The sequence below is a fragment of the Mytilus trossulus genome, chromosome 8 (assembly GCF_036588685.1).
Source record: "Mytilus trossulus isolate FHL-02 chromosome 8, PNRI_Mtr1.1.1.hap1, whole genome shotgun sequence".
Lineage (NCBI taxonomy): Eukaryota > Metazoa > Mollusca > Bivalvia > Mytilida > Mytilidae > Mytilus > Mytilus trossulus.
Window position 1 is genome coordinate 13,973,781 of NC_086380.1, and position 72,089 is coordinate 14,045,869.

Below are 72,089 nucleotides of genomic sequence, written 5' to 3' on the forward strand. Positions count from 1 at the left end.
ATTGTCTTCCCATAAGAGTACAAAGTGATCGTTTTGTCAATATAAATTCAAATTCAATTTATTACAAATGAGATATATAACATTAATAACAATGTGTACTTGAAAAAACGACTACAATTGAATTAAATCGTACACTATATAATTGATGCACTTAAACAAGGGAAATTAAAAAAAAAAACAATTCTCTATTGTTCTGAACTTATATCGAACATACAATTTTCCAAAAAGTGAAAGGTTTACCGAAAATCAGTATGAAACAAAATGTCGATTTTTCTTTCCATGATGGCATCGTTTAGCAATTTATATCTCTTGTTGAGTTTTCTGATGTGGATCCCGTTCGGTGGAAGTCTCGAAGGACAAAATGTTTGTAAAAGAGTTATAGTGTAAGTGGTTACATATTCTTGTACATTTCACTAAAACCAAATGTATAAAACATGACGATGTGGTACGATTGTTAATCAGACTCTCCACCAGAAATTAAATTACGTGTGAGTATATCAGCTATTTAGAATCCTGGTTTATGCAAAAAATATTGTACAAATGATATAGTTCTGAAATGGTCCGTGTTGCCAATATAAAAAATATACGCCTGCATATTAAAATCTTGTAATTATTGAAATGATGATTCGTAACATGGATTGAATGGATATTAAGTAAAACGTAGATGTACCTTTCAGAACGCAACATTCCGTACTTGTTTAAATTTCCTGTACTTCGGTCAATTTTGATTAAGTCAAATCTTTCTTTTTGACTTTCTCATATTTGTTTACAGCTTACACGTACATTTACACCGAGTTTGCAAATTATGGGTAGTTAACATGCTTAAACCTACCACATAATCAAAGTGCTTTTCCCAAAGTGTTTAACATGCATGTCGTTATTGCTGTCTATAATACATCATTTGTCGTTTTGTGACATAAGTCAGGCCTTTGTTATTTATTTGGAATATTTCATATTTTTTTGTCACGTCGAGATGATCGTACTTATCTTGCTATACGGACCTGGATTTAGTTCATTAGTGAGAGCTAACATTAATATACATCTGCTTGAACTCACGTCATTTTGTCTCTGTGTATATGTGTATCTTTAGCCACACCTCTTTGGAGACTATTTATTGACGAAAAAGGCGATAAACTCATGAGTTAAAAAGATTTGTTTTACCATAAAAAAAATACATGTAACGTGTGACACTTGCATTTTTGTTAAGACATGTGTCTATTTTTAAGTACCGGATATTGACATCTTGGACTACTTGTTCATAAGATTGGATGTGAAGTTAACAGACACATTTAACGTTAAACTTGCGGTATGAAAAATAGTTAAATGTCTCCCTAATTTAGAAAATTAACAAACTGTTCGAGCTTCAAAGAAAATACATATCGGAAACTCCCTTATAAAATATCAAAATTTAAAGCTCAAACAAATCGTTCGCATAGAAAAAAATGGCAAATTCCTGACTTGGTACGGGTCAATTTCATAAAACTTGAAGAGTCCACCCTAAAACAAAGAAATAATAAAAACGAAAACTCAATCATTTACGAACATGCCTCATATTGCCACATTTATTCTATTACTAAGGGCAACAGATGCAAACAATAGAGTTGTATATCTCCGTGAATTTTTCTGTTGTACTGGATATAAAAAAGAAAATAACAGATGTGTTGGTAAGAATCTTATGTTATTTTTGTTAAGGCATATTTTAAACAATATACTAAACAAATCCAGATAAAACGTTAATTCTAATTGTATAAATATAACAATATTTGCAAAGCGCTTTGAACCTCAAGATGATATATGAACTAAACTTGGATGAACAGGCAACGTCAAAAAATAAAATAACTGTAAAGATTTGTAGTCTGCATTTCCGAATCAGTTTTGTCAGTTTATGTTTGAATTGTGTTCTTTTAAAGTGCCTTTGATATCTTTTGCACCATTTACCTATTTACTACATTTATGATGCTATATGACTTTATGTCGTTTGAAGTACTTTCTTTTCACACCTTGTGCTTTTCATTTCTTATACCTAGCATCGTTTCACTTGCACTTAAAAAGAGAAATCAACCAATCAATTTATAAACCAAAAAATAAACAATCAATCAACGCTTGATAAATACAAAAATAAAGCGAGATAATGATAGGTTTATAGAGACAGAACGGAACAGCCAGGCAGAAACAAAAAAAAAGGGAGAAGTGTTTGAGTGAGAGATATATAGTTTGTGTAAGAAATAACTTGTTCAAGTGATTAGTGAAAAACTTTAAAAAAAAATAAAAGAAAGAAAAATTAAATGAAAAATAAGTAGTTATTTATGAAGTAACAGGATAAGACTATTTCAGCGTTGGTTATTTTTTTTGCAAACCTGTTTAATCATGAAATAAAACGAAAAGTATAATTTTTCATGTTTAGGTATTTTCTCTTAATGTCTTATACAAAAAAAATATATTTATGCAATCTTTTGGAAGTCAAAGATTATTTAATGTTAATCAAATACGATAAAATAACTCATCATAGATAACAGGACTAAATTTTGTATATACGCCAGACGCGCGTTTCGTCTACTAAAGACTCATCAACATTCAGTTCATGTTATTGACATCATTCATCAATAGATTTAGGAATAATTTTCAGTTGAACTTCCAAACAAACACTGCAAATAACAAATGCAGTATATGTTGAAATTGTCAAAAAAAGAGTCGGTCTAACATATCTGACTGTATGCCCCGGGACTAGTTTAAATGTTAATAAATTAAATCTTTACATTAAAAGTGAATAACAAAATATGTTGTCCCGTTTGTGTAATTCATCTCCCGAATTCCTGAATTTAGGGTTATTCAAAGTGATTAAAGTACGAGGACCAATGTCATTAATTTTATTATTCTTACTACGGATATCTTTTCAGAGATTACAGAATCTATCCCTGTTATTAGTTACTGAATTTCAAGGGAAAAGTTCAGTTAATTATACTTAAGTATTAAAGTGTTAATTATATATATAACATATACAGTCTTTTAAATACAGTGTATACATATTAAAAATAAAATTTCATAGTATAAATCACGAAAGAAAATACTAACAATTTTGTCACGTTTGTGAAAAAAATCAATCATTCTGTATAGTTTTTATTATGGATATCTTTGCAGAATGTACAGATTGTACCAACATCGTCTGTCCAAAAGGATTTTGTGGAGAAGGATGTCTAAATATATGTGAATGTACATCTCATGCTCATTGTCACCATCAACAATGCTGTGTGTGTAACAAGGGATTCACTGGACAATCATGCGACACACGTTAGTTATTTTTCAATGCATTGCTTAATAACCTTTTTGAATTTCTACTTAGCTTTATCATAAATTGAGCTACTCAGCATTACCGCTCCCATGCACATAATGTTGGACTATCAAGGAGAGCAAGCCAAATTTATAATATCTTGACAGATTAAAAACTGAGAACTAAAACATATACATTAAGATAAAAAAAAAAAGTCGTGTATGTAGATATGACAACAATCATTTGACATCCCAACGACACAAAAAAAACAAACTTAATCAATTTTTGAAGTAATTTTATTTTGAACATTATAAGTGTTTTATTGTAAAACATAACAAAAATGTGGTATGATTGCCAATACACTGCTAATTTTGCATAGGTACTTTTTCTGTACAAAAAATCTGTAGTACTGGAAAATTACTTTTAAAATATAGTACTATTTTAGTACTTTAAATTTATTGTAATATTTAAGTACTTGTTTTTTACAGTACTTGATTTGTACTTCAAATTTTAAGTACTCAATTTGTACTTTAATTGTGTAGTACTAAATGTGTACCTCAAATATTAGGTACAAATCAAGTACTGTAAAAAACAGGTACCTAAATATTACAATAAATTTAAAGTACTAAAAAAGTACCATATTTTAAAAGTAATTTTCCAGTACCACAGATTTTTTGTACAGAAAAAGTACCTATGCAAAAGTAGCAGTGTAGGAAGCGATTTTTACGGCATTGCCATTTCTTTTCTCTAGGAAAAGTCTTGAGAGATATCTGCACCACGTTGTTTTATGAACCTTTAGTACATGTATGCCCTGCTGACTGCACATTTTGGGGTCGATTAGACTTGTAGTTTCAGAGTATAACTGATAAGAAGGATGTGGATTTTTTTTCCAGAGGAGATGTAAGAACAATATTGAAATTCAATTCTTCTTGAATAATTGATCATAGGTCTTTCCTTCCATATTGTTTTAATGGAACTGTCATAAATAAACGGTCATACATATTGATTGATTGGTTGGTTGGTTGGTTGGTTGGTTGGTTGGTTGGTTTATTACTTAAACACTTGGGATAGGGTCTCTTGAAGCAACCGGAAAAAACTGAGATCTTGGACCCCGTATTGAACACACGAGACGGAAACATGCACTGATTTATTGATTGATTGATTGATTGATTGGTTGGTTGGTTGGTTGGTTGGTTGGTTAAACATGTTGATTGGTTGATTAAACACGTTTGTTGGTTGGTTAAACACGTTAGAAACAAGCGAGAAAGAAACTAATGAGATCGTGGACTCCATATTAAACACATGAGACGGAAACATGCACTGATTGGTTGATTGATTGATTGGTTGGTTGGTTGGTTGGCTAAACATGTTGATTGGTTGATTAAACACGTTGGTTGGTTGGTTAAACACGTTGGAAAGTGTTTCTTGAAACAAGCGAGAAAGAAACAAATGAGATCGTGGACTCCATATTAAACACATGAGACGGAAACATGCACTGATTGGTTTATTGATTGGTTGGTTGGTTGGCTAAACATGTTGATTGGTTGATTAAACACGTTGGTTGGTTGGTTGGTTGGTTAAACAACACGTTTGATAGTGTTTCTTGAAACAAGCGAGAAAGAAACAAATGAGATCGTGGACTCCATATTAAACACATGAGACGGAAACATGCACTGATTGGTTTATTGATTGGTTGGTTGGTTGGCTAAACATGTTGATTGGTTGATTAAACACGTTGGTTGGTTGGTTGGTTGGTTGGTTAAACAACACGTTTGATAGTGTTTCTTGAAACAAGCGAGAAAGAAACAAATGAGATCGTGGACTCCATATTAAACACATGAGACGGAAACATGCACTGATTGGTTTATTGATTGGTTGGTTGGTTGGCTAAACATGTTGATTGGTTGATTAAACACGTTGGTTGGTTGGTTGGTTGGTTAAACAACACGTTTGATAGTGTTTCTTGAAACAAGCGAGAAAGAAACAAATGAGATCGTGGACTCCATATTAAACACATGAGACGGAAACATGCACTGATTGGTTTATTGATTGGTTGGTTGGTTGGCTAAACATGTTGATTGGTTGATTAAACACGTTGGTTGGTTGGTTCGTTGGTTGGTTAAACAACACGTTTGATAGTGTTTCTTGAAACAAGCGAGAAAGAAACAAATGAGATCGTGGACTCCATATTAAACACATGAGACGGAAACATGCACTGGTTGGTTGGTTGGTTGGTTGGTTGAACACGTTGATTGGTTGATCAAACACATTCATTTGTAAGTGGGGGTAAAAAAAAAAGGGGGGGGGGGGGTCCTATGGATTTTTTTTTTTATATAAACGGAACAGAATGGTTAAAATTGTCGTTTTACAATTTAAATCAATTGCTTCTAAAAAGCAATTGTAAACGGTCTTGCCCCCCCCCTTTTGAAACATGATTGATTGTTATGTGTGTTTGTGTTTGTTTGTCTGTCTGTTTGTTTGTTTGTCTGTTTGTTTCTGTAAGGGGTCTATATTATTCCGGGGAAGTTTCATGTTTAGTTCGGAAAGTTTTTATTTTATTTCAGGTCCAGCGCGCGCGCCAGATTGAGGAGACATCACGTGACGCGGGTTGATAATAACGAAAACTCAGTCTTTTTATTTCTTTTCAGGTGGAGACGTTGAACAGACAACATCTATAGAGATGGAATGTGCACAATGTAATTTCTTTTGTCATTGTAGGAAATTGACATTTCGGTCACAGTTCATCCGGTGTAACTTTAAAACACGCGTTGCATGCTTATTTTCTTGTAATGTACATTTTTCAGCACCAGTTTGTAACACAGATAAGTATTTTAATCTAGGAGCGAACATTTTATTTTAGGATTTCACTGAGATTTACGGCCCTGCACTGCTAATTTTGCATAGGTACTTTTTCTGTACAAAAAATCTGTAGTACTGGAAAATTACTTTTAAAATATAGTACTATTTTAGTACTTTAAATTTATTGTAATATTTAAGTACTTGTTTTTTACAGTACTTGATTTGTACTTCAAATTTTAAGTACTCAATTTGTACTTTAATTGTGTAGTACTAAATGTGTACCTCAAATATTAGGTACAAATCAAGTACTGTAAAAAACAGGTACCTAAATATTACAATAAATTTAAAGTACTAAAAAAGTACCATATTTTAAAAGTAATTTTCCAGTACCACAGATTTTTTGTACAGAAAAAGTACCTATGCAAAAGTAGCAGTGTAGGAAGCGATTTTTACGGCATTGCCATTTCTTTTCTCTAGGAAAAGTCTTGAGAGATATCTGCACCACGTTGTTTTATGAACCTTTAGTACATGTATGCCCTGCTGACTGCACATTTTGGGGTCGATTAGACTTGTAGTTTCAGAGTATAACTGATAAGAAGGATGTGGATTTTTTTTCCAGAGGAGATGTAAGAACAATATTGAAATTCAATTCTTCTTGAATAATTGATCATAGGTCTTTCCTTCCATATTGTTTTAATGAAACTGTCATAAATAAACGGTCATACATATTGATTGATTGGTTGGTTGGTTGGTTGGTTGGTTGGTTGGTTGGTTTATTACTTAAACACTTGGGATAGGGTCTCTTGAAGCAACCGGAAAAAACTGAGATCTTGGACCCCGTATTGAACACACGAGACGGAAACATGCACTGATTTATTGATTGATTGATTGATTGATTGGTTGGTTGGTTGGTTGGTTGGTTGGTTAAACATGTTGATTGGTTGATTAAACACGTTTGTTGGTTGGTTAAACACGTTAGAAACAAGCGAGAAAGAAACTAATGAGATCGTGGACTCCATATTAAACACATGAGACGGAAACATGCACTGATTGGTTGATTGATTGATTGGTTGGTTGGTTGGTTGGCTAAACATGTTGATTGGTTGATTAAACACGTTGGTTGGTTGGTTAAACACGTTGGAAAGTGTTTCTTGAAACAAGCGAGAAAGAAACAAATGAGATCGTGGACTCCATATTAAACACATGAGACGGAAACATGCACTGATTGGTTTATTGATTGGTTGGTTGGTTGGCTAAACATGTTGATTGGTTGATTAAACACGTTGGTTGGTTGGTTGGTTGGTTAAACAACACGTTTGATAGTGTTTCTTGAAACAAGCGAGAAAGAAACAAATGAGATCGTGGACTCCATATTAAACACATGAGACGGAAACATGCACTGATTGGTTTATTGATTGGTTGGTTGGTTGGCTAAACATGTTGATTGGTTGATTAAACACGTTGGTTGGTTGGTTGGTTGGTTAAACAACACGTTTGATAGTGTTTCTTGAAACAAGCGAGAAAGAAACAAATGAGATCGTGGACTCCATATTAAACACATGAGACGGAAACATGCACTGATTGGTTTATTGATTGGTTGGTTGGTTGGCTAAACATGTTGATTGGTTGATTAAACACGTTGGTTGGTTGGTTGGTTGGTTAAACAACACGTTTGATAGTGTTTCTTGAAACAAGCGAGAAAGAAACAAATGAGATCGTGGACTCCATATTAAACACATGAGACGGAAACATGCACTGATTGGTTTATTGATTGGTTGGTTGGTTGGCTAAACATGTTGATTGGTTGATTAAACACGTTGGTTGGTTGGTTCGTTGGTTGGTTAAACAACACGTTTGATAGTGTTTCTTGAAACAAGCGAGAAAGAAACAAATGAGATCGTGGACTCCATATTAAACACATGAGACGGAAACATGCACTGGTTGGTTGGTTGGTTGGTTGGTTGAACACGTTGATTGGTTGATCAAACACATTCATTTGTAAGTGGGGGTAAAAAAAAAAGGGGGGGGGGGGGGTCCTATGGATTTTTTTTTTTATATAAACGGAACAGAATGGTTAAAATTGTCGTTTTACAATTTAAATCAATTGCTTCTAAAAAGCAATTGTAAACGGTCTTGCCCCCCCCCCCCCCTTTTGAAACATGATTGATTGTTATGTGTGTTTGTGTTTGTTTGTCTGTCTGTTTGTTTGTTTGTCTGTTTGTTTCTGTAAGGGGTCTATATTATTCCGGGGAAGTTTCATGTTTAGTTCGGAAAGTTTTTATTTTATTTCAGGTCCAGCGCGCGCGCCAGATTGAGGAGACATCACGTGACGCGGGTTGATAATAACGAAAACTCAGTCTTTTTATTTCTTTTCAGGTGGAGACGTTGAACAGACAACATCTATAGAGATGGAATGTGCACAATGTAATTTCTTTTGTCATTGTAGGAAATTGACATTTCGGTCACAGTTCATCCGGTGTAACTTTAAAACACGCGTTGCATGCTTATTTTCTTGTAATGTACATTTTTCAGCACCAGTTTGTAACACAGATAAGTATTTTAATCTAGGAGCGAACATTTTATTTTAGGATTTCACTGAGATTTACGGCCCTGCACTGCTAATTTTGCATAGGTACTTTTTCTGTACAAAAAATCTGTAGTACTGGAAAATTACTTTTAAAATATAGTACTATTTTAGTACTTTAAATTTATTGTAATATTTAAGTACTTGTTTTTTACAGTACTTGATTTGTACTTCAAATTTTAAGTACTCAATTTGTACTTTAATTGTGTAGTACTAAATGTGTACCTCAAATATTAGGTACAAATCAAGTACTGTAAAAAACAGGTACCTAAATATTACAATAAATTTAAAGTACTAAAAAAGTACCATATTTTAAAAGTAATTTTCCAGTACCACAGATTTTTTGTACAGAAAAAGTACCTATGCAAAAGTAGCAGTGTAGGAAGCGATTTTTACGGCATTGCCATTTCTTTTCTCTAGGAAAAGTCTTGAGAGATATCTGCACCACGTTGTTTTATGAACCTTTAGTACATGTATGCCCTGCTGACTGCACATTTTGGGGTCGATTAGACTTGTAGTTTCAGAGTATAACTGATAAGAAGGATGTGGATTTTTTTTCCAGAGGAGATGTAAGAACAATATTGAAATTCAATTCTTCTTGAATAATTGATCATAGGTCTTTCCTTCCATATTGTTTTAATGAAACTGTCATAAATAAACGGTCATACATATTGATTGATTGGTTGGTTGGTTGGTTGGTTGGTTGGTTGGTTGGTTTATTACTTAAACACTTGGGATAGGGTCTCTTGAAGCAACCGGAAAAAACTGAGATCTTGGACCCCGTATTGAACACACGAGACGGAAACATGCACTGATTTATTGATTGATTGATTGATTGATTGGTTGGTTGGTTGGTTGGTTGGTTGGTTAAACATGTTGATTGGTTGATTAAACACGTTTGTTGGTTGGTTAAACACGTTAGAAACAAGCGAGAAAGAAACTAATGAGATCGTGGACTCCATATTAAACACATGAGACGGAAACATGCACTGATTGGTTGATTGATTGATTGGTTGGTTGGTTGGTTGGCTAAACATGTTGATTGGTTGATTAAACACGTTGGTTGGTTGGTTAAACACGTTGGAAAGTGTTTCTTGAAACAAGCGAGAAAGAAACAAATGAGATCGTGGACTCCATATTAAACACATGAGACGGAAACATGCACTGATTGGTTTATTGATTGGTTGGTTGGTTGGCTAAACATGTTGATTGGTTGATTAAACACGTTGGTTGGTTGGTTGGTTGGTTAAACAACACGTTTGATAGTGTTTCTTGAAACAAGCGAGAAAGAAACAAATGAGATCGTGGACTCCATATTAAACACATGAGACGGAAACATGCACTGATTGGTTTATTGATTGGTTGGTTGGTTGGCTAAACATGTTGATTGGTTGATTAAACACGTTGGTTGGTTGGTTGGTTGGTTAAACAACACGTTTGATAGTGTTTCTTGAAACAAGCGAGAAAGAAACAAATGAGATCGTGGACTCCATATTAAACACATGAGACGGAAACATGCACTGATTGGTTTATTGATTGGTTGGTTGGTTGGCTAAACATGTTGATTGGTTGATTAAACACGTTGGTTGGTTGGTTCGTTGGTTGGTTAAACAACACGTTTGATAGTGTTTCTTGAAACAAGCGAGAAAGAAACAAATGAGATCGTGGACTCCATATTAAACACATGAGACGGAAACATGCACTGATTGGTTTATTGATTGGTTGGTTGGTTGGCTAAACATGTTGATTGGTTGATTAAACACGTTGGTTGGTTGGTTCGTTGGTTGGTTAAACAACACGTTTGATAGTGTTTCTTGAAACAAGCGAGAAAGAAACAAATGAGATCGTGGACTCCATATTAAACACATGAGACGGAAACATGCACTGGTTGGTTGGTTGGTTGGTTGGTTGAACACGTTGATTGGTTGATCAAACACATTCATTTGTAAGTGGGGGTAAAAAAAAAAGGGGGGGGGGGGGGTCCTATGGATTTTTTTTTTTATATAAACGGAACAGAATGGTTAAAATTGTCGTTTTACAATTTAAATCAATTGCTTCTAAAAAGCAATTGTAAACGGTCTTGCCCCCCCCCCCCCCCCTTTTGAAACATGATTGATTGTTATGTGTGTTTGTGTTTGTTTGTCTGTCTGTTTGTTTGTTTGTCTGTTTGTTTCTGTAAGGGGTCTATATTATTCCGGGGAAGTTTCATGTTTAGTTCGGAAAGTTTTTATTTTATTTCAGGTCCAGCGCGCGCGCCAGATTGAGGAGACATCACGTGACGCGGGTTGATAATAACGAAAACTCAGTCTTTTTATTTCTTTTCAGGTGGAGACGTTGAACAGACAACATCTATAGAGATGGAATGTGCACAATGTAATTTCTTTTGTCATTGTAGGAAATTGACATTTCGGTCACAGTTCATCCGGTGTAACTTTAAAACACGCGTTGCATGCTTATTTTCTTGTAATGTACATTTTTCAGCACCAGTTTGTAACACAGATAAGTATTTTAATCTAGGAGCGAACATTTTATTTTAGGATTTCACTGAGATTTACGGCCCTGCACTGCTAATTTTGCATAGGTACTTTTTCTGTACAAAAAATCTGTAGTACTGGAAAATTACTTTTAAAATATAGTACTATTTTAGTACTTTAAATTTATTGTAATATTTAAGTACTTGTTTTTTACAGTACTTGATTTGTACTTCAAATTTTAAGTACTCAATTTGTACTTTAATTGTGTAGTACTAAATGTGTACCTCAAATATTAGGTACAAATCAAGTACTGTAAAAAACAGGTACCTAAATATTACAATAAATTTAAAGTACTAAAAAAGTACCATATTTTAAAAGTAATTTTCCAGTACCACAGATTTTTTGTACAGAAAAAGTACCTATGCAAAAGTAGCAGTGTAGGAAGCGATTTTTACGGCATTGCCATTTCTTTTCTCTAGGAAAAGTCTTGAGAGATATCTGCACCACGTTGTTTTATGAACCTTTAGTACATGTATGCCCTGCTGACTGCACATTTTGGGGTCGATTAGACTTGTAGTTTCAGAGTATAACTGATAAGAAGGATGTGGATTTTTTTTCCAGAGGAGATGTAAGAACAATATTGAAATTCAATTCTTCTTGAATAATTGATCATAGGTCTTTCCTTCCATATTGTTTTAATGAAACTGTCATAAATAAACGGTCATACATATTGATTGATTGGTTGGTTGGTTGGTTGGTTGGTTGGTTGGTTGGTTTATTACTTAAACACTTGGGATAGGGTCTCTTGAAGCAACCGGAAAAAACTGAGATCTTGGACCCCGTATTGAACACACGAGACGGAAACATGCACTGATTTATTGATTGATTGATTGATTGATTGGTTGGTTGGTTGGTTGGTTGGTTGGTTAAACATGTTGATTGGTTGATTAAACACGTTTGTTGGTTGGTTAAACACGTTAGAAACAAGCGAGAAAGAAACTAATGAGATCGTGGACTCCATATTAAACACATGAGACGGAAACATGCACTGATTGGTTGATTGATTGATTGGTTGGTTGGTTGGTTGGCTAAACATGTTGATTGGTTGATTAAACACGTTGGTTGGTTGGTTAAACACGTTGGAAAGTGTTTCTTGAAACAAGCGAGAAAGAAACAAATGAGATCGTGGACTCCATATTAAACACATGAGACGGAAACATGCACTGATTGGTTTATTGATTGGTTGGTTGGTTGGCTAAACATGTTGATTGGTTGATTAAACACGTTGGTTGGTTGGTTGGTTGGTTAAACAACACGTTTGATAGTGTTTCTTGAAACAAGCGAGAAAGAAACAAATGAGATCGTGGACTCCATATTAAACACATGAGACGGAAACATGCACTGATTGGTTTATTGATTGGTTGGTTGGTTGGCTAAACATGTTGATTGGTTGATTAAACACGTTGGTTGGTTGGTTGGTTGGTTAAACAACACGTTTGATAGTGTTTCTTGAAACAAGCGAGAAAGAAACAAATGAGATCGTGGACTCCATATTAAACACATGAGACGGAAACATGCACTGATTGGTTTATTGATTGGTTGGTTGGTTGGCTAAACATGTTGATTGGTTGATTAAACACGTTGGTTGGTTGGTTGGTTGGTTAAACAACACGTTTGATAGTGTTTCTTGAAACAAGCGAGAAAGAAACAAATGAGATCGTGGACTCCATATTAAACACATGAGACGGAAACATGCACTGATTGGTTTATTGATTGGTTGGTTGGTTGGCTAAACATGTTGATTGGTTGATTAAACACGTTGGTTGGTTGGTTCGTTGGTTGGTTAAACAACACGTTTGATAGTGTTTCTTGAAACAAGCGAGAAAGAAACAAATGAGATCGTGGACTCCATATTAAACACATGAGACGGAAACATGCACTGGTTGGTTGGTTGGTTGGTTGGTTGAACACGTTGATTGGTTGATCAAACACATTCATTTGTAAGTGGGGGTAAAAAAAAAAGGGGGGGGGGGGGGGTCCTATGGATTTTTTTTTTTATATAAACGGAACAGAATGGTTAAAATTGTCGTTTTACAATTTAAATCAATTGCTTCTAAAAAGCAATTGTAAACGGTCTTGCCCCCCCCCCCCCCCCCTTTTGAAACATGATTGATTGTTATGTGTGTTTGTGTTTGTTTGTCTGTCTGTTTGTTTGTTTGTCTGTTTGTTTCTGTAAGGGGTCTATATTATTCCGGGGAAGTTTCATGTTTAGTTCGGAAAGTTTTTATTTTATTTCAGGTCCAGCGCGCGCGCCAGATTGAGGAGACATCACGTGACGCGGGTTGATAATAACGAAAACTCAGTCTTTTTATTTCTTTTCAGGTGGAGACGTTGAACAGACAACATCTATAGAGATGGAATGTGCACAATGTAATTTCTTTTGTCATTGTAGGAAATTGACATTTCGGTCACAGTTCATCCGGTGTAACTTTAAAACACGCGTTGCATGCTTATTTTCTTGTAATGTACATTTTTCAGCACCAGTTTGTAACACAGATAAGTATTTTAATCTAGGAGCGAACATTTTATTTTAGGATTTCACTGAGATTTACGGCCCTGCACTGCTAATTTTGCATAGGTACTTTTTCTGTACAAAAAATCTGTAGTACTGGAAAATTACTTTTAAAATATAGTACTATTTTAGTACTTTAAATTTATTGTAATATTTAAGTACTTGTTTTTTACAGTACTTGATTTGTACTTCAAATTTTAAGTACTCAATTTGTACTTTAATTGTGTAGTACTAAATGTGTACCTCAAATATTAGGTACAAATCAAGTACTGTAAAAAACAGGTACCTAAATATTACAATAAATTTAAAGTACTAAAAAAGTACCATATTTTAAAAGTAATTTTCCAGTACCACAGATTTTTTGTACAGAAAAAGTACCTATGCAAAAGTAGCAGTGTAGGAAGCGATTTTTACGGCATTGCCATTTCTTTTCTCTAGGAAAAGTCTTGAGAGATATCTGCACCACGTTGTTTTATGAACCTTTAGTACATGTATGCCCTGCTGACTGCACATTTTGGGGTCGATTAGACTTGTAGTTTCAGAGTATAACTGATAAGAAGGATGTGGATTTTTTTTCCAGAGGAGATGTAAGAACAATATTGAAATTCAATTCTTCTTGAATAATTGATCATAGGTCTTTCCTTCCATATTGTTTTAATGAAACTGTCATAAATAAACGGTCATACATATTGATTGATTGGTTGGTTGGTTGGTTGGTTGGTTGGTTGGTTGGTTTATTACTTAAACACTTGGGATAGGGTCTCTTGAAGCAACCGGAAAAAACTGAGATCTTGGACCCCGTATTGAACACACGAGACGGAAACATGCACTGATTTATTGATTGATTGATTGATTGATTGGTTGGTTGGTTGGTTGGTTGGTTGGTTAAACATGTTGATTGGTTGATTAAACACGTTTGTTGGTTGGTTAAACACGTTAGAAACAAGCGAGAAAGAAACTAATGAGATCGTGGACTCCATATTAAACACATGAGACGGAAACATGCACTGATTGGTTGATTGATTGATTGGTTGGTTGGTTGGTTGGCTAAACATGTTGATTGGTTGATTAAACACGTTGGTTGGTTGGTTAAACACGTTGGAAAGTGTTTCTTGAAACAAGCGAGAAAGAAACAAATGAGATCGTGGACTCCATATTAAACACATGAGACGGAAACATGCACTGATTGGTTTATTGATTGGTTGGTTGGTTGGCTAAACATGTTGATTGGTTGATTAAACACGTTGGTTGGTTGGTTGGTTGGTTAAACAACACGTTTGATAGTGTTTCTTGAAACAAGCGAGAAAGAAACAAATGAGATCGTGGACTCCATATTAAACACATGAGACGGAAACATGCACTGATTGGTTTATTGATTGGTTGGTTGGTTGGCTAAACATGTTGATTGGTTGATTAAACACGTTGGTTGGTTGGTTGGTTGGTTAAACAACACGTTTGATAGTGTTTCTTGAAACAAGCGAGAAAGAAACAAATGAGATCGTGGACTCCATATTAAACACATGAGACGGAAACATGCACTGATTGGTTTATTGATTGGTTGGTTGGTTGGCTAAACATGTTGATTGGTTGATTAAACACGTTGGTTGGTTGGTTGGTTGGTTAAACAACACGTTTGATAGTGTTTCTTGAAACAAGCGAGAAAGAAACAAATGAGATCGTGGACTCCATATTAAACACATGAGACGGAAACATGCACTGATTGGTTTATTGATTGGTTGGTTGGTTGGCTAAACATGTTGATTGGTTGATTAAACACGTTGGTTGGTTGGTTCGTTGGTTGGTTAAACAACACGTTTGATAGTGTTTCTTGAAACAAGCGAGAAAGAAACAAATGAGATCGTGGACTCCATATTAAACACATGAGACGGAAACATGCACTGGTTGGTTGGTTGGTTGGTTGGTTGAACACGTTGATTGGTTGATCAAACACATTCATTTGTAAGTGGGGGTAAAAAAAAAAGGGGGGGGGGGGGTCCTATGGATTTTTTTTTTTATATAAACGGAACAGAATGGTTAAAATTGTCGTTTTACAATTTAAATCAATTGCTTCTAAAAAGCAATTGTAAACGGTCTTGCCCCCCCCCCCCCCCCCCCTTTTGAAACATGATTGATTGTTATGTGTGTTTGTGTTTGTTTGTCTGTCTGTTTGTTTGTTTGTCTGTTTGTTTCTGTAAGGGGTCTATATTATTCCGGGGAAGTTTCATGTTTAGTTCGGAAAGTTTTTATTTTATTTCAGGTCCAGCGCGCGCGCCAGATTGAGGAGACATCACGTGACGCGGGTTGATAATAACGAAAACTCAGTCTTTTTATTTCTTTTCAGGTGGAGACGTTGAACAGACAACATCTATAGAGATGGAATGTGCACAATGTAATTTCTTTTGTCATTGTAGGAAATTGACATTTCGGTCACAGTTCATCCGGTGTAACTTTAAAACACGCGTTGCATGCTTATTTTCTTGTAATGTACATTTTTCAGCACCAGTTTGTAACACAGATAAGTATTTTAATCTAGGAGCGAACATTTTATTTTAGGATTTCACTGAGATTTACGGCCCTGCACTGCTAATTTTGCATAGGTACTTTTTCTGTACAAAAAATCTGTAGTACTGGAAAATTACTTTTAAAATATAGTACTATTTTAGTACTTTAAATTTATTGTAATATTTAAGTACTTGTTTTTTACAGTACTTGATTTGTACTTCAAATTTTAAGTACTCAATTTGTACTTTAATTGTGTAGTACTAAATGTGTACCTCAAATATTAGGTACAAATCAAGTACTGTAAAAAACAGGTACCTAAATATTACAATAAATTTAAAGTACTAAAAAAGTACCATATTTTAAAAGTAATTTTCCAGTACCACAGATTTTTTGTACAGAAAAAGTACCTATGCAAAAGTAGCAGTGTAGGAAGCGATTTTTACGGCATTGCCATTTCTTTTCTCTAGGAAAAGTCTTGAGAGATATCTGCACCACGTTGTTTTATGAACCTTTAGTACATGTATGCCCTGCTGACTGCACATTTTGGGGTCGATTAGACTTGTAGTTTCAGAGTATAACTGATAAGAAGGATGTGGATTTTTTTTCCAGAGGAGATGTAAGAACAATATTGAAATTCAATTCTTCTTGAATAATTGATCATAGGTCTTTCCTTCCATATTGTTTTAATGAAACTGTCATAAATAAACGGTCATACATATTGATTGATTGGTTGGTTGGTTGGTTGGTTGGTTGGTTGGTTGGTTTATTACTTAAACACTTGGGATAGGGTCTCTTGAAGCAACCGGAAAAAACTGAGATCTTGGACCCCGTATTGAACACACGAGACGGAAACATGCACTGATTTATTGATTGATTGATTGATTGATTGGTTGGTTGGTTGGTTGGTTGGTTGGTTAAACATGTTGATTGGTTGATTAAACACGTTTGTTGGTTGGTTAAACACGTTAGAAACAAGCGAGAAAGAAACTAATGAGATCGTGGACTCCATATTAAACACATGAGACGGAAACATGCACTGATTGGTTGATTGATTGATTGGTTGGTTGGTTGGTTGGCTAAACATGTTGATTGGTTGATTAAACACGTTGGTTGGTTGGTTAAACACGTTGGAAAGTGTTTCTTGAAACAAGCGAGAAAGAAACAAATGAGATCGTGGACTCCATATTAAACACATGAGACGGAAACATGCACTGATTGGTTTATTGATTGGTTGGTTGGTTGGCTAAACATGTTGATTGGTTGATTAAACACGTTGGTTGGTTGGTTGGTTGGTTAAACAACACGTTTGATAGTGTTTCTTGAAACAAGCGAGAAAGAAACAAATGAGATCGTGGACTCCATATTAAACACATGAGACGGAAACATGCACTGATTGGTTTATTGATTGGTTGGTTGGTTGGCTAAACATGTTGATTGGTTGATTAAACACGTTGGTTGGTTGGTTGGTTGGTTAAACAACACGTTTGATAGTGTTTCTTGAAACAAGCGAGAAAGAAACAAATGAGATCGTGGACTCCATATTAAACACATGAGACGGAAACATGCACTGATTGGTTTATTGATTGGTTGGTTGGTTGGCTAAACATGTTGATTGGTTGATTAAACACGTTGGTTGGTTGGTTGGTTGGTTAAACAACACGTTTGATAGTGTTTCTTGAAACAAGCGAGAAAGAAACAAATGAGATCGTGGACTCCATATTAAACACATGAGACGGAAACATGCACTGGTTGGTTGGTTGGTTGGTTGGTTGAACACGTTGATTGGTTGATCAAACACATTCATTTGTAAGTGGGGGTAAAAAAAAAAGGGGGGGGGGGGGTCCTATGGATTTTTTTTTTTATATAAACGGAACAGAATGGTTAAAATTGTCGTTTTACAATTTAAATCAATTGCTTCTAAAAAGCAATTGTAAACGGTCTTGCCCCCCCCCCTTTTGAAACATGATTGATTGTTATGTGTGTTTGTGTTTGTTTGTCTGTCTGTTTGTTTGTTTGTCTGTTTGTTTCTGTAAGGGGTCTATATTATTCCGGGGAAGTTTCATGTTTAGTTCGGAAAGTTTTTATTTTATTTCAGGTCCAGCGCGCGCGCCAGATTGAGGAGACATCACGTGACGCGGGTTGATAATAACGAAAACTCAGTCTTTTTATTTCTTTTCAGGTGGAGACGTTGAACAGACAACATCTATAGAGATGGAATGTGCACAATGTAATTTCTTTTGTCATTGTAGGAAATTGACATTTCGGTCACAGTTCATCCGGTGTAACTTTAAAACACGCGTTGCATGCTTATTTTCTTGTAATGTACATTTTTCAGCACCAGTTTGTAACACAGATAAGTATTTTAATCTAGGAGCGAACATTTTATTTTAGGATTTCACTGAGATTTACGGCCCTGCACTGCTAATTTTGCATAGGTACTTTTTCTGTACAAAAAATCTGTAGTACTGGAAAATTACTTTTAAAATATAGTACTATTTTAGTACTTTAAATTTATTGTAATATTTAAGTACTTGTTTTTTACAGTACTTGATTTGTACTTCAAATTTTAAGTACTCAATTTGTACTTTAATTGTGTAGTACTAAATGTGTACCTCAAATATTAGGTACAAATCAAGTACTGTAAAAAACAGGTACCTAAATATTACAATAAATTTAAAGTACTAAAAAAGTACCATATTTTAAAAGTAATTTTCCAGTACCACAGATTTTTTGTACAGAAAAAGTACCTATGCAAAAGTAGCAGTGTAGGAAGCGATTTTTACGGCATTGCCATTTCTTTTCTCTAGGAAAAGTCTTGAGAGATATCTGCACCACGTTGTTTTATGAACCTTTAGTACATGTATGCCCTGCTGACTGCACATTTTGGGGTCGATTAGACTTGTAGTTTCAGAGTATAACTGATAAGAAGGATGTGGATTTTTTTTCCAGAGGAGATGTAAGAACAATATTGAAATTCAATTCTTCTTGAATAATTGATCATAGGTCTTTCCTTCCATATTGTTTTAATGAAACTGTCATAAATAAACGGTCATACATATTGATTGATTGGTTGGTTGGTTGGTTGGTTGGTTGGTTGGTTGGTTTATTACTTAAACACTTGGGATAGGGTCTCTTGAAGCAACCGGAAAAAACTGAGATCTTGGACCCCGTATTGAACACACGAGACGGAAACATGCACTGATTTATTGATTGATTGATTGATTGATTGGTTGGTTGGTTGGTTGGTTGGTTGGTTAAACATGTTGATTGGTTGATTAAACACGTTTGTTGGTTGGTTAAACACGTTAGAAACAAGCGAGAAAGAAACTAATGAGATCGTGGACTCCATATTAAACACATGAGACGGAAACATGCACTGATTGGTTGATTGATTGATTGGTTGGTTGGTTGGTTGGCTAAACATGTTGATTGGTTGATTAAACACGTTGGTTGGTTGGTTAAACACGTTGGAAAGTGTTTCTTGAAACAAGCGAGAAAGAAACAAATGAGATCGTGGACTCCATATTAAACACATGAGACGGAAACATGCACTGATTGGTTTATTGATTGGTTGGTTGGTTGGCTAAACATGTTGATTGGTTGATTAAACACGTTGGTTGGTTGGTTGGTTGGTTAAACAACACGTTTGATAGTGTTTCTTGAAACAAGCGAGAAAGAAACAAATGAGATCGTGGACTCCATATTAAACACATGAGACGGAAACATGCACTGATTGGTTTATTGATTGGTTGGTTGGTTGGCTAAACATGTTGATTGGTTGATTAAACACGTTGGTTGGTTGGTTGGTTGGTTAAACAACACGTTTGATAGTGTTTCTTGAAACAAGCGAGAAAGAAACAAATGAGATCGTGGACTCCATATTAAACACATGAGACGGAAACATGCACTGATTGGTTTATTGATTGGTTGGTTGGTTGGCTAAACATGTTGATTGGTTGATTAAACACGTTGGTTGGTTGGTTGGTTGGTTAAACAACACGTTTGATAGTGTTTCTTGAAACAAGCGAGAAAGAAACAAATGAGATCGTGGACTCCATATTAAACACATGAGACGGAAACATGCACTGATTGGTTTATTGATTGGTTGGTTGGTTGGCTAAACATGTTGATTGGTTGATTAAACACGTTGGTTGGTTGGTTCGTTGGTTGGTTAAACAACACGTTTGATAGTGTTTCTTGAAACAAGCGAGAAAGAAACAAATGAGATCGTGGACTCCATATTAAACACATGAGACGGAAACATGCACTGGTTGGTTGGTTGGTTGGTTGGTTGAACACGTTGATTGGTTGATCAAACACATTCATTTGTAAGTGGGGGTAAAAAAAAAAGGGGGGGGGGGGGGTCCTATGGATTTTTTTTTTTATATAAACGGAACAGAATGGTTAAAATTGTCGTTTTACAATTTAAATCAATTGCTTCTAAAAAGCAATTGTAAACGGTCTTGCCCCCCCCCCCCCCTTTTGAAACATGATTGATTGTTATGTGTGTTTGTGTTTGTTTGTCTGTCTGTTTGTTTGTTTGTCTGTTTGTTTCTGTAAGGGGTCTATATTATTCCGGGGAAGTTTCATGTTTAGTTCGGAAAGTTTTTATTTTATTTCAGGTCCAGCGCGCGCGCCAGATTGAGGAGACATCACGTGACGCGGGTTGATAATAACGAAAACTCAGTCTTTTTATTTCTTTTCAGGTGGAGACGTTGAACAGACAACATCTATAGAGATGGAATGTGCACAATGTAATTTCTTTTGTCATTGTAGGAAATTGACATTTCGGTCACAGTTCATCCGGTGTAACTTTAAAACACGCGTTGCATGCTTATTTTCTTGTAATGTACATTTTTCAGCACCAGTTTGTAACACAGATAAGTATTTTAATCTAGGAGCGAACATTTTATTTTAGGATTTCACTGAGATTTACGGCCCTGCACTGCTAATTTTGCATAGGTACTTTTTCTGTACAAAAAATCTGTAGTACTGGAAAATTACTTTTAAAATATAGTACTATTTTAGTACTTTAAATTTATTGTAATATTTAAGTACTTGTTTTTTACAGTACTTGATTTGTACTTCAAATTTTAAGTACTCAATTTGTACTTTAATTGTGTAGTACTAAATGTGTACCTCAAATATTAGGTACAAATCAAGTACTGTAAAAAACAGGTACCTAAATATTACAATAAATTTAAAGTACTAAAAAAGTACCATATTTTAAAAGTAATTTTCCAGTACCACAGATTTTTTGTACAGAAAAAGTACCTATGCAAAAGTAGCAGTGTAGGAAGCGATTTTTACGGCATTGCCATTTCTTTTCTCTAGGAAAAGTCTTGAGAGATATCTGCACCACGTTGTTTTATGAACCTTTAGTACATGTATGCCCTGCTGACTGCACATTTTGGGGTCGATTAGACTTGTAGTTTCAGAGTATAACTGATAAGAAGGATGTGGATTTTTTTTCCAGAGGAGATGTAAGAACAATATTGAAATTCAATTCTTCTTGAATAATTGATCATAGGTCTTTCCTTCCATATTGTTTTAATGAAACTGTCATAAATAAACGGTCATACATATTGATTGATTGGTTGGTTGGTTGGTTGGTTGGTTGGTTGGTTGGTTTATTACTTAAACACTTGGGATAGGGTCTCTTGAAGCAACCGGAAAAAACTGAGATCTTGGACCCCGTATTGAACACACGAGACGGAAACATGCACTGATTTATTGATTGATTGATTGATTGATTGGTTGGTTGGTTGGTTGGTTGGTTGGTTAAACATGTTGATTGGTTGATTAAACACGTTTGTTGGTTGGTTAAACACGTTAGAAACAAGCGAGAAAGAAACTAATGAGATCGTGGACTCCATATTAAACACATGAGACGGAAACATGCACTGATTGGTTGATTGATTGATTGGTTGGTTGGTTGGTTGGCTAAACATGTTGATTGGTTGATTAAACACGTTGGTTGGTTGGTTAAACACGTTGGAAAGTGTTTCTTGAAACAAGCGAGAAAGAAACAAATGAGATCGTGGACTCCATATTAAACACATGAGACGGAAACATGCACTGATTGGTTTATTGATTGGTTGGTTGGTTGGCTAAACATGTTGATTGGTTGATTAAACACGTTGGTTGGTTGGTTGGTTGGTTAAACAACACGTTTGATAGTGTTTCTTGAAACAAGCGAGAAAGAAACAAATGAGATCGTGGACTCCATATTAAACACATGAGACGGAAACATGCACTGATTGGTTTATTGATTGGTTGGTTGGTTGGCTAAACATGTTGATTGGTTGATTAAACACGTTGGTTGGTTGGTTGGTTGGTTAAACAACACGTTTGATAGTGTTTCTTGAAACAAGCGAGAAAGAAACAAATGAGATCGTGGACTCCATATTAAACACATGAGACGGAAACATGCACTGATTGGTTTATTGATTGGTTGGTTGGTTGGCTAAACATGTTGATTGGTTGATTAAACACGTTGGTTGGTTGGTTGGTTGGTTAAACAACACGTTTGATAGTGTTTCTTGAAACAAGCGAGAAAGAAACAAATGAGATCGTGGACTCCATATTAAACACATGAGACGGAAACATGCACTGATTGGTTTATTGATTGGTTGGTTGGTTGGCTAAACATGTTGATTGGTTGATTAAACACGTTGGTTGGTTGGTTCGTTGGTTGGTTAAACAACACGTTTGATAGTGTTTCTTGAAACAAGCGAGAAAGAAACAAATGAGATCGTGGACTCCATATTAAACACATGAGACGGAAACATGCACTGGTTGGTTGGTTGGTTGGTTGGTTGAACACGTTGATTGGTTGATCAAACACATTCATTTGTAAGTGGGGGTAAAAAAAAAAGGGGGGGGGGGGGGTCCTATGGATTTTTTTTTTTATATAAACGGAACAGAATGGTTAAAATTGTCGTTTTACAATTTAAATCAATTGCTTCTAAAAAGCAATTGTAAACGGTCTTGCCCCCCCCCCTTTTGAAACATGATTGATTGTTATGTGTGTTTGTGTTTGTTTGTTTGTCTGTTTGTTTCTGTAAGGGGTCTATATTATTCCGGGGAAGTTTCATGTTTAGTTCGGAAAGTTTTTATTTTATTTCAGGTCCAGCGCGCGCGCCAGATTGAGGAGACATCACGTGACGCGGGTTGATAATAACGAAAACTCAGTCTTTTTATTTCTTTTCAGGTGGAGACGTTGAACAGACAACATCTATAGAGATGGAATGTGCACAATGTAATTTCTTTTGTCATTGTAGGAAATTGACATTTCGGTCACAGTTCATCCGGTGTAACTTTAAAACACGCGTTGCATGCTTATTTTCTTGTAATGTACATTTTTCAGCACCAGTTTGTAACACAGATAAGTATTTTAATCTAGGAGCGAACATTTTATTTTAGGATTTCACTGAGATTTACGGCCCTGCACTGCTAATTTTGCATAGGTACTTTTTCTGTACAAAAAATCTGTAGTACTGGAAAATTACTTTTAAAATATAGTACTATTTTAGTACTTTAAATTTATTGTAATATTTAAGTACTTGTTTTTTACAGTACTTGATTTGTACTTCAAATTTTAAGTACTCAATTTGTACTTTAATTGTGTAGTACTAAATGTGTACCTCAAATATTAGGTACAAATCAAGTACTGTAAAAAACAGGTACCTAAATATTACAATAAATTTAAAGTACTAAAAAAGTACCATATTTTAAAAGTAATTTTCCAGTACCACAGATTTTTTGTACAGAAAAAGTACCTATGCAAAAGTAGCAGTGTAGGAAGCGATTTTTACGGCATTGCCATTTCTTTTCTCTAGGAAAAGTCTTGAGAGATATCTGCACCACGTTGTTTTATGAACCTTTAGTACATGTATGCCCTGCTGACTGCACATTTTGGGGTCGATTAGACTTGTAGTTTCAGAGTATAACTGATAAGAAGGATGTGGATTTTTTTTCCAGAGGAGATGTAAGAACAATATTGAAATTCAATTCTTCTTGAATAATTGATCATAGGTCTTTCCTTCCATATTGTTTTAATGAAACTGTCATAAATAAACGGTCATACATATTGATTGATTGGTTGGTTGGTTGGTTGGTTGGTTGGTTGGTTGGTTTATTACTTAAACACTTGGGATAGGGTCTCTTGAAGCAACCGGAAAAAACTGAGATCTTGGACCCCGTATTGAACACACGAGACGGAAACATGCACTGATTTATTGATTGATTGATTGATTGATTGGTTGGTTGGTTGGTTGGTTGGTTGGTTAAACATGTTGATTGGTTGATTAAACACGTTTGTTGGTTGGTTAAACACGTTAGAAACAAGCGAGAAAGAAACTAATGAGATCGTGGACTCCATATTAAACACATGAGACGGAAACATGCACTGATTGGTTGATTGATTGATTGGTTGGTTGGTTGGTTGGCTAAACATGTTGATTGGTTGATTAAACACGTTGGTTGGTTGGTTAAACACGTTGGAAAGTGTTTCTTGAAACAAGCGAGAAAGAAACAAATGAGATCGTGGACTCCATATTAAACACATGAGACGGAAACATGCACTGGTTGGTTGGTTGGTTGGTTGGTTGAACACGTTGATTGGTTGATCAAACACATTCATTTGTAAGTGGGGGTAAAAAAAAAAGGGGGGGGGGGGGGTCCTATGGATTTTTTTTTTTATATAAACGGAACAGAATGGTTAAAATTGTCGTTTTACAATTTAAATCAATTGCTTCTAAAAAGCAATTGTAAACGGTCTTGCCCCCCCCCCCCCTTTGAAACATGATTGATTGTTATGTGTGTTTGTGTTTGTTTGTCTGTCTGTTTGTTTGTTTGTCTGTTTGTTTCTGTAAGGGGTCTATATTATTCCGGGGAAGTTTCATGTTTAGTTCGGAAAGTTTTTATTTTATTTCAGGTCCAGCGCGCGCGCCAGATTGAGGAGACATCACGTGACGCGGGTTGATAATAACGAAAACTCAGTCTTTTTATTTCTTTTCAGGTGGAGACGTTGAACAGACAACATCTATAGAGATGGAATGTGCACAATGTAATTTCTTTTGTCATTGTAGGAAATTGACATTTCGGTCACAGTTCATCCGGTGTAACTTTAAAACACGCGTTGCATGCTTATTTTCTTGTAATGTACATTTTTCAGCACCAGTTTGTAACACAGATAAGTATTTTAATCTAGGAGCGAACATTTTATTTTAGGATTTCACTGAGATTTACGGCCCTGCACTGCTAATTTTGCATAGGTACTTTTTCTGTACAAAAAATCTGTAGTACTGGAAAATTACTTTTAAAATATAGTACTATTTTAGTACTTTAAATTTATTGTAATATTTAAGTACTTGTTTTTTACAGTACTTGATTTGTACTTCAAATTTTAAGTACTCAATTTGTACTTTAATTGTGTAGTACTAAATGTGTACCTCAAATATTAGGTACAAATCAAGTACTGTAAAAAACAGGTACCTAAATATTACAATAAATTTAAAGTACTAAAAAAGTACCATATTTTAAAAGTAATTTTCCAGTACCACAGATTTTTTGTACAGAAAAAGTACCTATGCAAAAGTAGCAGTGTAGGAAGCGATTTTTACGGCATTGCCATTTCTTTTCTCTAGGAAAAGTCTTGAGAGATATCTGCACCACGTTGTTTTATGAACCTTTAGTACATGTATGCCCTGCTGACTGCACATTTTGGGGTCGATTAGACTTGTAGTTTCAGAGTATAACTGATAAGAAGGATGTGGATTTTTTTTCCAGAGGAGATGTAAGAACAATATTGAAATTCAATTCTTCTTGAATAATTGATCATAGGTCTTTCCTTCCATATTGTTTTAATGAAACTGTCATAAATAAACGGTCATACATATTGATTGATTGGTTGGTTGGTTGGTTGGTTGGTTGGTTGGTTGGTTTATTACTTAAACACTTGGGATAGGGTCTCTTGAAGCAACCGGAAAAAACTGAGATCTTGGACCCCGTATTGAACACACGAGACGGAAACATGCACTGATTTATTGATTGATTGATTGATTGATTGGTTGGTTGGTTGGTTGGTTGGTTGGTTAAACATGTTGATTGGTTGATTAAACACGTTTGTTGGTTGGTTAAACACGTTAGAAACAAGCGAGAAAGAAACTAATGAGATCGTGGACTCCATATTAAACACATGAGACGGAAACATGCACTGATTGGTTGATTGATTGATTGGTTGGTTGGTTGGTTGGCTAAACATGTTGATTGGTTGATTAAACACGTTGGTTGGTTGGTTAAACACGTTGGAAAGTGTTTCTTGAAACAAGCGAGAAAGAAACAAATGAGATCGTGGACTCCATATTAAACACATGAGACGGAAACATGCACTGGTTGGTTGGTTGGTTGGTTGGTTGAACACGTTGATTGGTTGATCAAACACATTCATTTGTAAGTGGGGGTAAAAAAAAAAGGGGGGGGGGGTCCTATGGATTTTTTTTTTTATATAAACGGAACAGAATGGTTAAAATTGTCGTTTTACAATTTAAATCAATTGCTTCTAAAAAGCAATTGTAAACGGTCTTGCCCCCCCCCCCCTTTGAAACATGATTGATTGTTATGTGTGTTTGTGTTTGTTTGTCTGTCTGTTTGTTTGTTTGTCTGTTTGTTTCTGTAAGGGGTCTATATTATTCCGGGGAAGTTTCATGTTTAGTTCGGAAAGTTTTTATTTTATTTCAGGTCCAGCGCGCGCGCCAGATTGAGGAGACATCACGTGACGCGGGTTGATAATAACGAAAACTCAGTCTTTTTATTTCTTTTCAGGTGGAGACGTTGAACAGAGATGGAATGTGCACAATGTAATTTCTTTTGTCATTGTAGGAAATTGACATTTCGGTCACAGTTCATCCGGTGTAACTTTAAAACACGCGTTGCATGCTTATTTTCTTGTAATGTACATTTTTCAGCACCAGTTTGTAACACAGATAAGTATTTTAATCTAGGAGCGAACATTTTATTTTAGGATTTCACTGAGATTTACGGCCCTGCACTGCTAATTTTGCATAGGTACTTTTTCTGTACAAAAAATCTGTAGTACTGGAAAATTACTTTTAAAATATAGTACTATTTTAGTACTTTAAATTTATTGTAATATTTAAGTACTTGTTTTTTACAGTACTTGATTTGTACTTCAAATTTTAAGTACTCAATTTGTACTTTAATTGTGTAGTACTAAATGTGTACCTCAAATATTAGGTACAAATCAAGTACTGTAAAAAACAGGTACCTAAATATTACAATAAATTTAAAGTACTAAAAAAGTACCATATTTTAAAAGTAATTTTCCAGTACCACAGATTTTTTGTACAGAAAAAGTACCTATGCAAAAGTAGCAGTGTAGGAAGCGATTTTTACGGCATTGCCATTTCTTTTCTCTAGGAAAAGTCTTGAGAGATATCTGCACCACGTTGTTTTATGAACCTTTAGTACATGTATGCCCTGCTGACTGCACATTTTGGGGTCGATTAGACTTGTAGTTTCAGAGTATAACTGATAAGAAGGATGTGGATTTTTTTTCCAGAGGAGATGTAAGAACAATATTGAAATTCAATTCTTCTTGAATAATTGATCATAGGTCTTTCCTTCCATATTGTTTTAATGAAACTGTCATAAATAAACGGTCATACATATTGATTGATTGGTTGGTTGGTTGGTTGGTTGGTTGGTTGGTTGGTTTATTACTTAAACACTTGGGATAGGGTCTCTTGAAGCAACCGGAAAAAACTGAGATCTTGGACCCCGTATTGAACACACGAGACGGAAACATGCACTGATTTATTGATTGATTGATTGATTGATTGGTTGGTTGGTTGGTTGGTTGGTTGGTTAAACATGTTGATTGGTTGATTAAACACGTTTGTTGGTTGGTTAAACACGTTAGAAACAAGCGAGAAAGAAACTAATGAGATCGTGGACTCCATATTAAACACATGAGACGGAAACATGCACTGATTGGTTGATTGATTGATTGGTTGGTTGGTTGGTTGGCTAAACATGTTGATTGGTTGATTAAACACGTTGGTTGGTTGGTTAAACACGTTGGAAAGTGTTTCTTGAAACAAGCGAGAAAGAAACAAATGAGATCGTGGACTCCATATTAAACACATGAGACGGAAACATGCACTGGTTGGTTGGTTGGTTGGTTGGTTGAACACGTTGATTGGTTGATCAAACACATTCATTTGTAAGTGGGGGTAAAAAAAAAAGGGGGGGGGGGTCCTATGGATTTTTTTTTTTATATAAACGGAACAGAATGGTTAAAATTGTCGTTTTACAATTTAAATCAATTGCTTCTAAAAAGCAATTGTAAACGGTCTTGCCCCCCCCCCCTTTGAAACATGATTGATTGTTATGTGTGTTTGTGTTTGTTTGTCTGTCTGTTTGTTTGTTTGTCTGTTTGTTTCTGTAAGGGGTCTATATTATTCCGGGGAAGTTTCATGTTTAGTTCGGAAAGTTTTTATTTTATTTCAGGTCCAGCGCGCGCGCCAGATTGAGGAGACATCACGTGACGCGGGTTGATAATAACGAAAACTCAGTCTTTTTATTTCTTTTCAGGTGGAGACGTTGAACAGAGATGGAATGTGCACAATGTAATTTCTTTTGTCATTGTAGGAAATTGACATTTCGGTCACAGTTCATCCGGTGTAACTTTAAAACACGCGTTGCATGCTTATTTTCTTGTAATGTACATTTTTCAGCACCAGTTTGTAACACAGATAAGTATTTTAATCTAGGAGCGAACATTTTATTTTAGGATTTCACTGAGATTTACGGCCCTGCACTGCTAATTTTGCATAGGTACTTTTTCTGTACAAAAAATCTGTAGTACTGGAAAATTACTTTTAAAATATAGTACTATTTTAGTACTTTAAATTTATTGTAATATTTAAGTACTTGTTTTTTACAGTACTTGATTTGTACTTCAAATTTTAAGTACTCAATTTGTACTTTAATTGTGTAGTACTAAATGTGTACCTCAAATATTAGGTACAAATCAAGTACTGTAAAAAACAGGTACCTAAATATTACAATAAATTTAAAGTACTAAAAAAGTACCATATTTTAAAAGTAATTTTCCAGTACCACAGATTTTTTGTACAGAAAAAGTACCTATGCAAAAGTAGCAGTGTAGGAAGCGATTTTTACGGCATTGCCATTTCTTTTCTCTAGGAAAAGTCTTGAGAGATATCTGCACCACGTTGTTTTATGAACCTTTAGTACATGTATGCCCTGCTGACTGCACATTTTGGGGTCGATTAGACTTGTAGTTTCAGAGTATAACTGATAAGAAGGATGTGGATTTTTTTTCCAGAGGAGATGTAAGAACAATATTGAAATTCAATTCTTCTTGAATAATTGATCATAGGTCTTTCCTTCCATATTGTTTTAATGAAACTGTCATAAATAAACGGTCATACATATTGATTGATTGGTTGGTTGGTTGGTTGGTTGGTTGGTTGGTTGGTTTATTACTTAAACACTTGGGATAGGGTCTCTTGAAGCAACCGGAAAAAACTGAGATCTTGGACCCCGTATTGAACACACGAGACGGAAACATGCACTGATTTATTGATTGATTGATTGATTGATTGGTTGGTTGGTTGGTTGGTTGGTTGGTTAAACATGTTGATTGGTTGATTAAACACGTTTGTTGGTTGGTTAAACACGTTAGAAACAAGCGAGAAAGAAACTAATGAGATCGTGGACTCCATATTAAACACATGAGACGGAAACATGCACTGATTGGTTGATTGATTGATTGGTTGGTTGGTTGGTTGGCTAAACATGTTGATTGGTTGATTAAACACGTTGGTTGGTTGGTTAAACACGTTGGAAAGTGTTTCTTGAAACAAGCGAGAAAGAAACAAATGAGATCGTGGACTCCATATTAAACACATGAGACGGAAACATGCACTGGTTGGTTGGTTGGTTGGTTGGTTGAACACGTTGATTGGTTGATCAAACACATTCATTTGTAAGTGGGGGTAAAAAAAAAAGGGGGGGGGGGGTCCTATGGATTTTTTTTTTTATATAAACGGAACAGAATGGTTAAAATTGTCGTTTTACAATTTAAATCAATTGCTTCTAAAAAGCAATTGTAAACGGTCTTGCCCCCCCCCCCTTTGAAACATGATTGATTGTTATGTGTGTTTGTGTTTGTTTGTCTGTCTGTTTGTTTGTTTGTCTGTTTGTTTCTGTAAGGGGTCTATATTATTCCGGGGAAGTTTCATGTTTAGTTCGGAAAGTTTTTATTTTATTTCAGGTCCAGCGCGCGCGCCAGATTGAGGAGACATCACGTGACGCGGGTTGATAATAACGAAAACTCAGTCTTTTTATTTCTTTTCAGGTGGAGACGTTGAACAGACAACATCTATAGAGATGGAATGTGCACAATGTAATTTCTTTTGTCATTGTAGGAAATTGACATTTCGGTCACAGTTCATCCGGTGTAACTTTAAAACACGCGTTGCATGCTTATTTTCTTGTAATGTACATTTTTCAGCACCAGTTTGTAACACAGATAAGTATTTTAATCTAGGAGCGAACATTTTATTTTAGGATTTCACTGAGATTTACGGCCCTGCACTGCTAATTTTGCATAGGTACTTTTTCTGTACAAAAAATCTGTAGTACTGGAAAATTACTTTTAAAATATAGTACTATTTTAGTACTTTAAATTTATTGTAATATTTAAGTACTTGTTTTTTACAGTACTTGATTTGTACTTCAAATTTTAAGTACTCAATTTGTACTTTAATTGTGTAGTACTAAATGTGTACCTCAAATATTAGGTACAAATCAAGTACTGTAAAAAACAGGTACCTAAATATTACAATAAATTTAAAGTACTAAAAAAGTACCATATTTTAAAAGTAATTTTCCAGTACCACAGATTTTTTGTACAGAAAAAGTACCTATGCAAAAGTAGCAGTGTAGGAAGCGATTTTTACGGCATTGCCATTTCTTTTCTCTAGGAAAAGTCTTGAGAGATATCTGCACCACGTTGTTTTATGAACCTTTAGTACATGTATGCCCTGCTGACTGCACATTTTGGGGTCGATTAGACTTGTAGTTTCAGAGTATAACTGATAAGAAGGATGTGGATTTTTTTTCCAGAGGAGATGTAAGAACAATATTGAAATTCAATTCTTCTTGAATAATTGATCATAGGTCTTTCCTTCCATATTGTTTTAATGAAACTGTCATAAATAAACGGTCATACATATTGATTGATTGGTTGGTTGGTTGGTTGGTTGGTTGGTTGGTTGGTTTATTACTTAAACACTTGGGATAGGGTCTCTTGAAGCAACCGGAAAAAACTGAGATCTTGGACCCCGTATTGAACACACGAGACGGAAACATGCACTGATTTATTGATTGATTGATTGATTGATTGATTGGTTGGTTGGTTGGTTGGTTGGTTGGTTAAACATGTTGATTGGTTGATTAAACACGTTTGTTGGTTGGTTAAACACGTTAGAAACAAGCGAGAAAGAAACTAATGAGATCGTGGACTCCATATTAAACACATGAGACGGAAACATGCACTGATTGGTTGATTGATTGATTGGTTGGTTGGTTGGTTGGCTAAACATGTTGATTGGTTGATTAAACACGTTGGTTGGTTGGTTAAACACGTTGGAAAGTGTTTCTTGAAACAAGCGAGAAAGAAACAAATGAGATCGTGGACTCCATATTAAACACATGAGACGGAAACATGCACTGATTGGTTTATTGATTGGTTGGTTGGTTGGCTAAACATGTTGATTGGTTGATTAAACACGTTGGTTGGTTGGTTGGTTGGTTAAACAACACGTTTGATAGTGTTTCTTGAAACAAGCGAGAAAGAAACAAATGAGATCGTGGACTCCATATTAAACACATGAGACGGAAACATGCACTGATTGGTTTATTGATTGGTTGGTTGGTTGGCTAAACATGTTGATTGGTTGATTAAACACGTTGGTTGGTTGGTTGGTTGGTTGGTTAAACAACACGTTTGATAGTGTTTCTTGAAACAAGCGAGAAAGAAACAAATGAGATCGTGGACTCCATATTAAACACATGAGACGGAAACATGCACTGGTTGGTTGGTTGGTTGGTTGGTTGAACACGTTGATTGGTTGATCAAACACATTCATTTGTAAGTGGGGGTAAAAAAAAAAGGGGGGGGGGGGTCCTATGGATTTTTTTTTTTATATAAACGGAACAGAATGGTTAAAATTGTCGTTTTACAATTTAAATCAATTGCTTCTAAAAAGCAATTGTAAACGGTCTTGCCCCCCCCCCTTTTGAAACATGATTGATTGTTATGTGTGTTTGTGTTTGTTTGTCTGTCTGTTTGTTTGTTTGTCTGTTTGTTTCTGTAAGGGGTCTATATTATTCCGGGGAAGTTTCATGTTTAGTTCGGAAAGTTTTTATTTTATTTCAGGTCCAGCGCGCGCGCCAGATTGAGGAGACATCACGTGACGCGGGTTGATAATAACGAAAACTCAGTCTTTTTATTTCTTTTCAGGTGGAGACGTTGAACAGACAACATCTATAGAGATGGAATGTGCACAATGTAATTTCTTTTGTCATTGTAGGAAATTGACATTTCGGTCACAGTTCATCCGGTGTAACTTTAAAACACGCGTTGCATGCTTATTTTCTTGTAATGTACATTTTTCAGCACCAGTTTGTAACACAGATAAGTATTTTAATCTAGGAGCGAACATTTTATTTTAGGATTTCACTGAGATTTACGGCCCTGCACTGCTAATTTTGCATAGGTACTTTTTCTGTACAAAAAATCTGTAGTACTGGAAAATTACTTTTAAAATATAGTACTATTTTAGTACTTTAAATTTATTGTAATATTTAAGTACTTGTTTTTTACAGTACTTGATTTGTACTTCAAATTTTAAGTACTCAATTTGTACTTTAATTGTGTAGTACTAAATGTGTACCTCAAATATTAGGTACAAATCAAGTACTGTAAAAAACAGGTACCTAAATATTACAATAAATTTAAAGTACTAAAAAAGTACCATATTTTAAAAGTAATTTTCCAGTACCACAGATTTTTTGTACAGAAAAAGTACCTATGCAAAAGTAGCAGTGTAGGAAGCGATTTTTACGGCATTGCCATTTCTTTTCTCTAGGAAAAGTCTTGAGAGATATCTGCACCACGTTGTTTTATGAACCTTTAGTACATGTATGCCCTGCTGACTGCACATTTTGGGGTCGATTAGACTTGTAGTTTCAGAGTATAACTGATAAGAAGGATGTGGATTTTTTTTCCAGAGGAGATGTAAGAACAATATTGAAATTCAATTCTTCTTGAATAATTGATCATAGGTCTTTCCTTCCATATTGTTTTAATGAAACTGTCATAAATAAACGGTCATACATATTGATTGATTGGTTGGTTGGTTGGTTGGTTGGTTGGTTGGTTGGTTTATTACTTAAACACTTGGGATAGGGTCTCTTGAAGCAACCGGAAAAAACTGAGATCTTGGACCCCGTATTGAACACACGAGACGGAAACATGCACTGATTTATTTATTGATTGATTGATTGATTGATTGGTTGGTTGGTTGGTTGGTTGGTTGGTTAAACATGTTGATTGGTTGATTAAACACGTTTGTTGGTTGGTTAAACACGTTAGAAACAAGCGAGAAAGAAACTAATGAGATCGTGGACTCCATATTAAACACATGAGACGGAAACATGCACTGATTGGTTGATTGATTGATTGGTTGGTTGGTTGGTTGGCTAAACATGTTGATTGGTTGATTAAACACGTTGGTTGGTTGGTTAAACACGTTGGAAAGTGTTTCTTGAAACAAGCGAGAAAGAAACAAATGAGATCGTGGACTCCATATTAAACACATGAGACGGAAACATGCACTGATTGGTTTATTGATTGGTTGGTTGGTTGGCTAAACATGTTGATTGGTTGATTAAACACGTTGGTTGGTTGGTTGGTTGGTTAAACAACACGTTTGATAGTGTTTCTTGAAACAAGCGAGAAAGAAACAAATGAGATCGTGGACTCCATATTAAACACATGAGACGGAAACATGCACTGATTGGTTTATTGATTGGTTGGTTGGTTGGCTAAACATGTTGATTGGTTGATTAAACACGTTGGTTGGTTGGTTGGTTGGTTGGTTAAACAACACGTTTGATAGTGTTTCTTGAAACAAGCGAGAAAGAAACAAATGAGATCGTGGACTCCATATTAAACACATGAGACGGAAACATGCACTGGTTGGTTGGTTGGTTGGTTGGTTGAACACGTTGATTGGTTGATCAAACACATTCATTTGTAAGTGGGGGTAAAAAAAAAAGGGGGGGGGGGTCCTATGGATTTTTTTTTTTATATAAACGGAACAGAATGGTTAAAATTGTCGTTTTACAATTTAAATCAATTGCTTCTAAAAAGCAATTGTAAACGGTCTTGCCCCCCCCCCCTTTTGAAACATGATTGATTGTTATGTGTGTTTGTGTTTGTTTGTCTGTCTGTTTGTTTGTTTGTCTGTTTGTTTCTGTAAGGGGTCTATATTATTCCGGGGAAGTTTCATGTTTAGTTCGGAAAGTTTTTATTTTATTTCAGGTCCAGCGCGCGCGCCAGATTGAGGAGACATCACGTGACGCGGGTTGATAATAACGAAAACTCAGTCTTTTTATTTCTTTTCAGGTGGAGACGTTGAACAGACAACATCTATAGAGATGGAATGTGCACAATGTAATTTCTTTTGTCATTGTAGGAAATTGACATTTCGGTCACAGTTCATCCGGTGTAACTTTAAAACACGCGTTGCATGCTTATTTTCTTGTAATGTACATTTTTCAGCACCAGTTTGTAACACAGATAAGTATTTTAATCTAGGAGCGAACATTTTATTTTAGGATTTCACTGAGATTTACGGCCCTGCACTGCTAATTTTGCATAGGTACTTTTTCTGTACAAAAAATCTGTAGTACTGGAAAATTACTTTTAAAATATAGTACTATTTTAGTACTTTAAATTTATTGTAATATTTAAGTACTTGTTTTTTACAGTACTTGATTTGTACTTCAAATTTTAAGTACTCAATTTGTACTTTAATTGTGTAGTACTAAATGTGTACCTCAAATATTAGGTACAAATCAAGTACTGTAAAAAACAGGTACCTAAATATTACAATAAATTTAAAGTACTAAAAAAGTACCATATTTTAAAAGTAATTTTCCAGTACCACAGATTTTTTGTACAGAAAAAGTACCTATGCAAAAGTAGCAGTGTAGGAAGCGATTTTTACGGCATTGCCATTTCTTTTCTCTAGGAAAAGTCTTGAGAGATATCTGCACCACGTTGTTTTATGAACCTTTAGTACATGTATGCCCTGCTGACTGCACATTTTGGGGTCGATTAGACTTGTAGTTTCAGAGTATAACTGATAAGAAGGATGTGGATTTTTTTTCCAGAGGAGATGTAAGAACAATATTGAAATTCAATTCTTCTTGAATAATTGATCATAGGTCTTTCCTTCCATATTGTTTTAATGAAACTGTCATAAATAAACGGTCATACATATTGATTGATTGGTTGGTTGGTTGGTTGGTTGGTTGGTTGGTTGGTTTATTACTTAAACACTTGGGATAGGGTCTCTTGAAGCAACCGGAAAAAACTGAGATCTTGGACCCCGTATTGAACACACGAGACGGAAACATGCACTGATTTATTGATTGATTGATTGATTGATTGATTGGTTGGTTGGTTGGTTGGTTGGTTGGTTGGTTAAACATGTTGATTGGTTGATTAAACACGTTTGTTGGTTGGTTAAACACGTTAGAAACAAGCGAGAAAGAAACTAATGAGATCGTGGACTCCATATTAAACACATGAGACGGAAACATGCACTGATTGGTTGATTGATTGATTGGTTGGTTGGTTGGTTGGCTAAACATGTTGATTGGTTGATTAAACACGTTGGTTGGTTGGTTAAACACGTTGGAAAGTGTTTCTTGAAACAAGCGAGAAAGAAACAAATGAGATCGTGGACTCCATATTAAACACATGAGACGGAAACATGCACTGATTGGTTTATTGATTGGTTGGTTGGTTGGCTAAACATGTTGATTGGTTGATTAAACACGTTGGTTGGTTGGTTGGTTGGTTAAACAACACGTTTGATAGTGTTTCTTGAAACAAGCGAGAAAGAAACAAATGAGATCGTGGACTCCATATTAAACACATGAGACGGAAACATGCACTGATTGGTTTATTGATTGGTTGGTTGGTTGGCTAAACATGTTGATTGGTTGATTAAACACGTTGGTTGGTTGGTTGGTTGGTTGGTTAAACAACACGTTTGATAGTGTTTCTTGAAACAAGCGAGAAAGAAACAAATGAGATCGTGGACTCCATATTAAACACATGAGACGGAAACATGCACTGGTTGGTTGGTTGGTTGGTTGGTTGAACACGTTGATTGGTTGATCAAACACATTCATTTGTAAGTGGGGGTAAAAAAAAAAGGGGGGGGGGGGGTCCTATGGATTTTTTTTTTTATATAAACGGAACAGAATGGTTAAAATTGTCGTTTTACAATTTAAATCAATTGCTTCTAAAAAGCAATTGTAAACGGTCTTGCCCCCCCCCCTTTTGAAACATGATTGATTGTTATGTGTGTTTGTGTTTGTTTGTCTGTCTGTTTGTTTGTTTGTCTGTTTGTTTCTGTAAGGGGTCTATATTATTCCGGGGAAGTTTCATGTTTAGTTCGGAAAGTTTTTATTTTATTTCAGGTCCAGCGCGCGCGCCAGATTGAGGAGACATCACGTGACGCGGGTTGATAATAACGAAAACTCAGTCTTTTTATTTCTTTTCAGGTGGAGACGTTGAACAGACAACATCTATAGAGATGGAATGTGCACAATGTAATTTCTTTTGTCATTGTAGGAAATTGACATTTCGGTCACAGTTCATCCGGTGTAACTTTAAAACACGCGTTGCATGCTTATTTTCTTGTAATGTACATTTTTCAGCACCAGTTTGTAACACAGATAAGTATTTTAATCTAGGAGCGAACATTTTATTTTAGGATTTCACTGAGATTTACGGCCCTGCACTGCTAATTTTGCATAGGTACTTTTTCTGTACAAAAAATCTGTAGTACTGGAAAATTACTTTTAAAATATAGTACTATTTTAGTACTTTAAATTTATTGTAATATTTAAGTACTTGTTTTTTACAGTACTTGATTTGTACTTCAAATTTTAAGTACTCAATTTGTACTTTAATTGTGTAGTACTAAATGTGTACCTCAAATATTAGGTACAAATCAAGTACTGTAAAAAACAGGTACCTAAATATTACAATAAATTTAAAGTACTAAAAAAGTACCATATTTTAAAAGTAATTTTCCAGTACCACAGATTTTTTGTACAGAAAAAGTACCTATGCAAAAGTAGCAGTGTAGGAAGCGATTTTTACGGCATTGCCATTTCTTTTCTCTAGGAAAAGTCTTGAGAGATATCTGCACCACGTTGTTTTATGAACCTTTAGTACATGTATGCCCTGCTGACTGCACATTTTGGGGTCGATTAGACTTGTAGTTTCAGAGTATAACTGATAAGAAGGATGTGGATTTTTTTTCCAGAGGAGATGTAAGAACAATATTGAAATTCAATTCTTCTTGAATAATTGATCATAGGTCTTTCCTTCCATATTGTTTTAATGAAACTGTCATAAATAAACGGTCATACATATTGATTGATTGGTTGGTTGGTTGGTTGGTTGGTTGGTTGGTTGGTTTATTACTTAAACACTTGGGATAGGGTCTCTTGAAGCAACCGGAAAAAACTGAGATCTTGGACCCCGTATTGAACACACGAGACGGAAACATGCACTGATTTATTGATTGATTGATTGATTGATTGATTGGTTGGTTGGTTGGTTGGTTGGTTGGTTGGTTAAACATGTTGATTGGTTGATTAAACACGTTTGTTGGTTGGTTAAACACGTTAGAAACAAGCGAGAAAGAAACTAATGAGATCGTGGACTCCATATTAAACACATGAGACGGAAACATGCACTGATTGGTTGATTGATTGATTGGTTGGTTGGTTGGTTGGCTAAACATGTTGATTGGTTGATTAAACACGTTGGTTGGTTGGTTAAACACGTTGGAAAGTGTTTCTTGAAACAAGCGAGAAAGAAACAAATGAGATCGTGGACTCCATATTAAACACATGAGACGGAAACATGCACTGATTGGTTTATTGATTGGTTGGTTGGTTGGCTAAACATGTTGATTGGTTGATTAAACACGTTGGTTGGTTGGTTGGTTGGTTAAACAACACGTTTGATAGTGTTTCTTGAAACAAGCGAGAAAGAAACAAATGAGATCGTGGACTCCATATTAAACACATGAGACGGAAACATGCACTGATTGGTTTATTGATTGGTTGGTTGGTTGGCTAAACATGTTGATTGGTTGATTAAACACGTTGGTTGGTTGGTTGGTTGGTTGGTTAAACAACACGTTTGATAGTGTTTCTTGAAACAAGCGAGAAAGAAACAAATGAGATCGTGGACTCCATATTAAACACATGAGACGGAAACATGCACTGGTTGGTTGGTTGGTTGGTTGGTTGAACACGTTGATTGGTTGATCAAACACATTCATTTGTAAGTGGGGGTAAAAAAAAAAGGGGGGGGGGGGTCCTATGGATTTTTTTTTTTATATAAACGGAACAGAATGGTTAAAATTGTCGTTTTACAATTTAAATCAATTGCTTCTAAAAAGCAATTGTAAACGGTCTTGCCCCCCCCCCTTTTGAAACATGATTGATTGTTATGTGTGTTTGTGTTTGTTTGTCTGTCTGTTTGTTTGTTTGTCTGTTTGTTTCTGTAAGGGGTCTATATTATTCCGGGGAAGTTTCATGTTTAGTTCGGAAAGTTTTTATTTTATTTCAGGTCCAGCGCGCGCGCCAGATTGAGGAGACATCACGTGACGCGGGTTGATAATAACGAAAACTCAGTCTTTTTATTTCTTTTCAGGTGGAGACGTTGAACAGACAACATCTATAGAGATGGAATGTGCACAATGTAATTTCTTTTGTCATTGTAGGAAATTGACATTTCGGTCACAGTTCATCCGGTGTAACTTTAAAACACGCGTTGCATGCTTATTTTCTTGTAATGTACATTTTTCAGCACCAGTTTGTAACACAGATAAGTATTTTAATCTAGGAGCGAACATTTTATTTTAGGATTTCACTGAGATTTACGGCCCTGCACTGCTAATTTTGCATAGGTACTTTTTCTGTACAAAAAATCTGTAGTACTGGAAAATTACTTTTAAAATATAGTACTATTTTAGTACTTTAAATTTATTGTAATATTTAAGTACTTGTTTTTTACAGTACTTGATTTGTACTTCAAATTTTAAGTACTCAATTTGTACTTTAATTGTGTAGTACTAAATGTGTACCTCAAATATTAGGTACAAATCAAGTACTGTAAAAAACAGGTACCTAAATATTACAATAAATTTAAAGTACTAAAAAAGTACCATATTTTAAAAGTAATTTTCCAGTACCACAGATTTTTTGTACAGAAAAAGTACCTATGCAAAAGTAGCAGTGTAGGAAGCGATTTTTACGGCATTGCCATTTCTTTTCTCTAGGAAAAGTCTTGAGAGATATCTGCACCACGTTGTTTTATGAACCTTTAGTACATGTATGCCCTGCTGACTGCACATTTTGGGGTCGATTAGACTTGTAGTTTCAGAGTATAACTGATAAGAAGGATGTGGATTTTTTTTCCAGAGGAGATGTAAGAACAATATTGAAATTCAATTCTTCTTGAATAATTGATCATAGGTCTTTCCTTCCATATTGTTTTAATGAAACTGTCATAAATAAACGGTCATACATATTGATTGATTGGTTGGTTGGTTGGTTGGTTGGTTGGTTGGTTGGTTTATTACTTAAACACTTGGGATAGGGTCTCTTGAAGCAACCGGAAAAAACTGAGATCTTGGACCCCGTATTGAACACACGAGACGGAAACATGCACTGATTTATTGATTGATTGATTGATTGATTGATTGGTTGGTTGGTTGGTTGGTTGGTTGGTTGGTTAAACATGTTGATTGGTTGATTAAACACGTTTGTTGGTTGGTTAAACACGTTAGAAACAAGCGAGAAAGAAACTAATGAGATCGTGGACTCCATATTAAACACATGAGACGGAAACATGCACTGATTGGTTGATTGATTGATTGGTTGGTTGGTTGGTTGGCTAAACATGTTGATTGGTTGATTAAACACGTTGGTTGGTTGGTTAAACACGTTGGAAAGTGTTTCTTGAAACAAGCGAGAAAGAAACAAATGAGATCGTGGACTCCATATTAAACACATGAGACGGAAACATGCACTGATTGGTTTATTGATTGGTTGGTTGGTTGGCTAAACATGTTGATTGGTTGATTAAACACGTTGGTTGGTTGGTTGGTTGGTTAAACAACACGTTTGATAGTGTTTCTTGAAACAAGCGAGAAAGAAACAAATGAGATCGTGGACTCCATATTAAACACATGAGACGGAAACATGCACTGATTGGTTTATTGATTGGTTGGTTGGTTGGCTAAACATGTTGATTGGTTGATTAAACACGTTGGTTGGTTGGTTGGTTGGTTGGTTAAACAACACGTTTGATAGTGTTTCTTGAAACAAGCGAGAAAGAAACAAATGAGATCGTGGACTCCATATTAAACACATGAGACGGAAACATGCACTGGTTGGTTGGTTGGTTGGTTGGTTGAACACGTTGATTGGTTGATCAAACACATTCATTTGTAAGTGGGGGTAAAAAAAAAAGGGGGGGGGGGGGGTCCTATGGATTTTTTTTTTTATATAAACGGAACAGAATGGTTAAAATTGTCGTTTTACAATTTAAATCAATTGCTTCTAAAAAGCAATTGTAAACGGTCTTGCCCCCCCCCCTTTTGAAACATGATTGATTGTTATGTGTGTTTGTGTTTGTTTGTCTGTCTGTTTGTTTGTTTGTCTGTTTGTTTCTGTAAGGGGTCTATATTATTCCGGGGAAGTTTCATGTTTAGTTCGGAAAGTTTTTATTTTATTTCAGGTCCAGCGCGCGCGCCAGATTGAGGAGACATCACGTGACGCGGGTTGATAATAACGAAAACTCAGTCTTTTTATTTCTTTTCAGGTGGAGACGTTGAACAGACAACATCTATAGAGATGGAATGTGCACAATGTAATTTCTTTTGTCATTGTAGGAAATTGACATTTCGGTCACAGTTCATCCGGTGTAACTTTAAAACACGCGTTGCATGCTTATTTTCTTGTAATGTACATTTTTCAGCACCAGTTTGTAACACAGATAAGTATTTTAATCTAGGAGCGAACATTTTATTTTAGGATTTCACTGAGATTTACGGCCCTGCACTGCTAATTTTGCATAGGTACTTTTTCTGTACAAAAAATCTGTAGTACTGGAAAATTACTTTTAAAATATAGTACTATTTTAGTACTTTAAATTTATTGTAATATTTAAGTACTTGTTTTTTACAGTACTTGATTTGTACTTCAAATTTTAAGTACTCAATTTGTACTTTAATTGTGTAGTACTAAATGTGTACCTCAAATATTAGGTACAAATCAAGTACTGTAAAAAACAGGTACCTAAATATTACAATAAATTTAAAGTACTAAAAAAGTACCATATTTTAAAAGTAATTTTCCAGTACCACAGATTTTTTGTACAGAAAAAGTACCTATGCAAAAGTAGCAGTGTAGGAAGCGATTTTTACGGCATTGCCATTTCTTTTCTCTAGGAAAAGTCTTGAGAGATATCTGCACCACGTTGTTTTATGAACCTTTAGTACATGTATGCCCTGCTGACTGCACATTTTGGGGTCGATTAGACTTGTAGTTTCAGAGTATAACTGATAAGAAGGATGTGGATTTTTTTTCCAGAGGAGATGTAAGAACAATATTGAAATTCAATTCTTCTTGAATAATTGATCATAGGTCTTTCCTTCCATATTGTTTTAATGAAACTGTCATAAATAAACGGTCATACATATTGATTGATTGGTTGGTTGGTTGGTTGGTTGGTTGGTTGGTTGGTTTATTACTTAAACACTTGGGATAGGGTCTCTTGAAGCAACCGGAAAAAACTGAGATCTTGGACCCCGTATTGAACACACGAGACGGAAACATGCACTGATTTATTGATTGATTGATTGATTGATTGGTTGGTTGGTTGGTTGGTTGGTTGGTTAAACATGTTGATTGGTTGATTAAACACGTTTGTTGGTTGGTTAAACACGTTAGAAACAAGCGAGAAAGAAACTAATGAGATCGTGGACTCCATATTAAACACATGAGACGGAAACATGCACTGATTGGTTGATTGATTGATTGGTTGGTTGGTTGGTTGGCTAAACATGTTGATTGGTTGATTAAACACGTTGGTTGGTTGGTTAAACACGTTGGAAAGTGTTTCTTGAAACAAGCGAGAAAGAAACAAATGAGATCGTGGACTCCATATTAAACACATGAGACGGAAACATGCACTGGTTGGTTGGTTGGTTGGTTGGTTGAACACGTTGATTGGTTGATCAAACACATTCATTTGTAAGTGGGGGTAAAAAAAAAAGGGGGGGGGGGTCCTATGGATTTTTTTTTTTATATAAACGGAACAGAATGGTTAAAATTGTCGTTTTACAATTTAAATCAATTGCTTCTAAAAAGCAATTGTAAACGGTCTTGCCCCCCCCCCCCTTTGAAACATGATTGATTGTTATGTGTGTTTGTGTTTGTTTGTCTGTCTGTTTGTTTGTTTGTCTGTTTGTTTCTGTAAGGGGTCTATATTATTCCGGGGAAGTTTCATGTTTAGTTCGGAAAGTTTTTATTTTATTTCAGGTCCAGCGCGCGCGCCAGATTGAGGAGACATCACGTGACGCGGGTTGATAATAACGAAAACTCAGTCTTTTTATTTCTTTTCAGGTGGAGACGTTGAACAGACAACATCTATAGAGATGGAATGTGCACAATGTAATTTCTTTTGTCATTGTAGGAAATTGACATTTCGGTCACAGTTCATCCGGTGTAACTTTAAAACACGCGTTGCATGCTTATTTTCTTGTAATGTACATTTTTCAGCACCAGTTTGTAACACAGATAAGTATTTTAATCTAGGAGCGAACATTTTATTTTAGGATTTCACTGAGATTTACGGCCCTGCACTGCTAATTTTGCATAGGTACTTTTTCTGTACAAAAAATCTGTAGTACTGGAAAATTACTTTTAAAATATAGTACTATTTTAGTACTTTAAATTTATTGTAATATTTAAGTACTTGTTTTTTACAGTACTTGATTTGTACTTCAAATTTTAAGTACTCAATTTGTACTTTAATTGTGTAGTACTAAATGTGTACCTCAAATATTAGGTACAAATCAAGTACTGTAAAAAACAGGTACCTAAATATTACAATAAATTTAAAGTACTAAAAAAGTACCATATTTTAAAAGTAATTTTCCAGTACCACAGATTTTTTGTACAGAAAAAGTACCTATGCAAAAGTAGCAGTGTAGGAAGCGATTTTTACGGCATTGCCATTTCTTTTCTCTAGGAAAAGTCTTGAGAGATATCTGCACCACGTTGTTTTATGAACCTTTAGTACATGTATGCCCTGCTGACTGCACATTTTGGGGTCGATTAGACTTGTAGTTTCAGAGTATAACTGATAAGAAGGATGTGGATTTTTTTTCCAGAGGAGATGTAAGAACAATATTGAAATTCAATTCTTCTTGAATAATTGATCATAGGTCTTTCCTTCCATATTGTTTTAATGAAACTGTCATAAATAAACGGTCATACATATTGATTGATTGGTTGGTTGGTTGGTTGGTTGGTTGGTTGGTTGGTTTATTACTTAAACACTTGGGATAGGGTCTCTTGAAGCAACCGGAAAAAACTGAGATCTTGGACCCCGTATTGAACACACGAGACGGAAACATGCACTGATTTATTGATTGATTGATTGATTGATTGGTTGGTTGGTTGGTTGGTTGGTTGGTTAAACATGTTGATTGGTTGATTAAACACGTTTGTTGGTTGGTTAAACACGTTAGAAACAAGCGAGAAAGAAACTAATGAGATCGTGGACTCCATATTAAACACATGAGACGGAAACATGCACTGATTGGTTGATTGATTGATTGGTTGGTTGGTTGGTTGGCTAAACATGTTGATTGGTTGATTAAACACGTTGGTTGGTTGGTTAAACACGTTGGAAAGTGTTTCTTGAAACAAGCGAGAAAGAAACAAATGAGATCGTGGACTCCATATTAAACACATGAGACGGAAACATGCACTGGTTGGTTGGTTGGTTGGTTGGTTGAACACGTTGATTGGTTGATCAAACACATTCATTTGTAAGTGGGGGTAAAAAAAAAAGGGGGGGGGGGGGTCCTATGGATTTTTTTTTTTATATAAACGGAACAGAATGGTTAAAATTGTCGTTTTACAATTTAAATCAATTGCTTCTAAAAAGCAATTGTAAACGGTCTTGCCCCCCCCCCCCTTTGAAACATGATTGATTGTTATGTGTGTTTGTGTTTGTTTGTCTGTCTGTTTGTTTGTTTGTCTGTTTGTTTCTGTAAGGGGTCTATATTATTCCGGGGAAGTTTCATGTTTAGTTCGGAAAGTTTTTATTTTATTTCAGGTCCAGCGCGCGCGCCAGATTGAGGAGACATCACGTGACGCGGGTTGATAATAACGAAAACTCAGTCTTTTTATTTCTTTTCAGGTGGAGACGTTGAACAGACAACATCTATAGAGATGGAATGTGCACAATGTAATTTCTTTTGTCATTGTAGGAAATTGACATTTCGGTCACAGTTCATCCGGTGTAACTTTAAAACACGCGTTGCATGCTTATTTTCTTGTAATGTACATTTTTCAGCACCAGTTTGTAACACAGATAAGTATTTTAATCTAGGAGCGAACATTTTATTTTAGGATTTCACTGAGATTTACGGCCCTGCACTGCTAATTTTGCATAGGTACTTTTTCTGTACAAAAAATCTGTAGTACTGGAAAATTACTTTTAAAATATAGTACTATTTTAGTACTTTAAATTTATTGTAATATTTAAGTACTTGTTTTTTACAGTACTTGATTTGTACTTCAAATTTTAAGTACTCAATTTGTACTTTAATTGTGTAGTACTAAATGTGTACCTCAAATATTAGGTACAAATCAAGTACTGTAAAAAACAGGTACCTAAATATTACAATAAATTTAAAGTACTAAAAAAGTACCATATTTTAAAAGTAATTTTCCAGTACCACAGATTTTTTGTACAGAAAAAGTACCTATGCAAAAGTAGCAGTGTAAGACAACTCTTCACAAGAGACCGAATGAAACAGAAATATACTTGTAATCATTGTATTTACAGCTTGCGTGGAAGGATATTTCGGAGAAGGTTGTATACACACTTGTTTGTGCTCAAATCATTCAACTTGTGACCGGTTTACAGGAACATGTTTATGTGATGACGGATGGACAGGTGATACATGTGCAGAAGGTAAGTTATCCTTATCATTTCTGCTAACTGATCATTTGGTATTCGGAATTGTATGTCATTGATTGCAGGAAAGGTAGCGTATTGATACCTGCTTTGTATATTGTTAGAAAGTTTCAATAGTCTTTAAATGAAGACAACATATGTATGCAGCATTTCCATGTCATAAATCCATTTAAAGAAAAAAAATTCCGGGTTACAGACTTAGACCGAGAGAAGCAACATCAACTATAAGGGGAAAACAACGGAAACAACAGAAATACTGATCTGGAACAAAAACAAATGCCAAAATAAATAGACATAAAGGGCTATGTGATTACAAAGAGTACTATTTTGAAAGGTGCCATACGTAACAAAATCTAAAAAAAAACAAAAAAAAACATAAAATAATTTGTCTCTTGGTTTGTTGCGTGTTTGTCCTTTTCCCATGATTTATTACGCGCATCCATTCTTTGCAATATAAACGTCAAATCCTGCAGTTTCATTGTTTGGGAGTACTTTGTTGTATTTTAAGATGATTGGATAGTGGCAACAATGACGTCATGTTGATAACTTGGCTTATAAATAAAAATAAATGTGCAATCTCATAAAATGAAATATATGTTATATGTTTTGCTTACAGCAACGTATTTGAATATCACATGCGCACCGAACTGTAATTGTCTAGATGCAAGATGTTCTAATAATGGAAGTCATTTAAGCAATCCAACAACAACAGACTCCCAACTTTCATCAGGTATGTTTAATTGTTAGCAAATATCTTCTTTAAAGTAGAATTGAAATATATTCAAATCGTTAATCCAAATTTCAACATGTCTCCTCAGCTAATCTGACATTTATAATACACAACACAGTATCCAACAACTGGACCCAATATTACCAGACATAAACGGACTGTTGATATTTTTAATAAAATCACGACAGGTGCTTGTAAATTGACAAAACATAACGCAATATGTTTTTTTTTTTAAATCGAGGCTTTCGATCGGTATTTCTTTTTACATGATGTCTTCTGTCCATTTCTAATTGCGTGGTTATAGTCGTTTACAATTTTTAACTAACTGCAATTTTGATTCGATTTCTCATACTAAGATATCCGACAAAACTGGTATGTGTAATGCGGGAAACAAGATCCAACTATCATATTTAGAAAAATCATATTATATCGATTACGGAGATTGTAGGGAAAATATATGTGACCAAGGCAATTTGTCTCGAATGTTTCATTCCTTAAGTATATTTTCATCGCAGATTCAATAAAGAAAAAAAAACATTATGGAGGAAATTATGGAAACTCCTTTTCTTTGAAAATTGGAAGTTTAAAGGTTTGAATCAGATGGTTAATGATAGAAAAAGAAGTACATGTACGACTAAACGCTATTCCACTGTCTTAATTATCTAAATTTTCCAAATACTGGTGACTACCAGACGGTACGGTTTGGTGTTCATGATTAGTTCTATAAAATGCTGTATTAAACAGTTTATTAAATGTGCCATTGATATCTTCTAGTATCCCGTAAAAAAACCCAAAACAAGTGTTTTAGCTTTCATATCAACTGCGAAAAGATCACAGCTCAATCGACAATATTGAAAGTATTATAATACAAACAGGGTTACAATTGCAAACAAATTTACAACCCTGGTAACATAGCCAAATATTCACCTTAGCTTATTACACATATTAGTTTTAAAAAATGCATAATATGCATACGGCTGTTGTTGGCTGAAGCCGAGTTGTTGGTTTTCCCCCCACATATTCACAATTTTAATTTTACTTCTAATGTCCATTTATGGTAGAAATTGATATATGTTATTTGTAGGCGTGTGTAAACTCTTCTTTCTTATTACAGACGCAGACGCTAGTCAGCAAAAAATGGAAAAGGACAATTTCATCCTATTTCTATTCATTGTATTATGCTTAATGATAGCCTTCATATTGGTTGTTATATTTATCTCAACGAAATGTAAAAAGAAATACTGTGCAGTTGAAGCGAAATCAAGAGATACAACTTGCCATGTGTATGAACTATCATGGTAGACATAAACTATTAAAAAAACTAGGGCAAACGTCAATTAGAAAATTATAACGAGTGTGATCTTTTTTTTCTTCAAAACTTTCAGTGTGCCTATGTGTCATTTTTCTTCTCAAGACTGTTCCGTAGAATTGGAAAAGGTATTTTCGAAAATAAAATACATTATAGTAGAGTGACATATCAAGAAAGGGTTGCTTATTGAATATTCTAAGAGTAAAATTACCCGACATAACTCCATTGATAATGAGTTAATACTTGTGTTAGTTGCTACTATTTTTTCAATTAACTTGCAGTTTCTACTAGAAGTCTGTAGTGTCTTTTTTTGTTATTAAGGATGAGTTTTTATTAATACACTGCCATGTCCGGTCTATGTTTTTGTTTGATATATTTTTGCATTGCATAAATCTGATTAGTTTGCTTTTTCAACACAGTTTAATTGTCTGTTCTATGTTTTGCTTATCGCCACTGCCCCGGGATATGGAAAGGTTGAACGCTTACAAAAATTTCTAAAAACGAAAAAACGAAAACATGAAAAATACCGAACTCTAAATGGCACAATCAAAAGCTAAAAAAAGCTAAAACACATCAAACAAATTGATAACTGACTTTGTACTGGACTATGTCTTGTGTAGAAAAAAAGGTGAATTAAACCTAGTTTTATAACAAGCTAAACTTTTCTCTTGTTTGACTGTCAAATGTAATTTGCATCATAATGAAGAAAGTATGTTAACAAAACCAACAGATATTATAGGTAAAAATGATAAATATTAGGGGTGCAGCAGTGAACATTGTGTTAAGTCTTACCAATATGTCAAAAAAGAAAAAAACAAAAACGCACATTGGCCATAGCACAGTAACAAAATGACGGTGTGTAATAGAAATGAGCAACGTCAAATGGACAGTATCAAAAAGTGACTTAACTAGGTTTTACTCTTTCTCTTTGACACATTACTTATTCCATTTTATAGTAACAGTTATTATCTACAAAGACAAATAAAAGAATACCATAAAAAGTAATTTAACGTCAGTATCTAGGATTTGTACTTCACGACCATCGGGTTTTATTTGCGAAATGAATAGTGAATACTTATCTTGTAGCAGCTGCAAGCTCATGAGTACCGAATGAGGTGGAGAAAATATATCACATACGCAGGTGAAGTTGGTATATTGCTACTGAAGTGTGGCAAATTATAATTTCAAATTATAATTATTTTAATTGGTTGCCATAGGTTCTCGCAATTTGATGACTGCTTATGTCAAATATAAGTATGAAAATGAGATAGAGGGAATAATACGTTCGTGAGATCCTACCACTTTATTTATGTATCTGTCCTAAGTCAAGAGCATGTAGTTCAGAAGTTGTCGTTAGTTTATGTCTTGCAAATTCGTTTTCCGTTAATTGTTTTGTCGAAAATTAGGTCGTTAGTTTTCTCAATTGAATGGTCTAAAATATCGGATGTATTGGGACGTGTTTTTGATCGGTATGATGTGGAATATGTAAATATTTCAGAAATTAAAAAGATGTAAATTAATAAGATATGTAAACATAAACATGGTAAATATATGTATAATATGTGTGTGTTGTAATGTTTAATATGTAATACTATTAAATTATAAGTTTTGATCTTAAAATCTGGGCCTTGATCTTTGTTTTGTACAACACACTTCAGTTACATGATTTCATTTGATTTGTACTCTCTACAAAATTAGAAGAAAGAATTAGGGAGTTTTTTTCAAATTGTGGAATCTATGGTTCTGCAAATTATCGAATGTGGGTAAAGTAGAGATTGTAAAATTTTTATTTGTGCAACCGAAAATAAACATCGGTTGATAATAGTTTTAGATGATTATCTAATAATAACTCTTTGAGTTTCACTTTACGTGAACGTCTGAATGAATGTTCATTGATTGCAAGATCCCCACCTGTATCACCTTTAATATGACAAAAACAATCAAAACCAAGGAGTAAACAAAGACTCACAAAACCAAAGGACATTGACATCAACAGTTATAAATAAGAAACAACACAAACTTCACTAAAAACCGGGAATGAAATCAGGTGCTCTGGAAGGGTTGGCATTTCAAGCACCGTATACGGTACCCGTCTTTGTTCAGTTCGGTAATGATGGAAGGTTATTATGGCTCAGGAAGAATATCATATATGATTTCTAACACACTTTTGTCATAATGGTGAATCAGTTTATGATGGGGACCGTTCAATTTCTGGAGTGATGACCTTAATTTGATTGAATCATAGTCTTGTCTTAGTAACTTTTGAGAAAGCAGTATTCCTCGTTCAACAAAATCAACATACTTTGAGCTGGTTCTAGAGTAACGTATATACGTATCAAGTAAGACACAAATACTTCATATGCTGGTGCCGCTGGGATGTTGTACACAGAAATGTAAAGTTGACTTTAGGAAAATTAAAATCATCGCGTTTGTCATAAATTGTGGTTTTTAACCTACATGTACCAGCAGTAATCTTTTCAAGAAAAGGGTCTAAATATGAAGCAGATTTATCTTTGTCGGTAGTATCTTTAATTTCAAGTTCACTTGGATATATTAAATGTTAGTGATCACTAATTAAAATCTATTTTTATTAAGAGACAGTACATCAGCAATGTATCGAAAGGTGAAATTAAAATACTGGGCTAATTTCTTTTCTCCTTTCGTTACAAGCCCTTGGGTAAGTTCTGCTTCATAGGAATACAAAAAACAAATCTGAAGAGAAGCGCAATTGGTACCCATTGGGATTTCAATAGTCTATTGGATATAGGTATAAATAAATCATTACAAATATAACTGATAAATGAATGCTGATATGCTGTATATTTGAGTAGCATACCAAATAATTACAAATTGACTTTGTCGTTGACGATTCCGCACACCAACTAAAACAAGTTAAATCTGGTCAATATACATTAAACGCTAAATATGCAGTGGAAAAAGTTATAAACCTGTGTGCAAACCCTATACGTAGAAAACTGTCTCAAGAGGTATACTTGGATACTAAAAAAAAGGAAATATAGCTAATTATTACAAAACAGTCCTTATTTCTTCTATAATCTTTATGGCATGTTCACAAATATTCCCCAAAATGCCAATGATTGTTCTTATATAAAGTTGCATAGCATGCTTGAAATCAAACATTCTATTGAATAGTTTTAGTCGATAATTTTCCTGAAAAATATATCGTTGTGTATTTCTTTCGTGTTAGAAGCGGTGGTATACATCACTTATCTTTCAATGATGCATTGAAATGACAAGCGCGATACGTTAAAAATTTCCAGAGCATGGTTCCAAGGAGAATTGTTATCAGTTATCCTGAGAGAGCAGCGAGAAATTCTTCGAAATGTAAAAAAAAAGCGATTTGTTAAAATTCCACTTCTGATTACCACAGTACTAAATATCTGCACGTTATATTGCACTCTACGACTGGACTTAATCAAGGGCATTATGTTTATTTTCTATATAAGACCTAAACTAGCCGTGAAGTATTTTGGTTCATTAATTTAGTAGGTCCAGTAAGGGCCGATTTTGGCCTCAAATTTCATGTTTATCTAACGAAAGTTTTTGGACACTTTTTAAACACTTAATTGTCTATTGCAATTGATTCGATTAGTTTATTTGAAAGATTTTAACTGGTTTAGTCATTAAAAACGCTCTGATTCAAGCTAAAATATGACAAATCTATCAAATATGTCAAAAAACGTCACTTTTCAGTTGGGTATTGTCAAAAACGAAAGTGGTCGCATCCGTGTTCATTCTCAACCTGTCTATATGTTTTGAATTATCATCAAATACAACTTAATTTCAATAGTATAAATGAACACTAATGCGGCCCCTTTCATTTTAGACAGAAACTGTCTAAAAATTAACCAAATTGCTAATATTTTAAAGAATTAAAGTTAGCATGACTCATATTGCTAGAACGCGATATTTGTGCATTGTATTGTCAAAAACAGCTCAAATTTGTGTAGCAGAAGCATTTTACTTTCCAAAATATAGTTTAAAAATTACATGCTCACAATTTTCTAAACTTTCTATATTTTGGGGACAAAAAAGGGTCTTACTGAACCTACTCCTTTACCATTATGTTAATAGAGATATTAAGAAATTCTATTGATGTGTCTAATATTTGTAAATACCCGACCTTTGAAAGATTTTTACCTCTATATTTAAATAACATACAACATCCTATAATTTCGTATTTGGGTGAAAACCCTAGTCGAATTAAAACAGTCAATTATACGTCTGTTATATCACAAGTCAGTATAGAAATAAATGCTCTTTTAACATGAGACTCGGAAACATCGAAGTTATGATTTGATCCTGATTTTCCTAGATTACGGGGTACCCGAACATTTTTTAAAGACCGGGAGGTTATAACTTTTTGACAAAAGGCACAACATATAAACCACCCTCGAAAACAAATTAGAAAGAGGATCGACAGATCATTTAAGATGCTAATCCACATATGCCATCCTATTGATAATGAAATTATTGTTCACGGGAAAAATCTGTCAATATGACACTTGTTCGTTTAATGAATGCCTGAAAATAGTAATTATTTTCATAAAATTTTAGAAATAAAAAAAAACAAAACAAGTAAGTAATACGCAAAAAGTATTGCAAATCGTAACGGCCGACAAAGCAGTCAGACAGTACTGAATTTAAAAAAATAAACTCAAATGCAAATTTAAAAGGGTATATCCATTAAACAAAAATAACACATATAAATTTACAACTAGATATTGTTTCATCTCGGCCTCTAATAACCGTTCTACTACAAATACCTACGTCGGTGCTTTTATCCAGTTACTTTACTGCTATCAAAGAAATTCTTCTTCTTGTTTGTTATTGAATGTATGAAAATATATGTAAAAAGTAAAATTTTAAATATTTGATGTAAACAAATAGTTGCCTTTGATAGTCTTTTACTGAGTGGCAGTTTTCACGTATTCATTTTATAAACTTCAAATCAATCTTATCAAACACACGTTTTTCCTTTTTTACAAATGGTCTTTTGAAAAAATTGATAGAGTTTGTGTAATACATTTTATCGACAGCTACATGTATATTTTGATAGATTTGCCCATTCCATAGCAATCTTTTTTTCTACTGTTCCGAGTCATAGTCTTTATGACCAAACCGGCCCTAATACTATCCAAGATATATAAATATTCATATAACAATAAACCTGTCAAAATAACAAAAAAGAAAAGCAATTTCAATAAATTTTAAAAATAATGATCCAAAATCTCTAGATGACTATAGGCCAATAGCTTCATTAAATGTTGATGTTCAAATTCTTACTTATACTCTAGATCTTGTACAAAGGCTCAGAAAAGTTATACCAACTATCTTATTATTATAAATCTAAATACTTAACAACACTCTATGTGTTATTCAGGTCTTATATATCTCTAAGCCGGGAAAGTTACAGTATCAAATTTATCTGAGACCTGAATAACTTAATTTTAATATATTGAAATGTGACCATTACGTGTAACGTGTTTTTTGATGAATCCCAAAAACATGTGTTGTGCTTTTCGTTTTTTTTTTATGAACTGCCTATTGTCTTTATATTATTGCACAATATTAATGAGAAAGTTGAATCATTTTAACAGACATTTTTTGTTGGATTTGTTCCGCGTTATGAAGTTTAACACAAGCTTTGAAGAAGAATTACAATTAATTACATTGAATTTCATGATCATATACCAGATCTTTCGCCATCATTTGTCTCGATATACCGAATTGTTCCTTTTTTAGGTGCAAACTTATCAATATAAAATAATGTATATATATATGCTATGGGAGACAATTGTTATCACACTGAATGGTCACTTGAGAAAACGGAAACAATTGAGTTCAATCGTTCAATATTCAATTCATACACTTGAACAAAGGATATACAAAAAAAAATCTATATGTGTCTGGGTTTATATCGAAAATGGGATTTTCTAAAAATTGGCTGTTTACCAAAAATCGGTTAGAAATAAAATGGCGATTTATCTTTCCGTGATGGTATCGTATAAAAATGTATATTTGTTGTGCTTTCTGTTGTGGATTCCGTTCTGTGGAAGTCTAGAAGGACAAAATGTTTGTAAACGATTTAAAAAGTGAGTGGTAACATATGTTTGTACATTTCAATAATGGACCAATATGCATAAAACTGGAAGTTATGGTATGATCTAAAATGAGACAACTCTCCGAGAAACACCAAATTACTTAAGCATTTAGCAACTATTTAGTGATAGTATTTTGTATGTACTATACATTATTGTACAAAACTAAAAGGAAAATTTAAAATGGTCAGTGGGGTCAATTTATATCTGTCTCAGTGCAGTTTGAAAATAAGAAAAAGGTAAAAAAAAATTCCACAAATCAAGCCCTTGATATTTTAGTTGGAACTGTTATACATTTTTTTTATATCTTGCTATACATTATTAGTTTTATTCATAGTTGAAGGCCGACGTCGATAAAGATCTGCTTGAACATTTTGAATCAACGTCTCATCGATAATCAATCAACATTTTGTTTGCATGCGATTTCTCAGTGAAAGATTTAATAAGACCCATGAGTAACATATTTGTCAAAACATGCAAAATTTGTAACACTTTATTTCGCCAAATATACTTTATAAATTAGACAACTGTCTATTTTTGAGTGCCGGAAATCAACAGCTTAGACTACTTATGAATAAGATGATATGTAAAGTACACATAAATACTAATCGTTCAACTCCTCGTATCGAATAGTAGATTCATGTATATACAATTTATTTAAACTTGTAAAGTCCACTTCCAAAAAAATAATGTAAAAAGGAGACACAAATATTTGATCAACAAATTATAAAAGTTACTAAAATGTTATGTGAGGAAAAGAATCTGTATGCTGTGTAATCGTTTTTTATAATTAATTAAAGAATCACTAAGACAAAGTATAACCAACGAAATATTTATGTGAAAATAACGGTCACCATTCCTAACAAATTACGAAATCTGTCATAATAGCAGAATGTCGAAGTGATCGATTTAATTGACAAGTCTGTGCACCATTGGTGACAATGCATGCTTAAAATCCTCAAGATAAACAAAAACATTAAGAAAACGAAAGACATGATTCCCAAATACATCGGCTCATATTCGCATCACCCCAAATTGCCAGGAGAGTGAAGAGTTATCATAAAACAGTTAATCTCGAACTGACTCCAATTCAGAATCGGCCACTTATGGTAAATCAATATGGTACATGGATTATCAGGACTTAGGGGCATACGATACAGTTTTTATCCCGTTTTTACATTTTGATAAAAATTTCCATATAGAATATTTTTTACCTAATTAAATCAAATATGCAATAAAAGATATACCTTCATGTCCTTCTTTTTTAGTAAAATGTGGTCAAAATTCGGATTTTGGCCGTATTTTCTCTTTCGACAGACATAACTTTTTTTGTTTTAAAAGATAAACACAAATTATTTTTTGTTAAATGATTTTAAATTATTATTTCTTATAAGAATCCTAAAAATTTATACATCTTTTTTTCAGAAATGACTCATATTTATCAAATTTTCATGAATGTAGAAAAAAAACAACAATTTTTGCTGTTTTTTTTTTATCAAACTTAAAAAAATGCACTATTTAAGTTTTCATGAAAATTGGCACACATAATCATCTCACGTAGACAAACGAAATGGCATTTTAAAAACATAATTGCCTGCCCTGTAACTGTGTCGTATGCCCTTAATAGAACCCGACGTACAATTCAGGAAAGGATCAAAACCTCTTAATCCCGCCAGTTCCCGTTTAACATTGTTTTTACTGTGACTAATAATTTTATTACTGAATAATAATAATAATTATTTCAAGATAAAGCTGATATCTAATAAATAACATTAAAGTGAACTGCCTTTCTGGCGAACAAAATTAATAAGTCATAAGAATAGTTCCATTTTCACTCTGCTAAAGGGATGAATATCCTGTTAAAACAGCATACTATTCATTATCAATAACATATACATGCAGTCTTGAAATGTATGATTCAGCAAGCAAATCCATCAGCTTAGTTTTGTCATCTTTATTTATTCCATAAACATATTATATATCCGGCTTTTCTCTGAACAGCCTAAATGAATAACAAAACAAGAATGTGTCCACAGTACACGGATGCCCCACTCGCACTATCATTTTCTATGTTTAGTGGACCGTGACTATCGTAGGTGGGGCATAAAAACAGCAGCAGACAAAAGAAACCGTCTGTAAAATTGCAATGGAGAGGGATCATAGTTTTTGAAACTTTCACTTATCTACGATGTGAGACTGAATAGTGACGTTATGTTGATTAACCCGAAAAAGATACGAATTAGAAAGATTCAATAGTTATTTTCGGAAAATAAATAAATTAATCAAATATCTTTCATATTATAAACAAAATAAACCGAATAATCTTCATAAAGTCCTTTTTTGAATTATTGACTTATAAAGTAAGAATAAAAATTCAAGTAAATCGACATCAATTTGCACTTTACCAAATACATTGGCAGCTAATTGTTATATATTTGTCACATATATTTTATAATTTAGGGCAAGAAATGCAAGCAATAAAGAGGTAGATATTATAGATTTTTTCTGTTGTGCTGGATATAAAGCTGCAAATAACAGATGTGTAGGTAGGAATCTTTTATGATTTGTTATCGAGGCATACACAGTTGAATAAACAATTACAAATATAATTTTACTTCTAAATAAACATTTATAAAGTTATATCCACATCAAGATTATGATACAAACTTATAAGTATTAAGTGTTAATTATATATATAACATATACAGTCTTTTAAATACAGTGTATACATATTAAAAATAAAATTTCATAGTATAAATCACGAAAGAAAATACTAACAATTTTGTCACGTTTGTCATTCTGTATAGTTTTTATTATGGATATCTTTGCAGAATGTACAGATTGTACCAACATCGTCTGTCCAATAGGATTTTGTGGAGAAGGATGTGTAAAACAATGTGAATGTACAAATAATGCTCATTGTCATCCTCAACAATGCTGTGTGTGTAACAAGGGATTTACAGGACAATCATGTGACACACGTTAGTTGTTTTTCAATGCATGATTGTTTGAAATGTCTTATTCGATATACTCTAGACTAACACAATAAGCATGAATGCGAGAAGACACAGTTTTTTAAATCTTCTATGCGAGCTTCGTCTGCATTACACTTATGGTCACTTAAGGGCATACGATACAGTTTTGATCCAGTATTTACAGTTTGATGAAAATTTCTATATAGGTTATTTTTGCCTGATTAAATCTGTGCTACTGTTTGGGGTCGCAAATTTGTATATTGGCTACACATTCGGATTTCTGGCCGTATTTCCATTTCCGACTTTTTTTTGTTTTAACAGATAAACACAAATTGTTTTTTGTTACTAATTGGTTATTTCTGTATTTTATAAGTATCCTAAAAATGTATGCATTTTTTATTAAAAAATAGGTCATATTTATCAAATGGTCATGAATTGAGGAAAAAACGTAATTATTTGCTGTATATTTATCAAAATTAAAAAAAATGCACTTTTTACAGTTTTGCAAAATTTAGTCCACATAATCTCCTTGCAAAATGTCGTTTTAAAAAAGAAAGGTTCATGCACTCGTTTTCAATTTAAATCAGTTTGAACGATGAAGATCGATCGAAAAATGCTCCTTTTTCCGATATGTCATAGTTTGACGTTGCGAAAATAACATATACGTTACATGTAGCAACGTCATTACCTCAACTGTAAATCAAATCCAAAGTTGAAAAACAATATATGAAAACTTTCAAAATTTCTGCCAAATTTGACTGAGGCTTTTTTGCATATACTACAGTTTTATATTCAGGAAAGATTTTTTAGCTACGAACTTAGAAATATATTAAATACAATAATATCAATGTCTGAAAATTGGCAAATGGTGACGAAAAATCGTCAAATAATGTAGAATAGTGATAATGAAATTGAAAAATAAGACAAAATGTGTTGTAGACATAACAACCAACCAAAGACATAAAAACACACCCACCTTTATTTTACTAGTAAATTTATTTTAACATCATACATGTTCTATTGTGCACGCCTCTGTTAATTGTAACCGTTGTATTTTGCAGCTTGTGCGGAAGGATATTATGGCGAGGGTTGTATGCACACTTGTTTGTGCTCGAATCATTCAATTTGTGACCGGTTTACAGGAACATGTGTATGTAACGACGGATGGACAGGTGACACATGTGCAGAAGGTAATTTATAAAAATCTATTGGTGCCTTGTATAAAATTTACTGGCAACCAGTCATTGTCATAATAATTGAAACATATAGAAAACAAGATATAGAAGGAAAACCCAGAGCAAGGGTATATAGGTGTATTTAAACGTCTTAAAGCAGTGAATGAAATTTTTTTGTGGGAACATGAACATATTCTGGGTCTACAGCGAACACCGAATTTAAATTGCATAATTATAATTTATATATCTTATATTAAGGAATACCAAATTGTATATTTGCATTTGCCGTGAAAACTTTACTGATGGCACCGTTGTTACTATTAATACATCATGCTGATCTCATTGCTTAAGTGTAAAATTAAAAGAAGTAGATGTATTTTTTTCAGTTACAGAAACTTCTTCGAATGTTACATGCTCACCAAACTGTAATTGTCAAGATCCAAGATGTTCAGTTAATGAAAGTGATTGCCAATGCCATTTGAGCAATTCGACAACTATAGAGGACGCACTTGCATTAGGTATTTTGAAAGAGAAGAAAAAGATGAATATTGTCTCCTTGAAAATAGAATATAACACGATTTAAATTTTTATGTTTTGAAAAATCAATATGTTCATGCAATTACTCTGACAGTCAGTCTTTATTGACCATTATTTGAATATTATCTTTAAACACTAGTTAGAATCTAAAAGGATGTGAGTTGATTGCCAATGATATATTACTCTATCACAAACCAAAAAATATAAAGTTAAAAACGAAAGAACGATGCACGGCCTTCAAAAATGACCCCAATCCATACCATATGATAAGGTATAAAAGACTCATAAAATTACAACATTCAATTATACTAGACGCAACTAGTAATTTTAGTTATTACTTTTCAAAAAAGGAAAACAAAACGGAGTATTTAGGTAAAATCTATAATATAAGATATTAAATTACTTGTTTCAAATTTGTTGTTCAACCTATAGTTCATAATTGTTTGATTAACAGACACAATTTTTTTTCGATAACAATAAATATGAAGCAATGATTAACGCGCGTTACAGACACAAATAATATACGTTAAATGTACCTATTTACACATATTTCAAAAGAAATTGATCTCTGAAGTTAGTATGTATATGTAGCCCTTTTCTTATATTGCAGATGCAGAAACTCGCCAGTCAACAGAAATCTTCAGTTTTATCCTAATTGCTACTATCGTATTGGGGTTATTGATAATTATCGTAGCACTTATATCGATAGTTATATTTATCTCAAGGAATGGTAGAAAGAAATACCGAGTAGTTGAAGCTACAACTACAGATGTAACTGGCCATTATGATGAAATAAATCCTTATGACGAAATTCCAGAGGAACAACTCGAACAACTTGAACGCATACGAGAACCTTATTATTCCACACCTGTAGATGTCGTTAAACTCAAGCGAACACATTCATTACCAACCATAAAACCGAACAGAATAAGAGACGCCCACATTGTACCTGAGATCAGATATCCGAATGGATCTCCAAAAATGCACAAATATCTTTCATTGCCAAACCTATTCAATAAAGATGTTATGAAGGCTCCATACACTGAGTTGAACACGTTAAAAGAAGTGAGGCATTATTACAAGTTGAAACATCATTCACACCAACCTACAGGAAGTGGCTATCTTCATCCATATAACAGATTACTGCGACCAGGTATCATCGGAAGTGGATATCTTCATCCTTATAGTGCACTGAAAAAGAATGCAGAAAACATTACAACTAGCTTCGATTCAAACATATACATCGAAAGATCAGTCAGTGGTGACGATAAATTAAATACCTCTGTTAATACATTAATTAGTGTAGACAAACAATCTATGTCAACAGTAAGTGGCGACAATAAATCAACTACGTTTGTTGACAGACCCGTCAGTGTCGACAATAAATCAAATACGTCTGCTGATAGTCGTCCCGTCGGTGATCACAATAAATATGTTAATAGACCAACCAGTGGCGATAATGAATCTTATACGCCTGTTATTAGAGCAGTGCGCGGAGACAATATATCAGATACGTTTATTAATACACCCGTCAGTGGCGACAACGAATCAGTTTAAAAACCAATCAGATGCAACAATAAAACCAAATACGCCAGTCAATAGAATACAGGGCACTGTCAAATAAAATAATATTATGAATTTGTTGCCTTTTTTCCTGTATAATACCATATTCCTGACAACCGCCGTCACATTCTGGATAATTGTACACAATCTTGGTACATATATTTATACGTTCTATTTTAGCAGTCAAAATGCGTTGACAGCTGTATATTTCTATGTCATATACACCCACTGACCCGATATCACGTTTCCTCATGAATATTTACATAGAAAATGCCGAAATAATATTTAATTCTTCATACGACCTCTTCAACTTGTTCTTGTTTCCAATCGATACAACGATGCGTGGATCGACTCAATCCTGTCTCTTTTGAAATAATTGGAAAACACATTTCATATGTTAATATTTTTTGTATGCAACCTATAAATCATTATGTTTCATGCTTATGAATAATAATAATAACACTAATAATTTTGGGGCCCTTTATAGCTTGTTGTTCGGTGTGAGCCAAGGCTCCGTGTTGAAGGCCGTACTTTAACCTATAATGGTTTACTTTTTAAATTGTTATTTGGATGGAGAGTTGTCTCATTGGCACTCACACCACATCTTCCTATATCTATTATGGTTGATATTTAAGTCCATCCTCAAACGATTTCGCTTACCATCGAGTGTGAGTTTCAAGAGGTAAATATGTACATTTCATTGTGTTGTATATTTCTCCGCAAGCATGATATGAGGCCTTTTGAAAAGTGATTTTCCCCAATATTTAAATCAAATAAATAAGCTGAACGCATTAAACAACCATTGAAAATTTTGTTTAAGATTGCAGTACAAAGACAATAATAGTACAGTGAATAGCCACAGCCTCGCATTTCCCCGTTTCTAAGCTCTTTATAATCCTTTTCATCAACAATTTCTAAGCTCACATATTTATATATGTGTCTGTTAATTTGAAATTTAATAAACAAAACAAAAGTTTGACTGTTTACTATTCAAGAGACTAGATACAAAGAACATAATATCTAGTCAATTGTTATACATATAAAACCTAAGTTTTAAACATCATGGTTTTAACTTTACAAATGGCAGAAGGAACTCACTGGTAAAAGCGTAGAATCTATCATTAGTAAGAATTATTTAACATATAGAAAAACGAGTCCGGCATATCACAGAAACTTTAATTTGCTTACGACATATTTCGAGTGTGCAGATGTTTCCTGGGTGTTGCAACCTAACCCTCAGTTTACAAAATTTAATGAAGCAATTTATTAAAGAACATGTATCCAACAATGTAACAACATGTCCCACCATGCAAGTCAGTATAACAAACAGACCGTCCGGTTACTTTATAAAACAAACAATTGTGTAATTTCCTTAAAAATATATGTTTAAAGATCTGTATGTTATATTTTTATAATCACATTTTTTAACACAACAGTCTAAATAACTCGAATCATCTTCTAACATCCTCGTGCTTTGGTTTAGCTCTGACATTTGCAATACTACCATATTTTCTTGTTTTTGAATTGCATAGTATAGTATTTCCGTTTGAAAACTTTAGCTGCGCAAATACGGTAGACGATACTGAAGACATAAACGGTAAATATGTAAATGAAAAACACATCAATTTCAATATAAAAAACGGAACCTAAAACTACAAAAAAACCAACAAAAAAAACCTTCAACTGCTTAAAAACAATTAATCCGCAACACTAATCCATCAAACACTGAGGTGATCTGATGTGCTGTATTCAAGAGTAGGCAAATCGGGTTTGACTTGTTGCACCTGTCGTGTTGCTTCATCAATGCAATTAAATAGAGGCCATGCTAGTTAATCGCTGTTCATATCCCAAATCCTGAATAGAAAGACAGATTAAATTAAAAACAAAAACATTGGTAATGGCATAGACAGCTAAGGACTGTGACACGTTGTACTGACTTATCATGCATCATCAATATGTAAATTGTCAGACTACTGACATACTGCATTATTTGATGCTGTAACCAGTCTGAATAAGATATCATTGGGATAGTATATTTGATATAAAAAAAAAAATATTCCAAATCAAAAACCATTAACCGTAGCTATCGTCCCATTGTAGCATTAATTTCTTCTAAATTCTTTTGTCGTCTCGAAAATCTCATAGTGGCATTGTAAATACGATTATAGAATAAAGATAATATTCATCAACATACAATTAAGACAAATATTGTTAGCTTAGATTGACATAATGCTATCTCTCGATGCTGGAATTGCATTCTGAGCGTGAACTGCTGTTTGAAAAAATGGTACATATTCATCATGTTCATGAGAGTAACTCATGTTCACGTTTAATATGGTGTTTTCATATTTCCAAATGAACGTTGAATACCAAAATATTCATTCAATTTAATACATAATAAGGTGTTTCATACATATTCATATGCATATGTATATCTTTTTATCACTATGAAGTGGTTTCATAACAAAGTTGAAAAATAGAAAACATCTTAGAAAATCAACAATATTTGATTTGACAATCATCCATAATTGGTGTTTCCTGAAAATTGGAAAAAAAAACTTCCCTTTGCTTTATGCATAGAGTTTGACTCATACATTATTAATAGTTGAATGCAGTTATACACTTATCAATGCCATAGAACACTTCAATATAAAATATGAAACTTATATACGGAATAATACCGTTTGTGGCGTCAATTTTATGTTTTGCAAGTGTGATGTGTCTATTATTGGACGGTCCAGGTGTTTGCATCAGAGAACAAATGTCAAAAATGTAAGTGTGTTTTGCATATTATCATATTTGTCAATTTAGTTATTATATTTTCCTGTGTCTTTTCCATGGACACATATATTCCATGTGCAGTTAAGATAATCATAACTGATACACGTTAAAGCAAAACATATAATTGTGTATGCCGTTTTATTGCCAAAACTTCAAACAAGATGTCAAATATTGAACATCGTTGAATCAGCATGTCGGGATGAAAAGGGATATTTTTTGTAGAGTAGAAAAATATACTCTTTTATGTTCTTAACATGCTTAATTAGAACATTGTGTTTTTGTTTATGTCAACACATAAATTACATATTATAAGCACAAAGGTGGTAGGTATCGATTGTTATAACCATGTCTTTAACAAACAGATAAAAAAAAAAACGATGGTAAACTATTATTGACGTGTCACTGACTAATTTCAGGACAGATACAGTGCAAAATGAGACCCTTTTCTGCTGTGGTGGCTATAAAGAAGTAAATGACACCTGTGTTGGTAAGTATTTGAAACTCACAAATGACTCGCCTTATAGTTGTTACTCAAGCAATAAATTAACATTGCCATATAAGCGGGATGTTTGGCTAACCATGAAACCTGGTTCAAACCACTTTTTTTCTGAAAATGTCTTGTACCAAGTCGGGAATAGTGCAGTTGTTATCAAATAGTTCATATCTATTTATGTTGAGGTTTGTTTTTGATGCACGTCAGTGTTTCTGTTGTTTCTTCCTTTTCGTCTCATAATTGGTGTGTTTCCCTATGCTTTACCTAACGGGAAGAATTGTGCCTGATGTTCATATGATGAAATCATAATCTTTCAATCAGTTTAATTGAAGTCTGGAGCTGGCATGTCAGTTAACTGCTAGTAGTCTGTTGTTATTAATGTATTATTGTCATTTTGTTTATTTTCTTTGGTAACTTCTCAGACATCAGACTCGGACTTCTCTTGAACTGAATTTTAATGCGCGTATTGTTATGCGTTTACTTTTCTACATTGGTTAGAGGTATAGGGGAGGGTCAAGATCTCACAAAGATGTTTAACCCCGCCGCATTTTTGCGCCTGTCCCAAGTCAGGAGCCTGTGGCCTTTGTTAGTCTTGTATTTTTTTAATTTTAGTTTCTTGTGTACAATTTGGAAATTAGTATGGCGTTCATTATCACTGAACTAGTATATATTTGTTTAGGGGCCAGTTTAGTTTAAACATATTTATTTATAGAGGATTGGGAAACAAGTTTTACAACTTATATTAATCCCTTTCCACTTTGCGGGTGCGAGTGCTGCCTTGTAGCGGCATTAGCCTACTCTTTTTCGAAATCTACAAGGGTGTCTTTAACGTGCAAGAGATATGGCTCTCTCTTAACACGGGTCAGCCATTTATCGTCCCCGTCCGACGGACTATCATCGTTTCCTCAAGACCATACTCGCAAATGGTGTCAAGGGAGAGCCGAAAATTGAGTTCCTGAAATTTTCATCCCAAACGGGAATCGAACCAGGAACCCTTGTGTTAGTAGTCCGATGCACTAATCACTACACCACGGCTCTCTTGTTGAAGGACGCCTCCGGGTGCGGGAATTTCTCGCTACATTGAAGACCTGTTGGTGACCTTCTGCTGTTGTATTTTTATTTGGTCGGGTTTTTGTCTTTTTGACAAATTCCCCATTTCCATTCTCAATTGTATTTAGTTTGTAAATCAGATTTGTTTGATCTGAATTGATTTACGACTTTAGATCACGAATATATATATACTACTGTTGCCTTTATTTACATCAGCTGAATATGGTAAATAGAAACAACAGTGGTATGCAACATATTAATTTGGAATTTTGTATCCGTTATGCTCTTTAACTTCATACTAAACTTTTTTTGATTCAACCATCACCAAAAAGTCGATTGTAGACGAAACGTAACTCTGCCTATCTTGATATTTATGATGAGTTTAATTGATACGTCAGACACGAATTCTGAGTTCACATTCGTGATGGTCAAATCTGATAAGCTGAAAAACAAAGTCAAGTTCACAGTCTAATGCATTGAAGACTTACACATCCGAAAGGTGTGCAAATATATTGAAACTAAATAGGTGCATTGCGTTATTTGAACAAAGGTTACTGATAGAATTAAACGCTATTGATTAAATCAATTAGAATTGTTCCTGTAACAATATCCTTCTTTTTAAAATATATGAAATCCTCGTTAGATTTCCATACAAAATGAAGCATTTGTATTGTGTTTTAAGGTAAATAAATTGTTTGGTAAAAAGAAAATTAACGAATATATTATAGTCAACATAGGGACATTACATGCCACATGATTAGAGACACTGTAATAGTATGATAACTTTTTGTTAGGACAGACGATGTGCTATTCTTAAATTAATTAACATGTCTTTTTCTGCAGATTGTCCAGAATGTTCCTATAAGGAGTGCCCAGATAATTTGTGTGGTGATACATGTGTAGAGCAGTGCGATTGTTCCAAAAATGCATACTGTGAGAGACTTTATTGCTGTGTTTGCAAACCCGGTTTCTATGGATTTTTATGTAATAAAAGTATGTTTTGTTAACAAACTTGAGAAGATTTTCATCTGCAGATTTATTCGATTTTATTTTTATATCGTTCCTATTAGGTTGAAACATTCAATAAACAGAAAATCGAAAAATCAAGTATCAAATAATTTTGATTTTGGTTAAGAATTTCCTTCTTATACCTTTAAAATAAGTACTTAGTGTTTTTTAGTTTTCACAATCTTATTATAAGCGTTTATATTTTAGTTATGACTATTAAATTAACCTTAACATTACTTTTATCCCAAGGTATGTACATTAGACTATGAAACTGTGAATTTAAGCAAATATTTATAACAGCCATTTTATGAATTTATTTTGAATTTAATTTAGCCTGTTTAACTGGGTTTTATGGTCCTGGATGTAGACAAAAGTGCACGTGCAAAACCCAGCAGACATGCGACCCGGTATCAGGTAGCTGTACATCTGACATTATAGGTGAATACTTATCTGGTTAATTTTAGGAAGACTGGTTTAGAATGTGTTTTCATGGGTAAAAACTGAATGTCAATTTTTTTCAATTTAAGTATTGTCGAAAGACTTATAAAATCCAAACCATAATGATATTTTGCATAGAACGCGCTTACACGTTCTTTTCAACACTACTTGTTTTTGTTTTTTTATCAATTATGAAATTGACAACACAGTGTTTTATAACTGTCAAGCTAGGTAATTAAATTTGGCGTTTGCCAATATCATAAAAAGACCACAAAACATCAATTGTAGTTAGGTAGCCGACTGTTTTTGAAAACTATTGGCCTCGAAATGTTTATTTTATGCTGAAATAATGTTAATTAATTATATACACCAAATTGTTTTTAATCGGAGAATTTGTTACCTTCTATAGTAGTGTTTTTAATTTAGCTATCAAAATTACATTTGAAAGAAGACGAGCTATGTCATAATAAGTAAAACTTTAATGTTGAATTTAAATAATTACTTTTGTTGAAAACATTTAATCATGTTTTAGAATGTGACATTAGTTATTACGGACAAGGATGTAGAAACAAATGTATTTGTCAGAGCGATCAACAGTGTGATCAAGTCACAGGCAACTGTTCTTTAAATTTGATCCAACCTGGTAAGCATCTGTAAGACCATATTGTAATGCTTTATTATGTTAATTTAAGTAACGTAACATTGAGATCAAACGAAAGAACTCATAAAAACTAGGAAAGCTTGATGCACAAAAAGACATTAACACAACAATCAAAAGCCATATGTTTTTTGTTTGATTTTGAAGGAGTGGCAATTCTAAAAGTTAAAGTATTTGAAAGACAGTTTTTACAAACACATTCCTTTTCGATCATATATCAAGTTTCGATGGCATGACACTCAATGAAGATGAGCTTATACAATAACAGCTAGAACATTTGCAAAGTTTACAATTTACGGTTAACACAGTTTTGAGCTCTCGATAGCACAACAAAGGTACAACTATCATTTAGATCCCTTTGGAACATTTGCTGTTTATGGTTTCAAAATGCATTATATTGCTTCCAGTAAACATCATTGTATGCAAAGTATATTATAAATACATGCGTGAAAAGCAAGTGATGTTCAGATCTTTATAGAATTTAGATATGGGGCCAATTCAACATGGTTTGCTTAATAAATAAAATGCAATATGATATAATCCCTGCTGACAAATTATGAAACTTGAGTTAGATTAAAAAGTTATCAATCACTTTCTGGAAAAAATAGGCTATTTTGATCGTTTAATATCAGCTTTATCTGAAATACTTTAATACAATTGCAGGAAACACGTCTCAAAAGACAGAAGGGTTCAAATTTATCGTCATTGCTGTAATTTTACTGGCCGTCGTGATTATATTGTTAGCATGCATATCATTAGTAATACATTTTTCAAGGATTCAAAGAGAGAGATACAAAATACCAGATCCGATTGGTCACTATGGTGAAATGCATTCAAATGATGAAATTAGCCCTGAAGAGTTTCAAACACACCAAGAACCGATATATTCTGTGCCATCACATGCTAACAGTCTTATGCATCCCCTACAGTTAACAGAGCTCAAAGGCAGGATGATGACAAAGAATAGTACTGATGCTTCTGCGAGTTTAAATCCAAAAAGAGGTTGTAAAATCTTCAAGTGTTTGTCCTTGCCAAACCTTAGCAGGAGGCGCATATCACTTGAACAAGATAACGAGATGAAAAGTTTAAACACAAGAAGTTGTGATCAATTGACACAGCAAACTCTATATTTCACTGATAGTGATTACCTTAATCCGTATTGTAGTTTACTAAAATCAGCAGTAAGTGGGAGTGATTATCTTAATCCATATACTACACTTCTAACAACAACTGAGGAAGGAAACATCTATGAAAATTAAACGAAAAAAAAAAACTCTTTTGACTATACAGTATACAATCTACATTTTATAATTGCATTAACAACGATGAACGTCAGCAAATCAAGAATTCGTCAAAAACATTTATTTATATAGTACGGCTAAAAAAGGTTGTCTGTAATAAATTATTAAGAAGGGGTAAAGTGTTGAATAGATTTGTTTGACTGGAATATAATAAATGTATTGCCGTCTGTTTTATGTTTTTTTTTCTTTCATTGAGAAAAGCAACATTTTGCTTGATTTATAAAACTTTTTGTAATTTTTTTTTCCATTACATCTTTTTTCGGGAAAGATACACAATTTGAATATTGATTGTTCGCAGAACAGATTTTTTTGCATCAATCTAAAATAAAAATGAAAAGAAGACATTTCTTGTTTCATAACACATACATTTGTATTATTGTGTCAGAAGATCAATTGCCTTACAGTTTAAAAAAAAAAGTTTAGCGTCACACGTGTAGCAGGATCTGCTTTCCTCTCTTATGCGCCCAATAGTAGTCCTTGTTTTTGCTAATATTCTTATGCTTAGTCCTTGGATTTTGTATGCCGTTGATTGACGTTTGGTGGTTTGAAGTTTTTTTACTATGACATTGTCTGTTTGTTTTGGTCTTTTCATTATACCTTTAGCATCTGACTTCTCTTTTTAATGTTTTCTTTGAGATAAATGAGAGATTGAACTCTTCCAATTAATAGATTACTCAAATGTGATAAAACAAAATTGATTGAAGAGGATGTTACTTTCACTCTAATGATTAATGGTTGAAGCAAAAACCTATAAATTTAATGACAAACTAAAATATATCAATTGTTCCAAATTGACTATGTCTGCAATCAATCATAACTTCAAGGATGTGATGTGAATTTATGATTTGTACAAACGAAAGATGGCCTTTTCAAGAAAACATTAAATCACCTTCAGATTTTGATGGGGTTCGCGTTGTGCAGATTTTAGTTTTTTATTTTTTTTTTGTGTTATGAACTGTCTTTTTTGCTAATTTGTGCAATGTCATTGTAAGCTTGTTAAAGATTTATGAGTTTTGACGTCCCTTTAGTGTCTTTCACTTTCCATTTCGCATATGTTTCTACATGTACGTCGTTTTATCAAACGCAGCAAAACCAAACCGAAAAAAACCCGAAGGCAAATAGAAAGAATTCCAAACACAATCGCATACAAAAGGTGGCAGAAGTTTACAAAGTACGGTCTTCAACACGGAGTTTTAGCTGTAAGGTTGTATTTTGAAGTACAGTTGAGGAACTTTTATATTGATTTAGTGCATTCCAATGAACGCATTTTACCTCGTTGACATGGGAACGATTGATCTTCATCGTATATATGAAGGATATTCGATTAGCACTTCAATGCAACGGAAATCATACTTTACATTTATATGAATGTTTCCTGTGACCATATAAATTTCCTTGTTTTAAAAGTGTGTATGTTATTCTACGTCAATTAATAGTTTTTATTTGGTATTAAAATTTATAAACATGGTTATGTTGATATCAAAAGTAACAAGAACATTTGATTTGGAATGATCAGTTTTGTTGTCTCTGTCTTACTTTTTACAAATGCAGTATGCCGTTTAGCGGATGGTCCTGGTGTTTGCAAAAGACAGGAAATGATCACAATGTAAGTGTAATAACTTTTCAATCTTTAAAAACATTATTTAAAAACGTACTCAACTGGTAACGGGTGTAAATCTGTATTTTGGATGGAACATTCCACAAACCCCTATCCTAATATTTGCCACTTAAAATGGAAGGCTTTGAGCTTCATGTATCAATAAGCATTTCCACTAAAAAAACCGAAAAATTCACCAGAAGAGTTTTCTCATTAATAAGACGCAATTGAGATTCCCTTAATAAAAATGTTCTTCCTTATATCAAACATCTTTACAAATTATTGTAGACGATTGGTTATTTGCAACATTATTTAAAACTTTATTACACTGAACAAAATAACCTTGGTAACAACACCACAAAAGAAAAAGAAAATACTTGTTGCATAATAATGTAGATTCTAAGCCCTAGTGCAAACTGAATGTTAAAATAAAAAAGTATGGTCCGTTTTTACATTTAAAAGGAGAAGTTTTTTAATACAATAGTTACATGTTACTCAATAAGTGAGTTTTGTGAGTAGTGTTTTGTCGACTGTTTGTCTGTGCGTTGTTCTTTTGATAGATAGTATCCTTGGTGTACATATGTACAATGCAGGTTTTTTTTCCTTAACTCTTCACAAGAAATCAAATGACACAGAAATAAACAAATACAGGTTACGTACGGCCTTTAACAATAAGCAAAGCCCGAATCGCATAATTAGTTATAAAAAATCCCTGAAATGATACATTCAAACGAGAAAACTAACGGCCTTATTTATGTACAAAAAAATAACGAAAAAAACAAATATGTAGACTAAAATGTGTTTCCCGATCGTTCTTCGTTTAACCAATCATAAACAAGCAACACATAGATATTTGTCAATTTTCTGTTTTACTCATATATATTTCTGAACAACTTTTTACCTTTAAAAGCCATGTTTGTTTCAATCCTTAAATAATTGAATGCAGACACTAACATTTTTAAGTAAAAAAATACCAATGATTTCTCTGCATTTAAAAAGTGTATTGTATAATTTAAATGACGTTTATTAAAGTCTGTTGGTTTTTTTTAAGTTTTTGTGAAGATTTTGTTATTCTCATACGTTTGACAAAAAGTATAAGGTATAAAAAGATTTGCAAATTCTTAAAAGATAACTTTAATTATAAAAAGCAATGAGTTTATTTACAACCACTGGGTCGATGTCACTGTTGGTGGAGTTTTTACTCCCCGAGAGTATCACCAGCCCAGTAGTATAAGTGTTGACATAAAATTTCAATCATGGTCTCTAGGATGATTTTCTTTACTTCAAGTCGAAAATTTAAGGTATTCAAAAAGTAAATTTACTGATTACAGGAACATACAAATGCAACAGGTGAAAACATTTTGTTGTGAAGGCTATAAAGAAGAAAACGGTACTTGTGTTGGTGAGTACTGGATTGATACATAATCCGTCAAATCAATTTAAGACATGGATGTTCTTTAAGTCATTGTTCGACTGAGAAAATTATTGACAAGCAAGTCAGATAGAGGTAAAACTATTGCAGTGTAACAGAAATAATAATCCTACTTTTGAAAAAAATGATATTTCAATTTTTCATAATTGCTTTGCTGGTAACCTATGTTGTTGAAATGTTCGCTTTAATTAAAGAACCACATACATTTATATTTTGGTGAATTGTAAGTAAACTTACGTAAAATCATATTTCTTTTATTCGCAGACTGTGCAGGATGTACTTCTATGATATGTCCTAAGAACTTTTGTGGTGATACATGTATAGAGATGTGCAATTGTCCTGATTATGCATACTGTGATAAACGTTATTGCTGTCTTTGTAGACCTGGCTTACACGGAGTCTACTGTAATGAAAGTAAGATTCAAAAATTTTAACAATGGAAAATGATTTTGCCTTTCTTAACATCAAGAATACAGTATTCTTTTTTATGTATTCTATTTATTTGGACGAGATGGATTAATAGTGCGTAGTCTTTAGTTTTCTATGTTGTGTTTTGAGTATTTTATAATGTTAAAATTGAGAATGGAAAAGGGGAATGTGTCAAAGAGACAACAACCCGACAAAATAAAAAAACAACAGCAGAAGGTCACCAGCAGATCTTCAATGTAGCGAGAAATACCCGCAACCGGAGGCGTCCTTCAGCTGGCCCCTAAACAAATATATACTAGTTCAGTGATAATGAACGCCAAACTAATTTCCAAATTGTACACAAGAAACTAAAATTAAAATAATACAAGACTTACAAAGGCCAAAGGCTCCTGACTTGGGACAGGTTAAACATGTTTGTGAGATCTCAACCCTCCCCCTATACATGTACATTGTACCTCTAATTAATGTAGAAAAGTAAACGCATAACAATACGCACATTAAAATTCAGTTCAAGAGAAGTCCGAGTCTGATGTCAGAAGATGTAACCAAAGAAAATAAACAAAATGACAATAATACATAAATAACAACAGACTACTAGCTGTTAACTGACTTGCCAGCTCCAGACTT

General features: G+C 33.9%; 3 protein-coding genes and 1 long non-coding RNA gene across 4 annotated transcripts in view; all 4 read left to right on the plus strand.

The window, feature by feature from the left end:
- The first annotated feature begins 211 nt into the window (after positions 1-211).
- Positions 212-2,915, plus strand: LOC134728331 (uncharacterized). Its single transcript, XR_010108789.1, has 3 exons — positions 212-383; positions 1,579-1,664; positions 2,898-2,915. It is a non-coding gene; the product is annotated as an uncharacterized LOC134728331 (long non-coding RNA).
- A 207-nt stretch (positions 2,916-3,122) lies between these two features.
- On the plus strand, positions 3,123-48,907 carry LOC134727369 (multiple epidermal growth factor-like domains protein 10). Its single transcript, XM_063591745.1, has 4 exons — positions 3,123-3,288; positions 45,733-45,861; positions 46,481-46,594; positions 47,709-48,907. Exons 1-4 carry the CDS (start codon positions 3,123-3,125, stop codon positions 47,894-47,896), a joined length of 597 nt encoding a protein of 198 aa, XP_063447815.1. The 3' UTR covers positions 47,897-48,907.
- A 4,978-nt stretch (positions 48,908-53,885) lies between these two features.
- On the plus strand, positions 53,886-60,316 carry LOC134728330 (protein draper-like). The gene is made up of 6 exons (XM_063592906.1): positions 53,886-54,019; positions 56,486-56,571; positions 56,857-57,006; positions 58,062-58,190; positions 58,562-58,693; positions 59,323-60,316. The coding sequence occupies exons 1-6, from the start codon at positions 53,901-53,903 to the stop codon at positions 60,267-60,269; spliced, it is 1,563 nt and encodes a 520-aa protein (XP_063448976.1). The 5' UTR covers positions 53,886-53,900; the 3' UTR covers positions 60,270-60,316.
- A 9,136-nt stretch (positions 60,317-69,452) lies between these two features.
- LOC134727371 (multiple epidermal growth factor-like domains protein 10) overlaps positions 69,453-72,089 on the plus strand; it is an 8,111-nt gene continuing 5,474 nt past the window's right edge. The window contains exons 1-3 of the mRNA XM_063591746.1: positions 69,453-69,610; positions 70,933-71,003; positions 71,298-71,447. Of these exons, the coding sequence (XP_063447816.1) occupies positions 69,513-69,610; positions 70,933-71,003; positions 71,298-71,447 (319 nt within the window). The 5' untranslated portion in view covers positions 69,453-69,512. The remainder of the gene's footprint in view (positions 69,611-70,932; positions 71,004-71,297; positions 71,448-72,089) is intronic.

What these genes read in the sequence shown, in the direction of transcription:
- LOC134727369 (XM_063591745.1), top strand. Translation starts at nt 3,123, where the DNA reads ATGGATATCTTTGCAGAATGTACAGATTGTACCAACATCGTCTGTCCA. An exon ending in TGGACAATCATGCGACACAC is followed by an intron (nt 3,289 to 45,732) that starts GTTAGTTATTTT and finishes TTGTATTTACAG; the next exon opens with CTTGCGTGGAAGGATATTTC. An exon ending in AGGTGATACATGTGCAGAAG is followed by an intron (nt 45,862 to 46,480) that starts GTAAGTTATCCT and finishes TTTTGCTTACAG; the next exon opens with CAACGTATTTGAATATCACA.
- LOC134728330 (XM_063592906.1), top strand. Translation starts at nt 53,901, where the DNA reads ATGGCGATTTATCTTTCCGTGATGGTATCGTATAAAAATGTATATTTG. An exon ending in AGGACAATCATGTGACACAC is followed by an intron (nt 57,007 to 58,061) that starts GTTAGTTGTTTT and finishes TGTATTTTGCAG; the next exon opens with CTTGTGCGGAAGGATATTAT. An exon ending in AGAGGACGCACTTGCATTAG is followed by an intron (nt 58,694 to 59,322) that starts GTATTTTGAAAG and finishes CTTATATTGCAG; the next exon opens with ATGCAGAAACTCGCCAGTCA.